Source organism: Echiichthys vipera (genome assembly GCF_963691815.1).
Source record: "Echiichthys vipera genome assembly, chromosome: 9".
Classification (NCBI taxonomy): Eukaryota; Metazoa; Chordata; class Actinopteri; order Perciformes; family Trachinidae; genus Echiichthys; species Echiichthys vipera.
Window position 1 is genome coordinate 8,912,701 of NC_139834.1, and position 71,108 is coordinate 8,983,808.

General features: G+C 39.4%; 7 protein-coding genes across 9 annotated transcripts; 2 read left to right on the forward strand and 5 right to left on the reverse strand.

Annotated features, from left to right (window-relative positions):
* Positions 1-2,511: 2,511 nt before the first annotated feature.
* On the reverse strand, positions 2,512-4,840 carry ppdpfa (pancreatic progenitor cell differentiation and proliferation factor a). Its single transcript, XM_083919290.1, has 5 exons — positions 4,682-4,840; positions 3,547-3,651; positions 3,307-3,384; positions 3,111-3,204; positions 2,512-2,902 (listed from the first exon to the last, which is right to left on the reverse strand). The coding sequence occupies exons 2-5, from the start codon at positions 3,599-3,601 to the stop codon at positions 2,764-2,766; spliced, it is 366 nt and encodes a 121-aa protein (XP_083775416.1). The 5' UTR covers positions 3,602-3,651; positions 4,682-4,840; the 3' UTR covers positions 2,512-2,763.
* Positions 4,841-6,606: 1,766 nt separating this feature from the next.
* Positions 6,607-12,954, reverse strand: LOC310951996 (tumor protein D54-like; the record flags this gene model as incomplete). The annotated part of the gene is made up of 9 exons (XM_083920483.1): positions 6,607-6,678; positions 6,766-6,814; positions 6,936-6,971; positions 8,685-8,711; positions 10,551-10,652; positions 11,056-11,103; positions 11,375-11,523; positions 11,629-11,744; positions 12,942-12,954. The coding sequence occupies 9 exons, from the start codon at positions 12,952-12,954 to the stop codon at positions 6,607-6,609; spliced, it is 612 nt and encodes a 203-aa protein (XP_083776609.1).
* Positions 12,955-16,296: 3,342 nt separating this feature from the next.
* dnajc5aa (DnaJ (Hsp40) homolog, subfamily C, member 5aa) lies at positions 16,297-22,163 on the reverse strand. Of its 2 annotated transcripts, none has more exons than XM_083919805.1 (5): positions 22,047-22,163; positions 21,080-21,208; positions 20,760-20,973; positions 20,483-20,654; positions 16,297-18,594 (listed from the first exon to the last, which is right to left on the reverse strand). In XM_083919805.1, exons 2-5 carry the CDS (start codon positions 21,187-21,189, stop codon positions 18,491-18,493), a joined length of 600 nt encoding a protein of 199 aa, XP_083775931.1. In that variant the 5' UTR covers positions 21,190-21,208; positions 22,047-22,163; the 3' UTR covers positions 16,297-18,490. The 2 variants fall into 2 exon arrangements, with proteins under 2 accessions (XP_083775931.1, XP_083775930.1); XM_083919804.1 differs by having other exon boundaries at positions 16,297-18,597.
* A 4,053-nt stretch (positions 22,164-26,216) lies between these two features.
* LOC310951392 (glucose-induced degradation protein 8-B homolog) lies at positions 26,217-30,452 on the forward strand. Of its 2 annotated transcripts, XM_083919593.1 has the most exons (5): positions 26,217-26,371; positions 26,707-26,834; positions 27,285-27,481; positions 28,480-28,677; positions 29,042-30,452. In XM_083919593.1, the coding sequence occupies exons 2-5, from the start codon at positions 26,714-26,716 to the stop codon at positions 29,213-29,215; spliced, it is 690 nt and encodes a 229-aa protein (XP_083775719.1). In that variant the 5' UTR covers positions 26,217-26,371; positions 26,707-26,713; the 3' UTR covers positions 29,216-30,452. The 2 variants fall into 2 exon arrangements, with proteins under 2 accessions (XP_083775719.1, XP_083775718.1); XM_083919592.1 differs by having other exon boundaries at positions 26,217-26,834.
* A 1,237-nt stretch (positions 30,453-31,689) lies between these two features.
* On the forward strand, positions 31,690-43,004 carry LOC310952349 (voltage-gated purine nucleotide uniporter SLC17A9-like). The gene is made up of 13 exons (XM_083920939.1): positions 31,690-31,850; positions 33,624-33,821; positions 34,156-34,295; positions 35,896-35,995; positions 36,109-36,233; positions 37,482-37,581; positions 37,683-37,779; positions 37,896-37,983; positions 38,963-38,997; positions 39,406-39,521; positions 40,850-40,905; positions 40,996-41,025; positions 41,140-43,004. Exons 1-13 carry the CDS (start codon positions 31,726-31,728, stop codon positions 41,307-41,309), a joined length of 1,380 nt encoding a protein of 459 aa, XP_083777065.1. The 5' UTR covers positions 31,690-31,725; the 3' UTR covers positions 41,310-43,004.
* A 7,101-nt stretch (positions 43,005-50,105) lies between these two features.
* On the reverse strand, positions 50,106-58,468 carry ythdf1 (YTH N6-methyladenosine RNA binding protein F1). Its single transcript, XM_083920373.1, has 6 exons — positions 58,090-58,468; positions 57,299-57,326; positions 55,911-56,005; positions 54,181-55,824; positions 52,589-52,633; positions 50,106-51,981 (listed from the first exon to the last, which is right to left on the reverse strand). Exons 1-6 carry the CDS (start codon positions 58,117-58,119, stop codon positions 51,967-51,969), a joined length of 1,857 nt encoding a protein of 618 aa, XP_083776499.1. The 5' UTR covers positions 58,120-58,468; the 3' UTR covers positions 50,106-51,966.
* A 1,716-nt stretch (positions 58,469-60,184) lies between these two features.
* nkain5 (sodium/potassium transporting ATPase interacting 5) lies at positions 60,185-67,988 on the reverse strand (the record flags this gene model as incomplete). The annotated part of the gene is made up of 7 exons (XM_083919767.1): positions 60,185-60,262; positions 60,378-60,448; positions 60,629-60,689; positions 62,512-62,727; positions 64,667-64,747; positions 66,847-66,984; positions 67,935-67,988. The coding sequence occupies 6 exons, from the start codon at positions 67,986-67,988 to the stop codon at positions 60,393-60,395; spliced, it is 606 nt and encodes a 201-aa protein (XP_083775893.1). The 3' UTR covers positions 60,185-60,262; positions 60,378-60,392.
* Positions 67,989-71,108: the final 3,120 nt, after the last annotated feature.

Here is a 71,108-nt window from a genome sequence, read left to right on the forward strand (position 1 = left end):
ATAGATGGATAGATAGATAGATAGATAGAAAGATGAATCGTCTGCATACAAACAACATTTTGCATGTATGAATACGTATATTATTGTAAAAAACTGCAAATTTCAAGGGTCCTAGACAGCTTCCCTGAGGTCTACCACCACAACTAGTAGATTGGACACTTGAAAATTAGCCATTAAAAGAGAGAGTCTGTCTCCTATTGGTCAAATAACACGTAAAGCCAGAGAGTCACAGTCATTTACAATCTGTGGTCAGTTAAATCAAACGCAGCACTAACAAAACATTTAGAGTTGTAGCAATTACTGTTATTTACAATTAGCTTCCCTGCAGGTCACAGAAGCAACCGTATAACTCCTGCTCCTCTCTGCAAGGTTCTGCAACATCACAAGACATCTCTTCTCATGTTTCTCTTTTTTTCCTCTATCTTAACACTTCTTTCGGAGTAATTGCATCAGTTTTGATATAAATATGTTTGGCATGCGTTCTTCACTGTGTCCTGTGAACTTTGCACAGAGAAACCCAGAGAGTCCTCTGAAGACCTACGTGTCAGTTAAGTGACAGGCGAGTGATTCTACTTGGTGGGGATCACGGGACATTTTTAGACCAGGGCTTCTCTGATACGTTGCCAGAAATAGTGCGGCTTTATGAGGGCGGGCAGGACGGATCATGCACTTTTTTTTTGAATGGGCAGAGGTCTGGAGAGGTCTGGAGATGCCAAAATGTTTGTCCCAGTATGTTGCTCTAAATGCTCCACATACAGGGAAACTATTTGACTTTCTCATTTGAACGGAGAGATTATCTTTGGACAGACTGTAGCCACGCAGACTCTGATCAGTCTATTCTTAGTTGTCAGTGTGCACATTTCAAAATGTTCCTATTACTTCACGGAAAAATCAATTCAGGGAGCCAGTGTAGTTATCGATCCGTCTAACAGTTAGCAGCAGCGCATGTCTTCACAGTAATTAGAATATTTTAAAGGTCCAAATTGATAATAAATCGTATGAAAAGTTCACAAGAGATTGGTTTTATAAGGGGTGTGTGGCCTTGGCTTTGTCCTGCTACATTAATATTTGGTTACTCAAGATTGTTTGCTGTTATATTTTACTTTCAGAACAGTGGTTAGTCCAAAAATTTGAACCATCATATATCAAATTAAATATCAAATCGTCACATTTCAGAATCTGGAATTAGCAAATGTGTGACAGTTTGATTCAAATACAATATTTTCAATTTCTTCTTTATTATTTTTTTATTATTTCAATTCCACCACTGACTTAATGAACTCAATTATCTTAATCAGCTCCTAAATAGTGGATTTTGCCCGTGTATATGTGCCAGATAGATGGATAGACAGACAGACAGACAGATAGATAGATAGATAGATAGATAGATAGATAGATAGATAGATAGATAGATAGATAGATAGATAGATAGATAGATAGATAGATAGATAGATAGATAGATAGATAGATAGACAGACAGACAGACAGACAGACAGACAGACAGACAGACAGACAGACAGATAGATAGATAGATAGATAGATAGATAGATAGATAGATAGACAGACAGATAGACAGACAGACAGACAGACAGACAGACAGACAGACAGACAGACAGACAGACAGATAGATAGATAGATAGATAGATAGATAGATAGATAGATAGATAGACAGACAGACAGACAGACAGACAGACAGACAGACAGACAGACAGACAGATAGATAGACAGACAGACAGATAGATAGATAGATAGATAGAGAGTTGAATCGTCAGCATACAAACAATCTCCCTCTGTGTCTGAATACAAACAGAGCATTGCAGGGAGCATTCTCCTTACAGCGTTTTAACATCAACAGACTGAATATTTTACAACAATGTGCTGAGGCGTTTTAAAAACTGTCTTTTGAAACAATAAATGATGCAACAGCAGCAGGTGGGACTGCTTTATTTTCATGCCGTGCAGTTATTTTAAATGTGTTCTCTGCTTCTGTGTTTGATGAATTTATACATTTGAAGAACCGACAGTATAGAAACAGCATGTGTTTCAATGTAATTGTTAAATAAAAACAATCAGCCTGTACTTTTCCAGAAGCTGTTGACCTACATTCAGGCTTAAAGGTGTGGTGTTATATAAACCGCTTGAACACCTGCATTAATCGTTGCTAATCATATCCGAGCTAAACAGATTAGTTTGGTAAGTACAGGCTGCATCATGTTCCCTGACAGAGTTATAAAACAGCTGCTCTGCTGTGTGAGTGACCCGCAGAGAGGTGACACCAGTACTGAAGATTTGAGGTTTAGTATAATAATGACATATATTATTATATTAATATATATATATATCATATATTATATATATATATATATATATATATATATATATATATATATATATCATATATTATATATATATATATATATATATATATATATATATATATATATATATATATATATATATATATATATATATATATATATTATTATTATCAAAAAACACATTGGAGGTTGCTGTTTTGAAAGCATTTTATTCATTCATTTATTATTAACAATGCAAAGTCACAAGAAGAATACAATGAAAAAAACTTTTTACATACTTGAGTTTTTTTTTTTTTACTGTTGGTCTTAAAAAATGAACTATACATAGGCAAAAAGGAAAAAGCACAGACTAAAGTGAACAAACACCATCATCATCTCCATCTCCAGTGACGGGACGGCAAGTTGAGGGTGAGGGGGGAGGTGAGGGGGAGGCAGAGGGTGGAGTCTAGGAGGACGCAGGTGGAGGCGGTGGATTTGATGTTTCAGACTTTCCGTTGTCACTGCTTTCACTGAGTTGTCGGTTTAAAACCATCTCCCTGGCGATGCAGGTCACCTGACCGTTGGCCACTGTGTAGGTTCTGTTCCTGGAGCACAAGCAAGTTTTCAGACACGTTAAAGTGGTCAAATATTTTGTTGGTTTATTTATTCACAAATGTTCTTTTGTTATCTTTCTATTCTCTTGTATTTCTCTCCTTTTCTCAAGTTTCTTCTTTAGTTTTAAACAAAAACCTACTTTTACCCCACAGAACCAGCTGCACCTCATTCATTTAAATGCGTTCACATATTACTCACTTTTGAGTTTCAGATCCGTTCTGCGCGCCAGGCTGGTTCTGTTTCGCAAAGAAAAATGAAGTCCACCAGTGGCCAGAATCTTGCCTGGGAAGTCCTGCAAAAAAAAAAAAAACATGATTAATTTTTAGACCGGAGCTCAGTTTGGTGCAGGGAGACTTTAAACACTGAACATTGTGTTGTTCTTATAATTTCATACCTGGGTGGTGTGGAATGACCTCTCCCGTGTACTCGGCACTGCCACAGGAGCTGTTGCTGGAGTTGGACCCGAGGCGTCCTGGAATAAAGAGATAAAGACACTTAGATAAAGAAAAAACAGCCGTCCACACAGGGAGAATAAAACTACTGCAATCAGATGCAGAAAGAAGACAAACAAAGATCTCGATATTCCCTGAAATGCATACAATATAAATGCATATAGAGGCCACGTCTGACTTACTCCTATAGTAATCATGAGTGGCGATGAGGGAGCCACTTGATGGAATTGCTGCCATTTTTTCTCCGACCTTCGGTGGAAAACCGCTCAAAGATGAAAAATGGAAACCTGGAGGAGACACAAGAGGAGAACAGGTGGTGCACATCAATATACGCCTGGAATTTAATGAGGAAATTGATGCATTCGCTTCCATTTCACTTTATATTTCCTGAATTTGTGTGCATATTGTTGTCTTGTTGTTAAAGAGCACTAAACGCTCCATTACAGAGACACAGCCTGGAGTTATGGAGACGTGGTTGAAACACGTGTGCGTTGACAGCATTCACAGAATAACCAGGTCAGTCAGGTCCCGTTTCAGGGAAGCATTCGTGACCTGTGGGCTTCATTCCTGTCAACAGGCCGTCACTGCAGCCGAGTGACAGAGCAGAAGCAGCTGCTCGCTCGAATCTGGTTCCCTCACGACTCAAATAACCAGTCTGTCCAGATGAGCTTGGTTAGTGCACGAGCTGGCTGCGTGATCATGGAAGATCCAGGCACAAAAAAAAAAGAAGTGTGCCAGTGCTCTTGCGACAGAGGGCCTGTTTGTTTGTGTTGCTGGCAGGCGTCAAAGCTGTCCAAGTGTTCAGCCAGGAAATGACACATGTTTCCAGCCTAAAATAAACCGTCTCAGGGTGTATTCAGAGTGCAGCAACATGTGTTGAATGTTAGAAAATAAGCCAGAATAAATTGATTCATTTGTGTATGTATTTCATATTTCAACAAACAAGAGTAGCATTATGTGAACAGCCTGAGAACCAGCTGAAGGCTGTAAAGATTAACAGGTGAGCAGCAGATGGCTTTGGCGATTTCAAGGAGCAGACACAAACAATGTCTGCTCTTCACAGCCTGGATAAACACAACACTATACAAGAGCCAGGGGGCACTTTTACCAGCATCTGTGCGTGAAATGCATGTGCGGCCTTTCAGAGAAGTTAATGACAAACAAGTTTTTAAAAAAGGACACTGGTGGATGCAACAGGCAGGTGTCACCCCTAAATAACAGTACACGCACACTCTACAACACTGCCTTTGTGTTCTGTGATGAAGACAGGTGGGATACAACATATCATAGTAAGAGCTTTAAGTATTGTTGACCTACCTTGAGGATGAGGTTGCTGATGCGGTTGTGAGGTGCGGATGGCGTGAAGAAGAAGAGTCGCTAGTTGTTACGATGGCCCATTTGTGGATGACCTCTCAGTGTTGACCTCTGTCGGTCAGTACGCTGCTGCGGCTGCTGTCTGTCACTGACTCCGCTGACAGCGACCGGCCGGCCTTTATAGGAACTGGCCCCGCCGCGTGCTGCTGTGGCACGGGGAGGGGCGGGGACTGAGGCAGCTCGAGGAGAACGTGCCGTTGTCCTGTTTGGTGTAAGGACTGGACTCAGTGACATCAGACAACCTGAGGCTCTGCAGAGGCTTTAATTAACCCGCTGAGTTATGGAGGAATCAACAACATGACTGAGGTCACAATACATACATGCGGAAATAAAGAAATAAATAAAGGAATAAATATATCAGTGCATAAATGAATACAGAAATAAATAAATGCTTAAATAAATGAATACAAAAAGAATAAATGCTCAAATAGTTTAATGCTGAAATAAAATAATAAATAAACAAATGCATTAATAATGTCAATAAATAAATAAATGCTTTACATTTATTATACATTTTAGTTCACTTACATATATTTATTTATTCCATTCATCCATAGACTTAAGTATGTATTTATGCATTTATTTATTGATCTGTTGAAGGACAGATAACCATGTTCTAATATTATTTTAATTAAAACTCCACTCACCGTTTTCCCCCTATATGTTATGTGATTGTTTTAAAATTTGATACGCTTCAAAGTCAATGCAGCTCCCTGGTGGTCTAGTGGTTAGGATTCGGCGCTCTCACCGCCGCGGCCCGGGTTCGATTCCCGGTCAGGGAACTATGGTTTTTCTGTTTCTCCGGTTGTGCTGTTATTTTTCACGACCTTCACTTTAACACGTCAACATTTCAACATTTGTATGAGTAATGTCAATAATGCCACTGCGCTAAGTCACGCATGTGCCTACAATCAGATGTCAGAAATGTACATATGACGTTGTATCAAAGTTACAGTTCCTCATAAGGCTGAGGAGACGTGTTCTTAGTATTTAATTTTGATAGGTTCAAATGTAATATTTTTATGCAGCATTATCATTTGTACCTTTTTTTTCTTCTCATGTGCCTTACAGGTCTTTGTTTCTTTAGGAGTAGGTGCAGTATCAGACTCTCGACCCTACTGCGTTGTTGTGTTGACAGTTGTACTGTTGGTCCTCACACTGTGTATGTTGTTTATGTGCAGCTGCACTCGGCACTTTGAGCCCATGACAAATATCCTTTAGGACAATAGAGTTTATTTTATCTTCTCTCTTCTCAGGCAATTTTCTTCTTGGAGTATCAGCTTTAGATTTCCATAAAAGTGTACTGAGGGCAGGAGTAAGGAGGGACACTTTCATAGTTTCCATATCCTAAATAACACTGTTACAACATTTAGCCTCTAGCGCCACCCAAAGGCTTAATATAGCATAATATAGCATAAGGCAACAGACTTTCTTTAACACCAATATCAGTAAATTAAATTAACTTAACTTGACCATGAAGGACAAAAGACATCACACCATTCAATTGACTTTAATTGAAAAATCTGAAAGTACAAAAATACTTCTTGTGATTCTGTTTTGTAAAAGCCACAATTAATGTCAATGAATGCACAAGTAATTCTGGTTATTTCAGAGGACAGGTTTACTGCCCTCACACAACTTAAATTGCATTTATCAACATGCAGAAGTATTACATATTCACATATTTAAATACTATTTTACAAGTTTAAAATAACTTTCCATCTCAAATTGAATCTATAAGTCATATCGTTTCAATACAACAGTCAGAAATAACAGTGGACACATTCACACAAAGGAGCAAAAGGACATTTCTTTATAACTTTATAAGGTATGAAAATAATTATTTGTAACAGTCAGAAGGGTCCATTTCATGTGCGTGAGGATCTTCTTTCAAAGCCAGCGGTGTCTCCGTTATTTGTCAGACCGCCACTCACCTTGTCCTGTGTGATTCAGACAGGAAAGGACTGATCAACACTCAATAAATAATAATAATAATAAAACAACAGCCGCTGTTTCGACAAACTCACCTTCACATTTCCGACCAATTCCTCAAACGATTTGAAAGTGGAGGAATGTCTGTGGACAAATGTGGAGACAAATAACAAGGAGCATATTATCTCTGCTGCTTTGAGTAACTAACTGAACTCCGTTTGTGTGCAGCCACGAAGCAAATCCAGGAACCGCAGTGATGTTTTACCTCATAGTCGGCACACTCATGGTGTGGCTCAGGCTGCTGGAGTCACATTGGAGAGGCAGAGGAGAGAGTTTGAACGTCATAAGTGACATCATTCATCATTAATCAGAATCAGAAAACATAAAAACTTTATAATATGCCTTAAATGCTATGTATGTACATAGAAAGAATTTAACAAAGGGCTGGGCAGCATCTATATCGATCATTTTATATCTTGAGAACAGTATGTATCCCAATGTAAAATGTTTTCTGGTAATTAAATAAATATATAAATAATCTTTATGAAACAACGACATGGTACAGACAATTTTTGTACATCTTTGTGAATTAAATAGGTAACTAATGAAAAATAGAGTTTTGTTTTTAATTCTATTAAAGTAGTAGTCCATAAGATTTTCATCTATTTATTTGTCTTTTAAGTCAAAATCTATCAAAGAGTGAGTTAAAACAATGGTGACTGATCATGTGACCCACTAATGAAAGCACTTATACGTTCCTTTTCGCAGAGTGTTTCAATATCTGTGTCTGTGGCGACATTCGTGGGCTGGACGTAAATAAACCGCCATGTTAGTGACGCTGCCGGTGTTGCGGTGTTGCGGTTATGCTGAGTTCACTTGTAATCAGAAATCTGGAACTTCCAACTTCTGAGTCAGGCTTATAGTAAGGGCGGAAGTGTAATAGGAACACGTGTGTGTATGGATTTAAGAGTCTAACATATAAGTGTTACACTGGAAGTAGAGAGGTGAATGTGTTTCAATAAAGTTTACAAAAGAGCAAAACATAAAAAAATTAAAAAAATCATAGTCAGCACACAGTTGTGTTTCCACTAGCCCTATAGAGTGCCGCTCAGAAAGAATCACGGCACGCCCTCTCAAATGGCCGTTCACGCGCCGGGTTTCCATAACAAAAAAAGGCCCGAGAGGGATTTACGAGACTCCGGAGGTGACGTAGCACCCAGAAGAAGGAAGAGACGCCAAGATGGAAGGAGCAGAGCAAACCAACATGGGCCGAGATAAACCAGCGTCATTCCGGGTAGTCGACCATAGTGGAAACGCAACTATAGTGACCGTGAACGTGACAAGATGGAGGCTCTGAAAGAACAGCTTCGCCTGCAATTACATCTTACCACCAAAGAGGCCGCTATAAATAAGGTTTTCAGTTCTTATGGTATACAACTTTAAGAAAATACAAACTCGATTTTTCAAATTAGATTTTCTGAAAACCTTGAGTTAGTATGTGCTTGTTATTATCAATTTAGATAACGTAAATGTGTATCACAATATCTCCATATACGATTCCATTGAAAAACAATAAATGATTATATATACAAACATATATAAATATATACATATATATGTATATATATACATATACATATATATTATTACCACTTAGCTCTTTTACATTGCAGTATAAAAGGTAGTAAAAACATATCTCCGTCTTCCCAGATGCATCATTGAAGTGATTAATGCATCACTAATAATAAAAATAATTATTATTACATATAATCTGCATAATGAGCACTTTTAATTTTGGTACTTGTGTGGTGTATTTTGATGTTAATAATTCACTAAAGTACATTGAATGCAGGACTTCACACTGAAGTATTGCTGCTTTAACTTTGTGAAAGATCTGAGTATTTCCTCCATACAAGGATGAAAATGAAAAGTCACTTCATTGTAACACACGCACGGATGCACACGCACACACAAACAAACAAACAAACAAACAAAGAGCTCAGTTCAGTCTTACCGTGGTGGGCCGGGGAGAGGCAGAGCTCTGTTGAGATAAAAACAGACACAGATAACGTCACACCAGCTTCTGTTTCCGCACTGATGACAACAGCAGACTTATCAGCTACTGTTGCTGATGTCCAGATGTATTAGTGTGATTGGATTACAGTTGTTTACTCGCTAAACAAAAAACAGCAGAGGAGACCTTCAAACTGAACTTAAAACACTCATCTGAAATGTTGTCTACTTGTTGTTTTCCAGAGTATTAACATGCAGAGTTTGGTGTTTTTGTTGCTATTATGATCTAAAGTAGGGCTGCATCGAATACTTGACTATTATTGAAGCAATAGCTCACGACAGGCTGTGGTATGTTGCGATTATATCATGGCTAAGGGGCGTAAATCATCCATTGTTCTTACAAAGAAATAGGCCCTTACTATGGAACGTACTGTTTTGATTTAACTAAGCCTGTTGCTGCCCTGTTAGCTTAACTGTGCGTAGCCTAGCGTTAGCGTAGTAACGTAGTTACCCATATAAACACCAAACTGCTTTGCTAGCTCAATCGTGTTGTAACTAAGATATCTACTGAAAATATTTTTTTCATGGACAGATTAAAGCAACAGAGATCGTTTCTTCTGACCATTGAGTCATCAGTCAACACAAGCTAACGTTAGCTTGTAGACATTGGGAAGTTTCTCAAACTGAATAAATGCTGCACATAAAACCCAAACTGCTTTGCTAACTTAATCCTGTTATACGTAACTAAGATATCGGCTGAAAAAAATTGTTTTTGCTATGGACATATTTAGCTACAGATTTAGCTACTACTCTGTCACCACCGCGTCAGGGACACACTCGCACAGCTGATTGACATTTACAATAACAGAGAGCGTTGTTAGAAATAAGGATAACCAATCAATTTATAAACATGTTGAAATCTTCTGCAAGTTTAGGTTTAAGTCCCTACACTGTTTAAAACGATGAAAGTGAAGTGAGAATTGTGACAAGGAATTGGACGTCAAAGCTGTGTTATACGGGAACTTAAACACGGCTAACAACCAATCAGATTGCTTAATTTGAGCCAACTGTTTTATAAATATAGATATTCATTCCTTGGGTAGGATATTTGGTTTTCTATTTCGGGATTCTGAAATAGTTTTTTACATATTTTAAAACAGTCAAATAACAGAATCCATAAAAATAATGCCTTTAGAAAACCAAAAGACGCGTGTTTTGGAGCGCAGTGTTTCCATTTCAGCTCAGTGCGAGAGTCTTTACTGCGATTTGCTGTCATTAACGGTCGCTTCTCTCTTGGCTCAGCAGTCTTACATGTTGTCTTTGCTACCAATAGCTGTTAATTTTCAATAATGTTAGGCCTAAAAAACGTGCATGAAGGCTGGAATTCAACATGGTTTTCTGAGCAAAGGAAGTCCACCACCTGCTAATCTATTAAGTCCACTTAAAAAAAGGCAGTGCTGTGCCGTCTTTCTCAGCCGAGCATAGAGAAATGTCTGGCCGAGTCGCGTTATAACCGAGCAGTCTGAAGCGTGTACAGGTCTATGTGGTGGTGTAGCATACTGGTTTTGTATTTAGGTGATTTAACGAAGAGAAACACTAGCAATGCACGCAGAGCTGGCTCCTTCCCGATTCAAGTTGCTCATAGAAATAACAAACAAATATCCAAACATTCAGTGTGAATTTATACTGAAGATCAAACAGTTGCATTTGGGACAGCCCTAATCACAAGACGATTTCTACTGCTCATTTTGGTTTTGCTCATTTTGGTTTTGTTATGACTGGCTAATCAACAAATACCAATGGAAAATGATAAAATCTTTTCTTGACAGAAACTAGGAGACAGGAGCCAGGCCAATCCTGAAGGTACCTCATGTCCGCCAGTCTCCTGGTGACGGTCACTCCTATATTGGACAGTGCAGACGATGTCACCTGGCCTGCATGAGAGAGGCCCTCCCGTGTCCTCATATATCTACAGGAAGAAAGAAGAAGTAGAAGTCAGCAGTCCCAGCATTGTCAACACACACGTGACACTTCAAGTACACAGAGAGCACAAAGGTATGAGTTCACACACAGTCACAACATAAATTAAAACCCCTAACAACAGGCAAATATACGTCAGTGGCTAGGGTCCATGTGGCCGCAGAAGCCTGCTCCCTTAATACAACTGCTCCTCGTGCTAAGTCCGGCTGTAAGGCTATTAAGAGGACACCGATCCAATTTGACTTGGAAAATCCCATCACTTGTTTCTTAAAAGAGAATCCTCTTTAACATGTGAGAACAGGACAAACCACCGGGGAATCCCTGCACCATACGCTTCAGTACAAATGTTGTTTTTTTAAGGATATGATGTAAATATGAAGACCCACACTCACATGCTGGAGTGGCTGATGTCATCCAAAGTGGCAGAGGCTGTGAGATATCTGAAATAAGAGCAGCACATGCACGAGTTGGGAGATTATAACCCGGATTTAAGACAGAGAGCATGACAGTCATTAGAGGGTTTTCCATGGTTATGTAACCACCACACTAAGACAATGCGTGGCAAATGTTCTGCCAGAGGAGAGGATGGGTGTGTTAAACCAGGTTAGACTTTAGGAAGTATGTAGTGGAGTTTTAAACCATTCAACACACCTTTCCTTACAATGAAAATAGCAGTCTAAACAATGTTTGTGAGGATGCTGGTGCACTTACGGGGCTGAGGTCTGGACATCTTGCCAGCCTTTAGACAAGTTCTGTTTGAAGTTACTGAGAGGGCTCATACCCAGCTGCCTCCTGATGTCTGCTGCATATTTTTCTCTGGCCAAAAGCACCTGCCGCAAGGTCTGAATTTCATCCTCCATCTAGAAAAACACAACACAGTTAAATCAGTAGTGAGACGAGAGCGAGCAGAAGCTGCTAAACATATTTACTGTTTGTGATTAAGAGCCCAAAAAGAGCTGCATCACCTTTGCAAGTTCAATCTGTAGATGTTCTATGTCCTCCTCTGTGAGATCTGAGGCTGAGCATCCATTTTCTGGTATCCTTGTGGAGAAGTTCATGGATGATGAAGCCACACCAAAACCTTACAAAGAAGCATGAGCGGATAAATATGAAGTAGATACAAACTATTAGATAGATATATCAATAATATATATAAGACCCTTAGATTACAGTGTAGAGCTGCAACGATTAATCAACAAAGCGATGGACAGAACAATTATCAGCAACTATTTCTATAATTTGAAAAGAGAAATTCTATTTCAGCTTCTTATATATGGAGATTTCATGCTTTTCACTGTTTTATATCATATTAAACTGTGTTTCTTTTTGGGTTTTGGACTGACAAAATAAAACACTTAAAGATCTCACCATTACCTTTCAAGGAACTGACATGGGCATTTTTCACTTTTAATAGAGAAAATAATCAGAAGATTAATCAATAACGAAAATAACCATTAGCCACATTACAGGGTGTGGGTGAATAAATATTAATATGAATATATATTTGCATTTTTAGAGCAGATTATAAATAAAGTAGTCAATCCGAAACCTTCCTAAAAGGCATGGAGAAAATATCAAATAACCTGAATATAAGATATTCAATTTAACTTACATATCAGTCTAAAAACAATCAAATAAATATAATATACAATACAACAGCACAACGACACAGATATAATAATAATAATACGTTTATTTGATATAGCACCATTTACGGATAAAGTCACAACGTGCTTCGCATGATAAAATTGTTAAAATAACACCTACACCGTAAAATGAGCAAGCAAAAAAAATAAATACCAATAGAAATAAAATGAAAAGACTTAAAAACACAAAATGACCAACATGAGGCAAAAGCCAATAACCATTTCTGCAATTACCCAGCTTGGGATCAATAAAGTATTTCTATTCTGTTCTATTGCAGTTCACAAAACTCATATTGTTCAGACATTTGTTCCAGTGTACTTTGTGAAATAGTTTTAAAGCAGCGGTAGTTATAGCAGAAACAGATTAATATTATATAACAGGGTAAACACAGTCGGAGCTGTCCTTGGTGCTGAGCTCCACTCCGGCTAACTGAAGCTAACTGAAGCTAACTGTAGCTAACTGAAGCTAACTGAAGCCAACTGAAGCCAACTGAAGCTAACTGAAGCCAACTGAAGCTAACAGCCAACGGCACTTGTTGCTCGCGGAGCTAGCCGAATAAAACTAACCGAGAACTCTATGAAAACTAAATTTTACTGTACCGCAAAAAAACAAATGTGAGACAGTCTCTTACCGGGTCGGTTCATCGCTGCCTCACTGTCGGCTCCGGAGTGTTGTGACTAGTTTAGCTCAACAGCTAACTTTGCAGCCGCGCGCTGTCACCGTCCAATCAGCTCTACTCAGGGAGCAGCAGCAGCAGCAGCGGGTGGAGGAGGCACAGCCGCAGGAACAGCCGCAGGAACAGCCGGGATCACTGAGGCTTTCACTGGACTGATGTTGATGTTTACCTGTTTACATCATGTGTGATGCTGCACAATACCGCGGTGTAAAAATGCACAATCCTGCATGGAAATCTGACTTAAGTCACTTTATAAACTCTGCATTAACAATACGATTAAGGAAGTAAACATCGACCTTTATATATATTTATATATTCCAAATTCTTAGATATTCAAAGCAAATTTACTCTTTGCAATATTGAGCCAGAATCTTTGAAACATTAATTTCATAATTGTAAACATTCAATTACTAGTTGGACTTAAATGTCACAAATGATGTAAAATGAATTATTATATCAGAGTGTAAAAATGTTAACTTTTATTTTGAACATAAGAAATTTAACACTGAATTCATTGTAAACTTTTACATTTTACTTGCATACATGTAAAGTAGCTATCCCTGACTTCACTGCTTTCTTATGTAAGTTTAAAAACTATATTAAGTCTCTCAAACTTAGAAACACTAAGATGAACTCTCCACTTTGCTCCACTTTACTCTTATTTAATAAAGAATGGTGTATTTTTATCTTATATATGAATGTGTATTACTGCATTTTATTTATCCTAATTTAATTCAATTTCTACTAAAAGTCAGACCCCTGCCTTTCTGTTTCTGTATGTTGAGTATGTCTGTAATGTTGTACATTTAAAGGATTGTTTGTAAAGTAAAATAAAATAATCTTACTTCAGTAGAAAATATAAATAAAGCACCAAAAGTACAACTACTTATCATGCAAAATGGCCCGTTTTAGAATAATATACTGTATATTATATTAGCAGATGCTAAATATGGAGTTTATGTAACCATGGTATATACTGCTTCATCCATTGTATATTTATAATTTATTAGTTGAACTTTTTTTTATCAATGATCTGAATAAATTAGATATATTTTTATATAGATAAAGTATAGATGTAGTAGTAATGCAATGTACTTTAAATTTCAAAAGTAAAAGTATTTTTAGTATTCTAATTTGGCAAAATGTCCCCTGCCTTACATGATGATTATTTGATTGGATCATTACTTTTTAATGTGTTAAGTAAGCAGATGTATATTTTCATATACAGAACACTGTAATCTTTCATAATGCATTGCATTTTATAAACTAATCATACGTTTCCTATTTCAAATTTGAATCTGAAAAGTAACTAGTAAGGGAATCTGTCAGACAACCAAAAATAATAATATTTCCTGCTGAAATTGTTTTGGAGTAGAAGTATAAAGTAACATAAAACAGAAATAGTGTAAAGCTGGCTTAAGTACAGTAAATACATGTACTAAGTTACTTTCCACCATTACATCCATGCAGATAAAAACAACATGCAGGTTGTTTTTTGTTTAAGAATCTCATCTGACATCTATAGACTTAACAACACGCAGCAAGACAGCAGCTGGGTTTACAGATGCGAGGAGTCAAACAGAGTTAAATTGAGTTTACCGCGCCGATTCTCTTTTATAATCAGCACAATAATCCCACAGTACGTTGGTAAGAGGAAAACACTTGTCTCCATCTGCTGGCAGAACGTGCCACAACCCTGCGGTGGGTGTGAGTCTCAACATGTGTGAGATCAACAACAGCAGCAAAGGTTGTGACGCCGGGCGGGGTGACGACCCAGGCTCACACATACAGTGACATTATACATTTATACAGATATGCATCCACCCTCCTCCCCCTCTCCCACGTCTCTGCAGCTTTGTACCCCCCCCCCCAGTGAGACAGACGGGTCCGTGACCAGCGCCGAATATGGCTGCAGGACCGGGTGGCTGCTGTCTACCCTGGGTTACACTCCCCACCCTCACCCCCTCCCTGTTGCTAGTCTTGAGTTTTTCTGTTGTAAGAGTGATTATGTGCTTGTTGCTGAGGTGTTTTTTTTCCTGTTCCCACACTGCACTCCCTCTGGAGTACAATCTGGGGGTTGCCTTTTTTTTTCTCTCCTCCCTCTCCTCATGTTATGCTGTAACTTTCCAGGGATTGGATTGTAACTCAATCCAATCCCTGCCTCCTGTCCTGTCTACCCCTCTGTCACATTGTATGTACATGTATGTTTGGACAGGTGCGCCGCAATTTCGCTGGTACTTGTGACTAGTGACGAATAAAGGGCTTCATCAATCAATCAATCAATCAATCAATCATGGACATTTAGAAAGAGGATTTATTATTAGGAATTCACATTTGGCTGATTTACTTTATTAGTGTGTTTTCAGTTGTTCTGCCAAAACTCTAAAAAAAATATGTAAAGTATTTTAAAATTAAAATTGTATGAATATCTATGTACCTAATTTCCTGACCGCATGTATTTTTTGACTGATCTTTATTTAATTTTACTTTATTTATTGTTATATTTTACTTTTTTATTATTATTTAGTTTTGTCTATTATTTTATTTATTTTAATTGTATTTGTTTGTTATTGATGTCACTCGCTCGGATGTTTATATTCTATATAACGTGTATTATCTCGAATATGATGTATACCTTTTCGATCATGCAATAAAAAGATTAATAAAAAGGTTGTTTTGCCAAAACATATTATAAATCGATGTAACATGAATAGATTTTTTAGTGCCACATTTACACCAGTAATGTATTAAATCTATAAATACTAACATTCCTCATTAGGCTCCATAATTTCTGCCACCGATGTGCTGCACCACATCTAACGGTGTAATACGCATTTAGCCACACATGCAGCCTTTGTACAGTAAATATTATCCCACTTTTATTAAAGTTAATGCTTACAAGTATTGTATATTGTTGATATGGTAGTTTATTTTGCTTTGTTATCTTTAATACTCTTAATACTATCTTTAATAGTAACTGTAACAGTAAAGTTTCCCACCAGATTAATAAATTACTCTATCTATCAGCTTATAGTATACTGTTGTGTTCTAGTGTTCACCAAAAGTCCTCGTAGCCTTCATAACTCTATACAAACTGAGGGTCACAAGTCAAAATGTTCAGGAACGTTTATTCAACAACAGCAAATCAGATCAATGATCCACTTGTTTTCTTCCAGACACACAATTACCATGCTACAACATAAATGTTAAGGTTTATACTTTATATGGGCCAAGTGTATGTACAAGCGACCTTAACCATTAAACCATCCCTTTCTAAGATTTAATGGTCACATTACAACACCATGCCAGTTAAAATCATAGCCATCATCAAGTAGGAAATAAATAAATTTCAAAAAAATGCATCATATAACCATTTCACTATAGTTACACTGTATATACTATGTTGTCTTTTCCTGATCATTGATCCATTATATATTTTTTAAACACACAGTGCATTCAACTTAGAACATTTACAGTAGCATTTTTCAGTGTTTCAATGAAAAAGCCATGACAGGAACATTTATGTTTCATCAAGGGTTACAGGAAACATCATACGAGGGCCACGGAGGTCAACATCCATACTGTTAATAGCAGAGGGTGGGCAACAGGAGCTCACCAATTGTAAACCACTGAAACACATTATTAGCATTTATGAAACTGACAAAAGTGGCAAAGACGTTCATGGCAATTTATGGCAAATTGTGTGGCAATATATGCAAATTCAGTAGTATGAAAAATTGGACTTGGAGCTGCCTGTAGCACTGAGCTCACAGATGATATGCCTGACGAGCTTCTTTACTCTACATGGATTCAAAAAAGTCAACAATGATAAACGATCACAGCATCGGACAAAATGTCATCAGACTTCAGTTCAAAACACAAGGACCAAAAACAAGAGTGAAATCATATTCTTCACTACCTAAAATACCCTCCCCCAATGTGGATGTTCTGTAGTCAGCTTTATTTCCCCAACTATAAAGGGTGGAACATGTTTTTTTTCCCCACATCACATTAACTACGTAACATATTCAAGACAGCAGATTTATTTTTAAAAACATGTCACCCTCTGAACAGCTGCTGATAGAGATCTGTTATTTCTACCTAGTAAGAGCTCTGCTGGATTACCTGGAGCTCCTTGGCTTCATATACAGCAATAACTTAACAAAATTAACTGCAATAATGAGATGAAATTAACATATTTTCTCTGAAATACATTGAATTTGGTATTGGTGTAAACAAACAAACAAACAAAAAAGAGCAGCAAGCCATCATATTATTCCAATAAGCTTTACCAAACTTTAGACAAATTGAAAATAATGAAAAAATACATCGTTTAAATCTTTTTTTGTACGAGATCCCTTTAAAAGCTTCTAGTTTCTGAATCCAATGTCAACATTTTTGTCAATATGTAACTGCTGATGCGATGAAAAACAAAACAAAAATGAAGTAATAAAAACAATGGATCAACATAAAATCGTGACCCTATAATCCACCTTTGCTGAAACCTAAATAGATGTGTAATGCAAGAAATTATGACAACAACGTGACAATTACCTTGAAGAATAACTGTCATGACAACCTGTTCAGTGCTGCAGGAAAGACAGGAAAGTGCTCTCCATGCTGTAAAGACGAGCTGAATTAAAGCTGAGGCATTGGAATGGAAAACCAACACTAATAAATAACTCAAGTCCAACATGTTTCATCAGCAGGCATTTATGAAAAAGGAAAAATGTGTGTAAATAAAGCTCTAAGTGCCTCAACAAACCTCATGATTCACATTAAAAACTCTGAGAGGAGCACAGATGAACAAAGACGTGCTGTGGGTCTGACTACAGCAGGTGGCGTTTTTCAACTAAAACAGCTTGGACCGCGAATCAGAAGTGAAGATTGCACGAATATATGACAACTCTGTTCTCGAAGGTTTAATGATGGCACTGATCACCTCAGCAAACAAACGCGCCTCTCTAACCAGCATCTCCCTGAGCCACGGCTCTCCTTTTCTTCTGCATTAAATCTCTGGTAAACTTTACCCTCGTCCTCCTGTGTGAACTCTACTCATTTGGACATATTGCACATACGTATGCACCTACATTATGGATCTTGCAAAGTAAAAATGTTGCAACGGATTAAAGAAAATTTAGAGACCATGTTTTATAAACAGTGCATGCTACACCATGATGCAAAATGTGGGAGAGGGGAGAGTGGGGGTAGTAGGCGACCTGTGCAGGTAGAAGGCCAAGAAATACAAAAGAAGAACTAAAAAGGAAACTTAAGTCGTTTCTCTTTTATTCTTGTACCGGGGGACAGAAGTTGTGGATGAATCAGGGATAGGGTGTTAGGGACGTGACTTCATTAGTTCCTTTCATGGGCCATGCTTACTAGTTCCTCTCCTGCATGGCTCTCTTTCTGGAGTGGAAAGATGGACCGCCTCTTTCTTTGATCTCACGGAGGTGGAGCAGGGAAGCAGGCAGAACCGCAGGCCAGGATCGACGGGGAACGGAGGGTTAGTTGAAGCCGGTGTCAGTGTGGTAGGAGTAGTGCCCATCCGATGTTAACTGGGTTGTCTCTGTTGCTGATGGTTGCAGCATTATAGGGTCACCCCCAGCCTCTACTTGACAAACAGAAACAACATTTTTTCAGCCTCCTCTCCTCCCCCTGTTAACAACGAGGGTTGTTCAGATACAGATACCAGGAAGTGAAAATGCTGGATCAGGTTAGGTCTTTTCAAAGATCCAATACCACATGATATATTTAGTGCAGAAACAACAAGTCTAAAAAAGGACTTTCACACGGATAAAAAGAGCGTTTTTCCACGGTTGAATAAAGTGTTCAAGGCGGAGCCCTGTTATGAAAGCTGCTCAGTTGTGCATGAAGCCAAAAAAAATCCATTTCCACGTATAATGATAATGATTGGCACCACCTCCGTCATAAAATGTTGGTCCCAATGAGCAGACGCAAAAGAGATTTCTACCGGCCGAGCAGACTACTTCAGGTGTGGGACTCGGGCTAACTTAAATGGGGATTAAACTATTTAATCCTACGGCTCTGCTAGACTTTCAAAATTGTATCAGATCGAATAAATCAAATCCTGATATTTACACCTCTAATTTAGCAGATTTTGTGAAATTCCACAAAAAACATGTCCACGCATTTACAGATGTCTTTTTCGCCATGTAATTGAATGGGAAAAATATTTTTGGGCCAAATGGCATCACATGGCAGACGTGGAAATGGTAATTCCACAGTTCTTCTGTTTCTCTACTCTAAAATGTCTGACACTGACTATAGTGACTTGTATCTGAGCTCAGTTCATCACTAGAGGCGTCTTCACATTCCTCTAGTGAAGGAGGAGATGTCTGTGCACTCTTCTGAAATGTGATATTCAAACATATCCTGGGCAGCTTTAGTTGGTACGTCACTAGTAAATAAACCAATCCCTGTCTTACATGTGAAACACTAATCGACGGGGGAATGACTTCCACACAACACTGGCAAAGAAACCCTAACCCTCCAGCTCAGAGCGGACTGTCAGTACAGAGAGAAAAACACTGCAGTCTTAGCTGTCAGGCAGCAAGGGCTCCGTGTCCATCCACCCGGGGGGCTCCAGGAGTTGCACCTGCATACTGTGAGTCCAGGAGGCTGTGCCGCACCGTGTCTGAAGCTGGCTCAAACATGTAGGCCTACAGCTGATTTTGATGAGTCGTTCGCACAGGTCAGTTTAAACCTTGGGGCCTTATTGTAAACCACCTGTAGAAGCTTCACGTAGTTACCAGAGATCTCAAGTTAACGGGGCACGCGTGGGCACGAGCAGCGGGGGGCGGGGCGAGGCCAGATCCAAAATTCCTCAATGAGGGAGAAACAGGGGAAGTGCTTTCCAGCTCCATCTTTGAGATTATTTTAACTTTCTATGTGGGAAATCCATGTAACACAAAGTGTGAAACATATTAGAGTAGTTTTTTAATACTTAATAAAGTTGCACTGTGCTGCCACTGGCAACAAATGTTTTTAGAGCGAACAAGAATTCATTTCCAGTTTGGTCCGTTAGCAGAGAGTGTAGTCAGAGCTCACGTTAGCAAAATATCAGCACTTTGGCAATATTTTACACTTCTAATCCTACTAGTTAAATGGAAATGTGGACACTGTGAAGGCTTTAGTTTTGAGACGTTTCAACACTTAATTAATTTGCTGTTCCACTTGTGTTTTATACTGTTAACTCTTTTATTTTACTAACAGTTTGTTAAAGGAATTGTTTTTATTTAATTATGACTGTCAAAGTAGATAATTAAAAGCTAGAGTTAGTGGTATACAGCTATTAAGAAACAATAATATATATATATATATATATATATATTTATATATATATATATATATATATAAAAATTTAACACAGTAGTATCAGACTGGTGCTCTGTTTCGGCCAATCGGCAAGTTCAGAATCGGCATCAGGAAGTAAAAAATTCAAAATGGGAGTGATGACACAGGTGACGCAGTCTCACCTCTCTCATCAGATTGCAGCTGAGCCTCTAGGTCCTCGGGGGACACATAAAACTCCTGGTCCTGGCCCTCTCGAGGCCTTGGTTTACATTTGCCACAGCAGCAGTTACAGCAGCAACATAGGCAGCAACAGAAGTAGCAGCCAGTGGCCAGGCCGCAGAATACAAACAGAGCCTGCAGGGAAGGAAGTGAAGAGTCAATGTGTGAGCAAGAAATCTGAAAATTATAACCAGAAGAATGAAGTCACAAAGCAAATAGTAACGTTTCACTCAGTCTTACCTTTGCCCACCAGCTTGAAAGGACAAAGTAAGTGTTAACATTCTCCTCTCCAAACTGCTCGGCCACATATAATCCCAGAGAACCATATTTGTCATAAATATTACGCTTTGTTGGGTCATTCAGAATCGCATGAGCGTTGTTTATCTCTTTGAACTTATCAGCCGCCTCTGGATTGTCAGGATTCTTGTCAGGGTGGAACTTCAACGCCAGTTTCCTGTGTAGAAAGCCGCGGCAAAAAGGCAATCAAATTTTAAAATGCATATAATCTCAGCCATCAGCTATGGCAGTTGTGTGCGGTAAGTCACAGAGGGATTCCTCACCTGTAAGACCTCTTAATATCATCCGATGTGGCCACCTTCTCAACTCCCAACACTAGGTAGAGAGACTCCCCGGCGGTGGATAGAGATCGCTGCCTCTGATGTTCAGCCATGATGCCTCACGTCCACAGGCTGGGCACACAAACAGAAAAACTCAATGCACTGATGATTGGGCTGCATGTCATGACCAGACCTGCTTTGTTAAGATAGCCTGTTTATCATGATATGCATCTGTTTTTAAAAAAAGCTACAGCGAGGCCTGTGTGACTGCAGGCAACAGCTGGGCCGTGATGTCAATACAACGGTCCTTTACAAGGGAAATATAGGAGGAAGGATTAAAGAGCCATGAAGGCAACATGCTGGATTTATCATATGTCCTAACTGTCCAGTTACATTTCAACAGGACTGTTCTGTGACTGTGACATCTTGGCAGGACCACTGCCCGCCTCTGCCTCTGCTGCTGTAAGTAAATCAGCAGCTGACATCCACACACCATGATGCAAGACAAACAGATTTAGCAAACTGATGCTGCAAGTAAAAAAGAAAGAAAGAAAGACATAAAAAAGAGGCCATTCCTGAGGATATGGCTGCTTCCAAATGGGTGACATCTTGGCTCAAATGAATAGCACTGGTCTATTTGAAGCCCTGCACAGCTTATTTCAACAATCTAACCAAAAATAAAACCTGCCTGTTCTGACAAGTGGGTGTTTCCGCTTTGATACGCATCGCAACCCGGTTTAGATAGTATATAAGAAGGATTAGACTGTGAGTACGATGCTAGCAGCAATAATCTGTGCAAGCATCATCATCAGCAGCAGCAGTCGTGCTATAGCGCACAGCATCCATGTTGGTTTGCTTCCTGGCCTGGTCTTGATGCGAGCCAGGGATGGATCGTCAGCAGTAATTTTCAAGGGCAAGGGGCAGTGTCTCGAGGACAAATACATGATCGCAATGCACCTTCAGGGCTCACCTTTCAGTCGGCTCTGATGCGCTGCAACACTGACGATCCCAGCAGGTTAGAGATGTTACGACAGTGGAGCGTGACTATGGCTGCATCTCGCACGTACCCGGACCCTCTCTGGCTCCCACCACACAATCATGGACAGCTGCAGCAGTACGCTGGCCCCGCCCCCAACACCCAACACCCAACACCCCGGAGCGACCCGACCGACGTGCGGGTATGACCAGGTTTTAACGTTTAACAGCTAGACTGGATATTCTGGGTATTCAAAAATAAACATTTCAGATAACAACAACGTCATTCCTTCTAGGACAAATGACGTCACTTTCGCCATAATGTAAATTGGATTATCAAAAATACATTCAGAATAGTAAAAATGTCATTACGGGCATGTACAAGTGTAATTTAACTAGTAAGAACGACATTACAGACGTCCAGAGTGTTCATTCTATACTGTACATCTAAATGTAATTGTGCATATCTAGAACTGAAAGCTCAATACACATGAACGGGGAAAGTGACGTAATTTGTACTTGTATGAATGACGTGGACATCTGAAATGTTCTTCTTGAGTAGGAAGAACTGAATTACAGATATCTGTAGTTCAAATCCTGTTTAGCTACTAAATGTTGAAACTGCGTGCCATATGCGCGTGCACAACCGGACCGGGATGATGGGGAGAGGATGCAGATACAGCTCTAATTTGAATTTTGCCTTTTCAGTTACAAACTGTCTTCAATCATTGCATCAAGACCACTTAACACTGATTGAACAGACTAAGCCAACAGCAAGAGTCGTGTTGTTGAAATAGCCCAGGCCCATGCTAATTCGACTTAAGGTAAGATGATCAATACCACTCTCATATTTGTCTGCTAATTAGTCCTATATTACCAATTACCAAATACCAAAAGTCCTATATTACCAAACTATTTATGCAGTTTTAGGCGTAACACTATGGAGGACTAAACATGACTTAACTCTCAAAAAATAAATAAATACATAAATAAATGCACAAATACATTTGAAAAAAGAAAAGGCTAAATAAATAAATAAATGCTTTAGATTTATTTCAACACTTTTGTTACATTCTTCTTATTTCTGCATTTCTGTGTCCATATGTTAATGCGGTAGGAGGAGCCATTTATTCATGCATTAATTTTTAAATGTATTTCCTTATTTGTTTATTTCTGAATTTATTTCTGCATATATTTATTTAAGGGAAGTTTGGGGTCCCCTGCTTGAGCTGCTGCCCCTGCGACCCGATCTCGCATAAGCGGTTGAAGATGAGATGAGTTAGCAATATATTTATTTATTCCTGTATTTATTTATGCATTTATTTATTTATTTATTGAAACATAAGTTGTGTTTAGGTCTGCTCTCTAATTAACATGCTAATTGTGTGTCATAGAAACAGAATGTGATTCTATTCATTATATTCCATCTTTTATTATATTTCTATGGTCAACTGCTCGGCTGTGAGCAGTTGCCAGGCAACCAGATGTCACTCCGAGGCCCAAAAATAGCTAGCTAATAGGTAAGTTAAAAACAACAAAAATATACAAATTAATGAGGGTTTACACTTGTTTTTGTTCTGAATAAACAAACAAGATCCCAATGTGTTGCTTATTAAGCTTTAGAGACACATATTTCGTTAACATTTGACAGAAACCATCTGTTTCCAGTCTTAATGCTAAGCTAAAGTTAAGGCAGCTACAGCTTCTATTTCCTCATCAAACTCTAAGTGTATTTTCAAAATTGTTGGGAGTCCAGTCTGTTTAGGCTACTTTATCTGGCTTAATTACCAATCGCCTATAATGTATTTGATGCATGAATTCTGCATTGAGGCATTAGACATTATGTAAAGAGCAGAGACCTTGAGTTTGTAACCTTGTCAGAAACCAAGCAATACACACATAACAAGTCTAATTGTTCATTTCAATTGGCAGGTAAGTGTTTGTACAGTGCAATAGCAGTTAGCCTCAGTAGCCTATGTGAATATACTGATACTGACAAATAAAGAGGTAGTAGTCTATCCATGCAGTCATGGCCCAAAGTTTCAGGGCCCTCCCCTGGCCTTCACACGCAAAAAGTCACTCAAACTTACTGACCACGAAGAGATGCAAATGACCACAAAGAAACATCAAAATGACTACAAAGAGAGACCCCAAAGAGACATAAAATGACTGCAAAGAATCCAAAAATGACAACAAAAAGATGTGTGCAAAGGGACACAAAAACTACAAGGGGCCACAAAATAACCAGACAATGACAACAAAGACACACAAAACAACTGCACAAGAGACATACAATAACCACAAGAAGATGTAAAATTACTACAAAGAGAGGAAAAATTTACACAAAAAGACACAAAATTTCCACAAAAGCTGCGTAACAACTACAAAGACAAACAAAACAACAACAAAAAATGCAAAAGCCTCCCAAAGTATGTGTATTGCTCTTATGTAGGAAAGATGGTGTGGGGTATTTGCATGCCTGTGCCCAGGGGCCCATTGTATTAAAATCTGCCCATGCATGCAACGTCTAATATTTCAGCTTTTGTAAAACATCTGACTTATTCTCTGTGAGCGGAGTGGGACAATCTACCAGCTGGGGTGCCATGCCTGGATAATCCCCAGGGAAAGTAGGGCATGCAGGGGCCCCTGAAACACACCGCAGTGCCTATCTTTCTAATTTTAACCACATTGTGTTCTAAGAACCAGACAGGCCCAAGTTACAGAAACACATAGATGTATTTATATGAAAAAGCTGAAGTTAACACAGCACTTGCAGCCATTATTAATGTTATTTGTTCCACCTGTGGTTTTCCTGCTACGTCGAAATGTCTGCCATGAAAAAGGCCATTTTGACATTATTACATTTTATTAATTTAGGTGGCACTTTTACCCAAAGCGACTTACAATAAGTGCATTCAACCATGAAGATACCACCCACAAAGTGCAAGAATCAAACCAGTAAATAAAACATTTATCAAAAAGGTAAAACGGCTTCAAGTGCTCCATTTTAGATTTTTTTTTTTTTGAGCCTACTCATAGGATACTTAGATGCAGTTTCCCACTAAGTACTCCGGCGTTATAACCTCTGGGGGCAACAGATAATATTTCAGGCACTGTTGTAGCCAGCACATATCCGGGCCAAAAACTCCTCTTCTGAGTGCTGGTAATTGTTTACGGACAATTTAGCAGAATCTGTCTAAGACATCGGTTGAATAGCCTACAGGTAGACTATATTTAGACAGACCGTAGGTCTATGAGAAAAATAGACTGTAGGTCTATGAGAAAAATACTATGATTTTGTAAACAGAACATAAAACGCTAAAATACAAGTATAAACCTGAACATAAGCATAATACAAGACATTCAGTACAAAATAATGTTAAGCATGACAACATACAATTGATTAGGCTACATTAGGAGTGCAAAAATGCAAGCAAATGAGGACAGGCAAGGACAGCATGCAGTGATGGCGGGTTTGGACTCTTGCTCTGGGGCACGGGGCCGTTGCCTAATTTGCCTGGTTTGTTAATCCAGTTTTGTCCTGAGATTTTAAACTGGGCTGAGATCTGAGGACCATGGCATATATAGACTATAATTCACACCTTATTACTCAAACCATTCAGTCAACATTTGTTATGTTTTTATTATTAATTTTTCCCTTTTAATGTGTTGACAGATAGGTCATATATTGAAAAATCCAACCACAGAGTAGATTTGTTTGGGGTTTTTTTCACTCAGTTATTTTTTATCTAAAAAATACCCCAAATGTATTTCTAAATGTAGAAATAATAACAATAACATAAATTAAAATGTACAGACAGTAAAATGTACAAAGACAGTAAAATGTACAAAGACAGTAAAATGTACAAAGACAGTAAAACAGAAAAAAGGAATGAAGAATAACAAAAACGTATGGGGTCTAAATAACTCGATTATTTTTGGTATTTCAAAGTAAATTTGAAATACCAAAATAGTCAAATAGTTTCCGATGTATTATTTCCCCATAGTATGAGTCTTATCTATAAAAGGAGGGTCAGATCATCCGCTGCTGCACTGACAACTGTTCCTCGGCAACCGTGACGTCACTACTCTCACCAATCGCAGAGCTCGCAGGACTGACGCACCTATCGCGAGGTTATCACATTAGCTCGGTTAGGTAGCTAGCTAGCCCGCGAATAGCTTGACTGTACTCGCATTATTTACACTTTTATTGTTATTTAAAAAATACCGAGAGGACACTGCGCATTTTCTGTTGTGATTATCGTCTTTCTCACGCCTGTAATAAAAAGGATAATAATCGTCGGACCTTGTGTTTGCACGGTAAGTTGTGTAAACGGACACAGTCTGCAGGAGTCCAGAGAGGAAATGGGTTTGTTTTGAAGCCTCGAGAATTTCCTAATTATTATTTTTTTTAAGTGACGCCACCCCATCCCAGCCGCTGTTTAAGCGCATAAATATCGTCTCTGGTGTTTCGTTATTAATCCGTTTTTTTTAGTCAGTAGCACATATTTTTTGCGCTCAGTCTCTGAAACACACATCTCTGCACGGTTGTAACGTTACTTCTCGTGTGCAGGTGCAAACTGTGACCAAGCTGTGTCAGTCTTGCTCACGTTTAGCCTTTTAGTCTTTTCCAACATGGATTTTCGTCTTTCCAGGATCCCAATGATGAGTTATGCTGAAAAGCCAGAAGACATCACAAAAGAAGAGTGGATGGACAAATTAAACAATGTTCACATACAGAGGGCGGACATGAACCGGCTCATTATGAATTACCTGGTGACAGGTGAGGAGGCGTGTGGCTTTAACGACTCTAGTGACTGTGATTGGTTTGTTTGTTTGTTTGTTTAGGGTCCTCATTAATCCTTATTGCAGCAGCTATTCCTCCTGAGGTCCTTACAAGTGTCTAAATTAGGACAATGCAATAATTAATGTACATAATGTGCATTACAATACACTGTAAACAATACCAAATAGGATATCAAAAGACACACACACACACACACAAACACACAGTGGAGTCATTTCCTAATAACACAATACACCGTAAACAATGACAGACACATAGACAGGACAGCTCCACTGGTGCAGTCAAAGAGCAACAGTATGTACAGTCTGTTTCACTTTAGTGTCTACATATGACACCATTCTTCAAATACAACACAAGTTCATCGTATAAGTTAAATGTGTAACTATCCTTAACGCCTGCCTGTATCTGTTTCACGTGTTTTTCAAGAGGGATTCAAAGAAGCTGCAGAGAAGTTTCGGATGGAGTCCGGGATCGAGCCGAGCGTGGACCTGGACTCTTTGGATGAAAGGATAAAGATTAGAGAGATGATCCTGAAAGGACAGATACAGCAAGCTATTGCACTCATCAACAGCCTTCACCCGGAGCTGCTTGACACCAATCGATACTTGTATTTTCATCTACAGGTACATTTGTATTAGCCGCTGTGTGTACCGTATCATGCAGGTCATAGCCGAAGATGTTAGCCTGAGCTTTGTGGGGCAAACTTCACAAACTTTGTAAATGAACCAGAACACATCTTTAATTAACAGCAGTGAAATTAAGGCACAGTAACAATATTGAAGTGTAGTGAGAGCTGCTTAAATCAGGGCCAGACCAACATGGGATTTTTGAGACCGCTACAGATGGGAAAAATTCACAGAATTCCAATATGACGCTCGATATAACGTAGTTAACTTTTGAGCTGGAATAAAAATAGACCTTTTCTTTGTGGATTGTACACAAATATGTCCATGCAATAATTTTCAGGATGCTTCTTTCCTAAACTAATAACTTTAATAAGAATATTTAACTTCATACATACAGTGTATTTTTATCTATTATTTATTTTCTCAGGGTTCATTTGAAAAATTGGTTGACTATATAACAGCTAAATTATCGTCATGTTCAGTAACAGTCAATTGCTGACCATTTGAATAATGAATACAGGGCGGCCGATGGCCCAGTGGTTAGAGCAGTCACCCCATGTAAAGAGGCCCTCGTGGTGGCGGCTGCAGGTTCGACTCTGACCTGTGGTCCTTTGCTGCATGTCTCACCCCATTTACTGTCTGTCCTATCCAATAAAATGCTTGAAAAACTGCCCAAAAACTAATATTTAAATAACGAATACATCAAATAAATCGCTATATGCCACCATTTCTAAATCACCCCAATCAACGATTTCTGCATTATGTGTTCTGTAAAAAAGAGTTTGTATCGGCCTGGCTCCAGTTAAAATAAATATGACCAAACATTTAACCCCCTCCATCCTCTGTACGTAATAACCCAGGCTGCCTTTGTGCATGAGAGATTGGGTTCTTTGTCATCTTTCCTTTTTAAATAGGAAAAACTATTTCATAAATGACTCAAATCATTTCAAATAACTTCAACATTCATTGCTTGTACTTCCTTTCCCCTTTTGCAGCAGCAGCATTTGATTGAGTTAATCAGGCTAAGGGAGACTGAGTCAGCGCTGGAGTTTGCCCAGACACAGCTGGCCGAGCAGGGGGAGGAGAGCCGTGAGTGTCTGACGGAGATGGAGAGAACACTAGCCCTTCTGGCCTTCGACAACCCAGAAGAGTCGCCCTTTGGAGACCTGCTCAACATGATGCAGCGGCAGAAGGTGGGCAGGTTTGGATCTCAGTTTTTCGCCAGATAGTTACTCTATTGTTATTTTGTTGAATTTCAATTATTATCACCACGTTGTGTTCACACTTACTTATTTATTAACAAACCAAAAGCTGTAAGCACTGTAGGCCAACTCATGGATTGAACAGTTTTTGCGACTGTCATCCTGCAACACCAGTGTGTCTGGAGACAGAACAGAAATGTACTAAAGACTAGACTAAATGATCTGAATCTGACGGGCAAACGCTCAAGACTTCGTTTGAACTTGGAGGAACCAGTCTACTGAATTATTAGGCCATAAACAATTGTGCAAGAAATGTGTTTATTTCACTCTGACCACGACACGTCTTAATGCGCAGGTGTGGAGTGAGGTGAACCAAGCTGTGCTGGACTATGAAAACAGGGAGTCGACGCCCAAACTGGCTAAACTCCTGAAGTTGCTACTGTGGGCACAGAATGAGCTGGACCAGAAGAAAGTGAAATATCCCAAAATGACTGACCTTAGCACGGGCACCATCGAGGACCCCAAGTGAACGTAACAGACATGAACCACCACCTTCCACGTCCCCTTAATTTATGATCAGTCAGTGACTGTGTGACAACCAGGTAACATATATGTATAAACAAATGCTACATTGTTTTTCTTCATGTGTCATTCATGAGATAAAACTTAACTCGTTGTGCAAACTGTAAATTGCTGTATTTGCAAGTTGACATTATTTAGTTTAAATACTGATCCTGGATTTGTAGATATTGGAGATGACAAAATTCAAAAAGCTGTTTTATATTTTATCTTTCTAAAGCCTAAGCCAGTAGTATTATTTATTGTGACCATTTCCTCCACCAAAACTTTATTTTGCGAGAGAGAGAGAGAGATGATGGTATAAATTAGGAGATAGACGTTGACGCTGTGGAGTGTATGGAGCAAAAATCACGGCTCCAACAGGAGCTGCAATGGTTTGAACTTTGAAACAGCAGACGCACGTTTGATCACACACTGCAAGAGTCTAGACTGTTTCAAATAAGAAATGAGTTTAAAATTTCGTATTTTTTCAGTTAAATGAAAATATACACTTTATTAATGTAATATAGTTTTAATTAATATAGTATTTTATGTTTTGTTGTACCTTTACATGGGTCTATATGGGATGAACTGCCTTGCAAAGTTATTATTCCATTTGTGTGTTTGAGAGGGTGAAATACGTCCTGACTGATGGTTACTGAGTTTCTTAGCCAACAGTGTGCACTTCCCCCGACGATGGTAATGTTTGGTTTTAAATGACGAAGAGGTTGAGATGAGGATAATATTCTGCCAATCCCAGTGATGGAGGAATTGTACGCTGCAGGAGAGAAAGTGTTGATCAAGAAATGGTAAAGAGCGACGGTGCCAATTACGGCAACTCTGTAGTTTGAAAACTCTCATATTGTTTTGTTCATTGGCTTATGATTCGGTTCTTAATAAGTGATGATCAAAAGCATTCACACTTTGAATCTGAACAGGCATTTTGAAAAAGTCAGAGAACTTGCTGTCCATTTTGACACTTTTAAAGCCGTTAGTATTTTCACTTTAACTGCATGTGAGTGTATCTGTATTTTTTTTAGTGGGGGTAAGGCTCTTGTGCTTGTTCATTTTGTTTGGTTTGTTTATTTTTATATATATATATATATATATAGAAAAATTGCTGCTAGTTGTCCATCCTTAATTTCTTTTAAGGTTGTATTGTCTTTATAGATATTGGCTTTGACAAATACTGAGACCCAGAGAGCTCACATCCCTTTTATTATTCAACATTTTTAAGATCAGATTTGCAATTATTATGATAAATAAAACTTTTGTGAATCATACAAGAGCTGTTTTTCCATTTTCTGAGTTGTGAGTGTGCATTTATGCACATTTTAAGGGAAAATCCACTGATACCAAGTACATTTACTAAAGCAGTACTTGTACTTGAGTATTTCCATTTTATGCAACTTTCTACTTCTATTCCACTGTATTTTGGAGGCAAATATTGTACTTTAAACAACAACATTGATATGACATCTACTGTAACACACACTTATATTGGAACTCAGCCTTCATTTGATCTCAATTACGCACCGGTTTAGTTTTGTGACTGTATCTCTCATGGCTGCAACACTAACAATGACAAAATCTGACCACAGACACACAGACACCAGCAGAATAAAGCCTCCTCTGTGGTAGTTCCCTCAACAGTAGGTGTCTCCAGGACCACATTTCGCCATAAAGGCACACAGACTACCCAGCAGTATATAAGGTAACTAAAGTCACCCACACCTTTGCCAGCTGCAACATTAGTGATGTGTACACATTAATGCATCAATAATTATAATCGCATAATATGTATTATTCAGCACGATGAGCACTTTTAGCACTTTAGGTATATTTATTATGCTAATTATTCTCTAAAATAACCGATCGCGGCAGCGGTAGACCGGCAACTCCTGTGTTCTGTGGGGTAAAATACTGTTTTTGTCTGGTATCTTTGATGATAGCGTAGAACAGCTTCAGTTCGGCCTCTGCATACCTTCAAACAGGTCTGTCTGATGGCAAAGCTAAGCTGTGAAAGTATTCTAAATATACCTTAAACTGAAGTAGCTTGCTGAACTTCTGGGCGTGTCCTACTCCCTGCTTCTCCAAACTGGGGCGTGTCGAACAACCACCATCTACTGTAGGAAATAGTAGAACCTCATACAATTACAACTTTAAAAAAACAAACTATCCCTTTAAGTCAAATATCTTCTTCACTGTATAAGAGTAGAGTTACCAGTTGTTCCAAACATGAAGCTTTTAAAAATCACAAGCTTGAAGCAACAAATACTCGCCTGCCCTTCACAGTCATATGCAAATGTAAGACTCAGTGAAAACATCTGCTGTCATTCTTGCTAATCACAGGTAGGTTTTCCATTTGAGTTTTGTTACAACAAGTTTTACCTGTCTGACCTCTCTGCCGGAGGGTAGGAAGCACTTCTCTCAGTGTGGGACAGTTGCACTGATACCAAGAGAGACACCAGTGTAGTTCGAATGGCTGAAAGGCACACATCAGGAATTGACCGGAATGACTTCAATGTTTCTTTACTGGTTCGTAAGGATTATACGTCCAATGGTTCCACCAGAGAGGAGCAAGAAGACCGAAACCTGTGGCCTAGGTGAGACTGAAAAAGATTTAGATGCCTGCGCTTCTTCAATTGGAATTTTAAGAATGTTTAAACAGGTTTTCATCATCGTTCACCATCTACATTACATGATTTATTATCTGGCTCTGTCCGTATATCTGACAGAACCAGATATACTGATATGAACATGTACTTGATTTAAAAGAACTTTAAAGACAATTTTAGCTTCTCTGGAACTGGATTCATCATTTCTAATCACACCGCACTAGTGACGAAGCTCTGTGAACGCCAGTGTCAGTCCATTGCTTCGGTCCAGACTTAAATATCCCAAAAACTATTGGATGGATTGTCTTTTAAAAAATTGCACAGATATTAATGGTCCCAAAGGTTGAATCCTGCTGACTTTGAGTGACTTACTTTTCCTCCGGGAACACCGGCAGGTTGAGATTTCAGGTTTCTATTGAAATGTCCTCATCAAGGGTGATCAGGTCAAAACTTAAAGCTGTCCAATACTTTGGTTTGTGATCAAATACCTGCTGAACTGGATGGTTAAGGGTAGGATAAGTCATTTGACAGCGAGTCTTGAGAGTTTGAAACGATAATGACTTCATTTTGAAATTAATTTGAGCAGCGGAGGAGAGGTCGGATTTAAATAAGTGTTGAATTAATCTTACTCCTTGAGAAATGTATTAAATGAGGTATATGTTAATTCTTCATTTAATTTCATTTATTTTGTGTTTTTTAATCTTTGTCTTTGTTAGATGTATTTACATTTTTAAAAGAAAGAAAGACAAAACAGATCTAGGGTTACCATCTAGACACAACCGTTATATCTACATACTAGCATTGCGTTATAGATTACATTACGGTCTACATAGGCCTGTTTGCCGGGGAATTCGGCACTGATTGTGGAAAAAAATAAGATACCGGGGAACATCTGACCCTTATCTTAAAAAAGGGTCAGATGTTCCTCGGTCACATACAAAGCTGGGAACATAGGATCCAGGAATCATAGGTACTCTGCTCTGCCCATGGATGTATAACTTCTTGAGCCTAAAAGTGTCAGGGCCCTATCAGGCCTTCACCTGCACAATGTCACTCGTAGAGACACATACCAAACACGAAGAGATGCAAGTAAGAAACATGAAGCCAGACACAAAAAGACCACAAAACAAATATGCACACATTATTTAAAAGAGCCAAAAAAGAACCAAAAGCATGAAAAAGCATGTGAGTGGAGTGAAGCATTAAGATTTCCAGCTGTATATTCCCTCCGCTCCCCCACTCAAAGCTGCTCAATATCAATCCATGCTCTGTCCACATTTCACCTCGCTCAAAAAAAAAAGAAAAAAAAATCTGTGTTGTATCAGATGAACGGCGCCTTCCATCCGTCCATGTTTCAAGTGCATGGAGCTCCTCGCCCACATGCTGGCAGAACGTCCACCGTCATCTGGCTGGAACTCGTGGTGTGAGCGGTACCGGAGAAAAAATGGAGCAGGAGATATGGCGTCAAAAATCCACTCTGCGCGCCATCCAAAATCCTCCTGCTCACATTTTCTGGTGTCTTGTGCCACGATGGTGGGGCCTTTTGCATGTCTGTGCCCCAGGGCCACTGTCTCGTGATCCGCTCATGGCTCTGCCCGAGTACAGGCGCAAGGAGCAGCTGACATGGTTGAAGACTTTGTTCTGGCTCATTAATTGTTGACATTACATTACGCCTCTCCACAAGCATTTACCCTGTAGCTAGAAATATAGTCACATAGGATTCATGTTATTAAGTAGAACCTGTTTCTCTTCATGCTATAGACCTCTGGCTCGAAAATGGATCCTGATGCTGTTTATGGGCACCTGCCTCCTCTACTGTGCCAGGATGGCCATGCCAGTCTGTGCGGTGTCAATGGCAGCCTATTTTCACTGGACTAAGATCGATTCCGGCCTGGTTCTGGGTGGATTCTTCTGGGGTTACTGTTTCACACAGATCCTGGGAGGACATGCCAGTGACAAGTAAGCATTTCAGCTGGTAAAAGAGTGAACATGACTTAATAGAATGGTGGCACAATGGTGTGGTGGTTAGCACTGTCATGTCATAAAAACGGGGTTTCTGGTTCGAATCCGGGCTGGGCAGGTGTTAGGTTAATTGAAGACTCTGAATTGCCCATATGCGTGAGTGTGAATGGTTGTCTGTCCCTGTCTGTCTCTATGTGCCCTGTTATAAACTGGCATCCAATCTAGGGGGTACCGCATCCCAGCTGGGATCGGCTCCAGCCCCCTGTGACCCCGTTAGGGACAAGTGGTTGAAGATGATAGATTTAATAACCTTTTTTAACTCTAAAATCAGGATGGGAGGAGAGCGTGTCCTGTTCATCTCTGCAGTCTCGTGGGCTGTGATCACAGCTGCTACTCCTCTTCTGGCCCACTTCAGCTCTCACACCGTCGCTCTCATGACTTTAGCCAGATTCCTCATGGGAGTACTGCAGGGTGAGTACTAACCAGTTACAGTATTGAAATAAGCATCTAAAGGAGTAGTTCGACATTTTTGAGAGATGTGTATCCATTTTCTTGCCCAGAGTTGGAAGAAAAGATTGATACCTTCTCATGTCTGTACACTAAATATGAGTCAGATTAAATATGAATAAGCTACAGGTAGAAGCCAGTTAGCTTTACTTAGCATAAAGACTGAAAACAGTTGTTAAGTTTAGACAAACAAAACTACTTGGTTAGGTTTCCGTGTATGACGGGGTGTGCCTGCGCTAATCAAAGAGGCAGAAAGCACAACCACAAGTCAGGTGTAGTGGCCTGAGCACGTTAGACAACGCCCAGGTGCTAACCACATGCACAGCGTCTCTCTTAAAGTGTAAATATGGCCTATTTCCTCAAGGAGCTAAGTATTGACCTGTACTCCAATGCATTCACAAAATCAACTTGTTGTAGGGCTGCCTGTCAATATAAACAGAGCTGGCTGCTAAGGCTTGTAGCATTGTAAAACAGTCTTTTTTAATAAACTCTGGGTTCATTAACCACGTTGTCCATGCTTCGTTTTTATGTGTAGGGACTCTTGTCATGCTGCTGCAGAGGTTTGGTGTTATTTTGAGCAGTTTTAGTGGGTAAAAAAGATGTTTTGGATGGTTCAGCGCTCCGCCAGAAGCTACTCAGTATTAGCCATGTCTGCCTGTCTGTTAGCGACTCTCTGGGATTTCTGTGTTAATAGATGATAAAAAACTGTCTCAATGGCTTATTTGATGTATATTCATGCCAAAAAAGACCATGGAACGCAAATTTGCTGGAATTACACTTCAATGGGGACGCACTTAACTGATGAAAATTAAGCTGTCGCCTGACAGCAGCATTGCTCTCGCTAGGTTCACATTTTAGCTAATGTAATTAATATTTTCCTTATTAATGATCTATAATTTCCCCCACCCCCAAACCCATCTACTGGTAATCAGAATGTTTTTTAAGACCTGACTAACCCGATCCACGGGCTAACCGCCGTTTATGGCTGCAATCACGTGCATCACCGCTGCTACACACGCTCTCTTGAATTTAGTCAGTTACTTCCCCATTTCACAGCACAAACTCCCTCTTGTTTAGCTGTGGCGTTAACAGTAATCTTATGCCAAAATACTTACAATTTCCACTCCTTGTTCGATTTAGTTAGATTTCCCACCGCTCCACTCAAATCATTTAACACCCGCTCCAAAAAAGAGCTGTGTTGTATTCATCAGATGGCTACGTTCATCTGCATGTACTGCTGTACTGCAATACACAGAAACAAGCTAGGGCATGCTTCAAACTCAGGGTGTGAGCACTCATGTGCTCTACAGGGCATCTACCAGTATATGTAGGGTTGTAACTTCTGTATGCGAAGCTAAGCTAACCAGCTGCTGGCTTTATATTTTTCAGATTTCATTAATAGCTTACTGTACAGACATGAGTGGTTTCTCATCAGACTCTTGTCCAAAGTGAGTAAGCATATTTCCAAATGGTCAAACTGTTCCTTTAAATAAAAGTTCCAGTGCTGCAGGAAATGAAGTGAATACATATGGGGAAGCTGAGTGTGTCTTATAATGTATTATAGGTGTTTTTTTTCCGTCTTTGGCCAGCCTTTGCTCACAACGTGTAGTGGAAGGAGAGAGAGGGCTGTTAATGAGCATCATGAACAGCGGTACCCATCTGGGGTATGTTGTACACACACACACACACACACACACACACACACACACACACACACACACACACACACACACACACACACACCCTGATGACACCTTTTTTGTTGTTGCTCTTTCAGAACATTACTAGCGGGAGGGATGGGGTCCTTGATGTTGGACCAGTACGGTTGGGAAAGCATGTTCTACTGTATTGGTTTCCTGACCGGACTCTGGGCGCTCGTTGTTTGGCTGTGTTTCCTAAAAGGTACAGTAACTGCACTACTCAGTCATGCATCTCAATGCATATCTCAACATCTAGAAATAGATTGTCCAAAAGGACAGTCATGGTTCCTAGACGATGAATCCCACTGATTTTCCCCCCAGCGCCACCGTCAGGATGATGGATTGTCATTTTTAAACACATTTTATTACTTTGGTGACCTTTTCTGCCATCATTAGGTCAAAATGTTACGTTTGTCCAATACTCTGGTTTGTGACTTAATACCTGCAAAACCAATGTTATTCAGCTTCAGCTGTACTTAGTGCTAAGTCATCATTTGCAAATGTTTGCATGCTAAACTAAGTCAGTGAACATGGAAAACATTATACCTGCTTAAGGGAATATTTCACCTCTAAAATGATCTGTAGCCCATATCAGCTACACACCTGGTGTAACCTGTAAGATATGAGGCTGTGATAATGTGCTGAAGATCTAGCGATATTAGTTGAGATAAATAAACTGATATTGAAGTGCAGTTCTGCCTTTCTGCTACTTCCAGTAGACAGATAAAATACAGCAAATTGCCTGTTGAATTAAAACGAAAATGAAAAGAACGTTGGACTGAAAACAAAACAAAAAATAGTAATAGTGATAGTTGAGGGTATCAGTCGAAAACTGCACTGTAAAAATGTCAAAACGTGTGATTTTGTGAGGGTGATAAAAGGTGTTTTTTGTGTGCAGCCCTTGTGTTTAAGTTTCCTTCTTCAACAATTAAAGGTGACACCAGGTGAATGACTGATATTTAAAATACTGTTTTTACAATTCTATTGAACTTCAATTGAACCAAACTCGGTGAATGACTTGTTTGTGCTGCCTCTCAATATGAACAGAGCCGGCTGCTTAAACTTGTACCATTGTAAAACACTCTTTTTTAATAAACTCTGGATTCGCTAATCACGTTTTTGGCGCTTCGTTTTATGTGTAGGGACTGTTATCATGCCACTGCAGAGGTTTGGCGTTATTTTGAGCAGTGTTAGTGGTCAAAAAAGCTGTTTGGATGTGTTTAGCGCTCCGCCCCGGGCTACTCAGTGTCAGCCCCTTCCAGCTGCTGACGACTGTCCGGGACTTCTCTGTAGGGTTAAAATATCCCTTTAGCGCCAGCGTGTTAGCGTCATTGTGAGCAGCTCTATGGCAAAGTTACTGTAGCCTCAGTCTTATTGGTTTCATGATGCTAAGTGAGAAACACAGTAACTTCATGGCTAACATTATAATAAAGTGCGACATGTGGTTCAGGTTCAGATGTTGTCCCCAAGCAGAAGGAAACCAGTCCCGACCCACAGTGGAGTTTGGCAGGAGCACGCTGGCTCGGCCTTTTAAAGAAGCCGCCTGTCTGGTACAACTAATGTTCTCAAACTGTTTACTGTTTACTAATACGTGATTGAGTTTTCAGCCTCTACATCTCTATGTCTCTGTCTGTGTCATCATCTTTTCCAGGGCCATGGTGTTTGCTCACATGTGCACTAGCAGCTCTTTCTACACTTTAATATCATGGATGCCGACATACTTCAAAGAATCGTATCCAGACGCCACGGTATTTGTTATCTCCACCATATATTGCATCAGTCTATAAACTGTACTATTGTTCCGCCTCAACACTGCAGACTTCACACAACCACGGTCTGAATGGCAACCTGCCTGTTCTTGCAGGGATCGGTGTATAATATAGTCCCATGGCTGGTTGCAATTCCGTCGGCACTTATTGGAGGATCTGTCTCAGATTTTCTCATCAGCAAAGGTATTGAACTATTTTGTAGTTGTACACAGTGTATTTCCAATTTTTGCTACTTTATATTTCAACTCCACTACATCTCAAAGGAAAATATTGTACTTTTTGATAAGTTTTGTTTATTTTAAAGCGAGAGTACTGTTTAAATATATATTTTTCTGTACAAAGGGGAGGAACAAATGTAACGTGTCATTACTATTACTATTAATTGCAAAGAAAGTTAAATTGTTAGTATGGACATAAACGTGTATGTTATTAGCTACATTTTACGTACATGTGTATGTGAATTTAGGAAAAGCACAACAATACTATATAAAAATACACTGGAGCTATTTTCTGTTCAAAAATGAGAAACAAAAGTATTTTTTATTATTGGATTAATACTTGAAATACCATTTGGTTTGTTAATTTACGGATAATGTCCTCTCTAATGTCCTTTATTGAGTTTTATATTCAATAATAATAATAAAAAACTACTGTAAAAATTAGGATTTTTTTAACAGTGTACTAGTAACTTTTTAAAGCAATATTTCACATAAGTATTATAAAATATGATATACTGTTTTAGATGAAAACAGTGGTCTTCCTGACCTCTAGTTTGGGAACCACTACCTAATTTTATATAAAGTAGTTAAAATGCCTCTTACACACTGAGGAATCTATTGTGACATATATGTTAATATAAATTACACATTATATTTATATGCCTTGTGTGCCTCATGTCAAGGGCCCTTTTTCTGCAGAACAAGTACTTTTACTTTTGATACCTTAAGTACATTTTTGCTAATGATACTTTCCTACTTTTACTCAAGATTTTAAATGTAATACTTTTACTTGTAATAGAGTATTTTTACATAATTGTATTGGTACTTTTACTGAAGTGAAGGATCTGACTACTTCTTCCACCACTAGTTGTGTGTTTTTAAGCTCCTTTCATTAATGAAAAAAGACGTTCATTACACTTTGTGGTTTTTTCTTTTTGATGCAGGTTATGGTGTATCATTGGTGAGAAAGACGATGCAGGTAAAACAATAATTCAGAGTACTATAGATAAAAAAAAGATAAAAAAGTGTGGGGTAAAGGGTTTGTCCTGAAGGCTTCATAAAGGAATTTGTGTGTGTGTTTCAAACATGTAATAACAAGCTTCTCCGGGGTAAAAATGGGAGTCAGTGCTGAATGTATGCTTCTGTAGGGAGGACAGAGTCATTATTCTGGCAATATAAAGTACATGTAAGCACTGTGAAAGTGAAAATCTTAACTGGTAGATTTAAACAAACCACTTCAGACACACTTAAGTTGTTACCTCTCATTAGTGTGAATGAATAATAATAAGAAGAATCCAAATTAAGTTGAGTGACAGCCAGTTTTTTTTGAGTTTGCTTTTTAATATGAATGTAATATCTCAGCTGCACGTCTCTCCCTCCTCCTCAGTTCATTGCCATGGGCGGCTCCAGTTTATTCACTTTGCCTCTGTGTGGAGCGGTCACATTTCCCGCTGCTGTGATATTCGTCTCTGCATCCATTGGTCTATCCACCTTCACCTGCGGGTATGTTAGATTATTAAAAAATATTCTGTCTGTGTGTTCAAACGGCAGCCTCAGTTAATTTGTATGATTATGGAATAGAATTACTTTAATGATCCCAGACTGGGAAACTATTTGATTATGAAAGATTTGGTGGTGCAGTTAGGCTACGCAAATATGTAAAGGACATGAGAGCTGCAACAATTAAGCGATTAGTCATCAACTATTCATTATTTGGATTGATTAATGTTTTGAGTCATTTAAGGGAAAAACAAGTGAAATGTTCTTGTTCAAACTTGTTAAACGTGAATATTTTCTGGTTTCTTTTCTCATCTGTGACAGTAAACTGAATATCTTCAGGTTGTAGACACAACAAGACATTTCAGGGCGTCTTCTTGCACTTTGGGAAACAACTAATCTGTTACTTATCGATTAATCTTTCTTCAGCAGCCTTTTCTAACATTTGGGCCGCCACTCTCTGAACTTTATCATTAGTCTAGCAGGAGTAAATACCGTTTTCATTGGGGACTATTTCAAGCAGCGTATTGATACACATTTTCAGCATCAGGGTGCTGTATGTGTCTTCGACTTAAAATAAACCACATTCTCCTTATTGTGATTAAGGGACATGGCACCCAGTGTAACGATGTGACTGATTGACTGTTTTTAAATAGTTTTATTTTCTAAGGGTGGAGCTCTGTGACACAGAGGAATAAGATGTATCAGGCTTCCGATACACAGACGATGCTTGGTTCTGGTATTTTAATGGGAAAGATATCAAACTTATACTTTAAATGCACTTTTCATGGTGCTATTAATGAGTAAAATAGAATTATCCTCAGTGATGGGAATAACGGTGTTAAAAAATAACAGCATTACTAACTGCGTTACTTTTTTAAGTAATAAGTAATCTCATTGATTACTCTTACCATCGTTATCACGCCGTTACCGTTACTGCCAAAAAATGCGGCGCGTTACTATAATTATTAGCTCATTGAAGCTGTTTTCATCAGACCAACTAGGTCTCCAAGCCCAGCGAAAGTCTTCTTCTCTGTTGTTGGTGTATTTTTGTGTCAGAGTTGCAGCGCCACATACAGGCCCCACACTTGTACCACAGCGATCTGAACCGCTCTCAATTGAAAATCTTTGAACATTTAAAAATGTACTTGAAAGTAACGCAATGGTTAATTTCCATGGTTACTAGTTACTTTTAGAATTTGTAACCCAGTTACTAATTCAGTTACTTTTTGGGAGAAGAAACTGTATCTAATTACTTTTCTAAAGTAACATGCCCCACACTGGTTATCCTTGTTCAGTGCACTGGTTATTTAAAGAGCTTCACTGTGTTTCAGTGGTTCCACAGTGAATGTACAGGATCTCACGCCATCACATGCCGGTGCCCTCTTTGGTGAGTTTCTCACTGTCCACTTTGCAGTTGCCTAAAACTCTGATAATCTTTTTGAGTGACATTTAAATCAATGTTCCTTCTCTGCAACAGGTTTTATGAATATGATGGGTGCATTCATGGGTATGTATGCAATATGTTGCTGCACTATGTAGAAAGGAAATGTATTGCATCTGGAGTTTAGAAACTGGGAATTCACCTTTTTCTTTGGTGTGTGTGTGTGTGTGTGTTGCACAGGACTGGTGTTCCTCTCCGTGTCAGGTTACCTGATTGAGGTCACGCTGTCGTGGGCCACTGTGTTCTCCCTCATCGTTTTAGTAAATGCCACAGGCCTCGGGATTTTCCTCATCTTTGGAGATGCTCGCCGTGTCGACCTGGGAGATTACAGCAAGGTTATTGTGATCTGACCCAGACATCTCTGTTGCAATTACCACTCTGTGCCTTCATTTGTGAGGCTGAACATTGTATTTTAAATATCTTATCCATAGCAGGGGTGCAAAGGTTCAACAAGCTCACGGTTCGGTTTGTAACACGACTTTTTGTTTCAGTTTGTTTTGCAAATTAGGGAGAAAAAAAAAACATCCATTCCCAGTGTTCTCTCTCAAATATATTAAATCAACCAATATTCTTTCAAAAGTGTTACTCAGCCTATTTAAACCTGACTTAAAGATCATTGTGCATCCTATAACGTTACAATTTCGCCTCCTTTTCTGAAACTGGTTGTGAACAATGCATAAAAATATATATTTAAACACAGTACAGTGTATAGAGTTTAACAGAAATAATTATTTTTTTTGGATGGTATAAAAAGTGCTTTTCTTTATAACAGAATTACATTTTTACTGCTCATATAACAATGTGAAAATACTTTGTGAAGTGAAGGAACTTGAATATTGTTGGGAACCAATTGTGACTGTATTGTACAAATGTTTACGACTGCATAAATATTAAATGTAAGTTTACATTAATAATGACTTTATGCAAAAACACAAGCTGCTGGTGAACGTCACATAGAAAAACATGTTAAGAGATGAATTATATTGTAAAGTGTCTGTTTGTCAGAGTTGTTGACATGAGACAGATTGGACCTACAGGGCAAAAAAAGCACAACACACAAGTTTATTTTGCTTAAAGGATAAGGCAACAAACTGTCAAAAATACCACAAAAAGGTCACAATTATATATGTAATTGTTTTTAAAGGCTAAACTATTTTCTGGGTGTTGTAGTTTTTAGCAAATGTCAGTCAAACAGCAGTAAGAATGGCATTTGTTGGGAACTATTTTCTGCTGCGTTTTTTACCAGTAAGTTATGTGTAACGCTCCGTGTTTAGTTTGCTGTCGGCCAAAATGTTCAAATTTACTAAAGCGAGTGTCATTGTTGTGTAAGTTTGCTTGTTAGGGACTTGATACTTGAGCAAACAGCTCTGGTATATTGTATGTATTTATAATTACATCATAAATATTTATCCAACTGCAAAGCTTGGACATGGGGCTGGTTTCACAAAGATAGACCTTGACTAAGCTCTAGTCAGACTTTAGAAAGATGTCTAAATTCATCTAAATAACATGGCTCTTAGTCCAGTTAGCCTGAGGGCAGGGGGCAGACTTTTTATTCTTAAAATAGTCTAGACTAATCTAATCTGTTAAACCCCATTTGGACGGGATTAGTTATGGGGTAAAATAATGTTACCAAATAATGTTACGTCTGTAATATAAATGTCCAATCCGCACAGGATTAAGAAATCCCTGTATTCTACCTGTGGTGGGAGGGTTTTCTCAAATTAAAAAAAGAAGTATAAACTGCGTATTAACAGGATATGACGGAATATGAACATATGAGCAACAACGAACGAGTTGTTTTTCCCGGACTGTTTTACAGACGTTGAAAATTGCCGTCATTTTTACTGACCTTTTCCGGAATAACTGACATGGCACATTCAGACAGGACTACAAGCCCTGGTTAAAAAAAATCTACCCCACATGAAATTAATCCCGTCCACATAGGGTTTAAGACTCGCCTTGCACTTAAACAGTCAAACATATTTTCTGGAACCAGCCCCTGGTGCTTCTAACCTGTCAATTTTGTACATGTATCACTAGTGTTTGGGATTTATAAAAATGTTAATGAATGAACTTGTTTGTAATTATCCGTCTTTCTTGCTTTAGTGATTTTTTTTTTCTGGATTCTTCACAATGACAGATTTTGGGAAAACTTGCTCAAACTTTGATTTAATTTAATTCTCATCGGTTTTAAGAAACTGTGTGTTGAGAGTGAACCTACAAGTCCATTCAGAGCGTCATGAACGGCAACTGGGAAAACACAGAGGGACCCAAATTCAGATACGAACTCAGAGTCAGTTTTAATGGATTTAATGAGGCTTACTTCACAAAAACAGTGCAGGGGAAAGGAGTGGGAAAGAATGGCCACGGGTATGAGCACAGGCGGGTGGCAGGCAGGTCGACAGGGAAACGGGCAACTGGAGCAAAAACCACAAAGAACAGTCACAAACAGGTCCACGGAGGAGTGAGAGGAAAAAAAACAACGAACCACAGATGAAGCCAGCGTTTGCTACACGCTCCTGCTGCTGAAACGATCTGGCCCCGAATGAGTCTCAGGTCTAACTTAGCATACAGGAAGGGAGGTGATTAGTGCCAATGAGATCCACCTGGAGCAGCCTGTTGGGAAAACCATGCCTCCAGCTCACAACAGACAAACATAGAGAGGGGAGACACATACAGGGAAACACAGACAGAGGGAGACAAAACACAGGAACAAAAGGGGAGAGAAGGGCTGCCAGGATGGAATCATGACACAAAGAGCATTGAGACCGCTTGACATTTCACATTTTGTGTTGCAGCAAAAACAGAGTTTAAGAAAAAAAGAAACATTGACACAAGACTCTTTAAGTGTAATATCGGCGTAAAATTATCCCATGGTCTTTTTCAGCACTTCCCTACATCAAATAAGCCATGGAGACAGTTTTTTAACGTAGAAATCCGGTAGAGTCGCAAACAGCCGATCGAGTGCTTCATTTTCTGTGTAGGGACTCTTCTCATGCTACTGCGGAGGTTTGGTGTTATTTTGATCAGTATTAGTGGTTAAAAAAGCTGTTTTAATACGTTCACGTTGCTGCCCGGAGCTAATCAGTGTTAGCCACGTCCGACTGTTAGCGACTCTCCTGAATATCTCTGTGAAAAGTTGTTACACGAAAAAAACTGTCTCCACGGCTTATTTGATGTATGTAAGTGCCGAAAAAGACAATGGGATGATTTTACGCCGGAAATTACCCTTTAACTTACACTTTGGCAGCGATTACAGCCTCGAGTCTTCTTGACTTTGATGGGACAACATTCGCACACCTGGATTTTCTTCTCTCCTCTCAAGCCTCTGTCTGGTTGGACAGGGACCGTTTTTATGTTTCACCAGTTATATTCAATTGAGTATAAGTCCAGGCTTTTGCTGGGCCACTCACAGACATTCAGAGTTGGCCCTGAGCCACTCCTGCGTTGTCTTTCCTGTGTGTTAGAGTCACTGTCCTGTAGAAAGGTGAACCATGGGCCCAGTCTGAGGTCCTGAGTGCTCTGGACCCAGTTTTCATTCAGGGAATCTCTGCACTTTGAACCGTTCAGCTTTCCCTCAGTCCTGCACAATCCCCCAATCTCACAATCTCACGAGCCATGCTTCTCACGATGAAGCATGGCTCTATCTTGGTTTCATCAGACCAGAGAATCATTAGTTAGTTCCTCACAGCCTGGGACACCTTTAGGTGCGTTTCATGTGTATTTCACTGAGGAGACAAAGCCCAGATCGGTGGAGCGTTGCAGTGTTGCCTCTCCAACTTTCCCCAAATCAGGTCCAATCAGTTTAATTTACCAAAGGTGGACTCCAAACAAGACACATCTTAGAGATGATTAGGAGAAAGGGGAGCCACCTGAGCTAAAGTGTCACAGAAAATAGTCTGAATACTTGTGTCAATGTGACATTTCAGTTTTTATCTTTTAATGCATTTGCAAACATTTCTAAAAGCCTGTTTTTTTGTGATTTCTTTGCATAAAGCTGCAACATACATGTGATAAAAAAGTGAAGGGGTCTGTTATTGGCTGAGTTTATGTAATTATTATTTCTTAAAGTGAATCTGAATTGGAGTTTTGGTATCACGTTTTTTTAATGTCTTGTGTTTTGTTTCGATTTAATTTTCTTATTGTGTGTTCATTATAGCTCAAGATGCCAATAAAAAGTCAAGTATTTATTTTATTAAAAGTCCTTTGAGGAGATTTTCCCTGATCATTATAAAAAGAAAAGTAGATGTGGGACAAGACGCCCCCCAGTGGTTTGAGTCTAAATATTCCACCACCCCTTTATTCTTTACATTTTTGTTTTTGTGTAATAAAAAATACAATAAATCAACTTCTTCATGCCACATTAAAACCTAATTTCTAATGAGTCCTGAGCATCAGATGAGTGAAGAATAAATGTGACCACACACTTTTCTTTAATATGTAAAAATGGAGACAGAATTCAAATATTGTTAACTATTTAGTTTCATTTGTTTGATTCATTTGGGGCTCAAAACCCTTTCAACCAAAACACATCAAAGCATCCCAAACATTTGTTATAATAATTCAATTTACTCCGTACAAATGAGAATCAAAGGTGTCTCCTTTAGCTGATTTTTACATCTTTCTTTGGGAGCGAGACATACGCAGTCCTCCCAAATCTGGCCTGTTTAATCACGAACACGTGTAAAAGTAAAGTAGTAAACAAAACTCAACAAGAACAGTCAACTGAAAAAATAGATTGATGTGGGACTTAATTGCACAAAAATCGTGTGTTTAACATTTAATCTACTTTAAAGCAGATCATTTGTTCTTTATGAGCGACTGTCAAAGTAGATAATAAGAGAAAGTTATTCATTATGTGTATGTATTTGTTCATGTATTTTCATGGGTTCATCCCATGATTTGGATACCATACAAACCTGTGAACAATTACGATCACTTCTTTCTTCAGTGAGACACCTTTTCATCGATAGCAAGGTGTTAAAATGACAATTAGGTGACATTGATGTTGTTGTTGTTCACACAAAGTTGAACACAGCACTGCACCATTGTAGAAATAGAGGTGTGCTCCAGATTGGGTCCAGAAATCGTATTTTGAAAGGGCATTACGTCACGACTTAACAGCTGGATAGGTTTTCACACCCACCCAGGGTTAGCAGAGGGGCTGTCCCCGATTGAAGAAAGTCTTAGTCGACTAACGCTATGAGTTTGTCGACTAATCGGTTTGTTGATTTAATCGAAACAATCTGTAAAACTGAATTGATCCACAAAGAATCATACAAAAGCACCATTTAAAATGTTGAGATTACCAAAGATTTTCATTAAGCATTCAAAAAGCATAAAAAAGGACCAAATCGACTTAAGAAATCTTAGTCACCTAAGACCAAAACAAACAGTCGACTAATCGACTAAGAGGGAGCAGCCATAGACTGTACAAAAAAATGGACGTAGCCTCTCTGTCGAGGTCTGTTCTCTCAACTTGATCCAATCGTCCTCACCTACGGGAGTCGCCATCTTGTCGGACTTTGACTTCGACTCATTTCCTTTTACCAAAAAAGGGCATTGGTGTGACGTTGGGGGAAGGGAAATACGTCCATCTGGCTGACGTTTACCTCCGAAGAAAAGTGAGAACTTTAACCTCCAATAAAATAAAAACTAGCCTGGTACAGAATATTCACCCCCTCAGTGTTGTCATGGAGATATGACCTTAACATACAGACGAGAATGTTTTTTTGTACCAGGCCTTAAACAGGTTTAATGATGCTGTGAAAACAGCCTGTTTAACATGGGGGTCAGTGAGAAGCTGCTCTATAATGAAACCTGCCCCTAGTGGACACTCAGAGAACTGCAGTTTTTGGCACTACCGTTTTGAATCAACCAGGAAGTCGCTGTGGTGGGGGCTTGGGGGGCAGCTGGGCCAGGTCTAGTCAGTAGCCTATGCAGCTGATTATATAACATAAATGATATAGCCTTTTATTCCATTGCTCTGCAACAGCCTTGGTCCTTGTTAACTTCCTGTCAGCTGATGTAATTCACATACACTGCAACAGGAAATGACCTGGGACACATTTAGAGTGTTTATTTGAGAAATGTCTATGTTCCTGCACAGATATAAAAACAGATGACAGATGGAGGCTGGTACAAAAATGTTTTTAGTCCATCTATTCACCGCGGGTCCGGTTTCAGCACCCCGGTCAGCGCAGTGATGGCAGCGCTGCGGCTCTGACAGACGCGTTAATGGGGACTAGAGATACGTCATGACGTTATTGCTCCAGCCTATGAGCACCGAGGCACGGAAATCAGGACGAGGGAGGCTTTGATGTAGAGAAATGTATTATATTAGGGGAAGAAAAAGAAAAAGAAAAGGAGGATAGTGTGTGCAAACCCAAAGGTGGGACCGGACTGAAGCGCGTCTTTTTTATGTCCGATGGACCGGACACCATCAGCGGGCCTGTCCACCCGCCTCCACCGACGCCAGCACTGCATGTGTGGACGGGATTGTTCGGCCTGCTTCCACCTCCATCTCCACCTCTTTTTAATCACATAATGCGGGGATGTTTCCGCTGAGGAGCGACAACCGGAGACCTGATATCAGAGGCATGTGCTGCGGGATGAAGACTCGCAGCGGACTGGAAGAAGTGGGCAGCTGATTATGAAGCGTTAATATATAACGCATATATAAGCAGGAGCTTGGCTGATTATGAACAAGGACAATAGGAAGAAAAGCGTCTCGTTTGCTCAAAATGTGGTGTTTGTGTTGAGTCTTTTTGTTTATTGGTATAAAATTGCAGGTCACATTTGAGGACATTTTATTCATTGTGTGGATATCGCCCAGGCCTGTCGAGTCATTTGTGTGTGTGTGTGTGTGTGTGTGTGTGTGTGTGTGTGTGTGTGTGTGTGTGATGCTCTTAAAGCTCCAACTTTCCTCGATATAAGGGACAGGATTGCCGCTCCTCGTGTTCACAGCGGACCTTGATTTATCAGCCATACAATTAAGGCACGCGGTGAATGCCAAGAGAGGAATCACACTCTGCACGTGCTGCATCATTCATGAGGACCGAGAGATTTAGAACATCTGCAGAGAGAGAGAGAGAGAGAGAGAGAGAGAGAGAGAGAGAGAGAGAGAGAGAGAGAGAGAGAGAGAGAGAGAGAGAGAGAGAGCGCTCACCTGCCTGTGGTCAGGAACAAAGACTGCCTGTTTTCTGACCAACATTTAACCAAACTGTATTGTTTTTCTTGCAAATTTTGTACTAGTATAATATATTATCAATTAATCGTAGAGTCTATTAAAGCCACATTTGAATGTCATGTCACCTTGGACTCTTTGTGACATTTCAAAGACCAAACAATGAATACTCATTTCAAATAAATCAGTAGATGACTCAACAATGTAAGTAATTGTTAGTAACAGCTCTGGTGAAGCCTCCAAATGTCTCTTTTTGATCAGATCAACAGCGCTTAAACACATTCACACTATAGTTTAAAACAGGAGAGCAGAACATCCTCACAGCAAGCAGAGTAGATGCGTTTCTGTTAATACATTATTTAAACAACTAACACGTTATCATAATGTAGCTAATGGATTTTCTGTCTGCCATTTGTGTTTAGAGGATAAAAAACGTGTAACATTACACACTGGTGTGATGTTGAACCAAGGTCACAATAACCAATGAAACTACCAGCTGTGTGCAGAGGTGGAAAAGGTTTTGAGGTACTTGTACTTTACTTGGGTCATTTGATTTTAATCTACTTTATATTTCGACTCCACTAAATTTCAGAGGAAATATTGATTCATTGATTAATCATTAATACAAAATATTATCAACAAATAAAATAATATAATATATTGTTGTTGATGAACCCTTGTATCACACATATATTTTTATTTTATATTTTTTCTACCTGAAACTCAATGGCCCTTCGCTTATTTTCTGTTTGAAACATGTTCAAACAAACCAACACTCATTTACATCCTTCATATGGTCTTCAGGTCAGTTTGACCCACATACACAAACGTACACAAAGATAATGTTACATTATTCAAATCTAAGCACATTTTAGATGAGTTTGCTCTTACTGCCCCACCCCACCCCCCCCTTCCCTCTGTCATGTGTCCACCTCCACCACATAAAACAAATCACACTTCCATTGTTAATTGTTTTAGACTGCTTGCAAACATTAAACATATATTTTATCTCTACTGATTGATTGCAACTGAGATGAAGACAATATATGTTAAAGTAAGTAAAATTTTATTTCAGACTTGTTTTTAAAACCCCAAATCTGCCCCGGGTCAATTTGACCCGAGGGAAACCAGAGGGTCCCCAAAGAGAAACCATTCAAGGGTTGAGCTACAGAGCAGTATATAAGGTGGATAAAAATGACCCCCACCATGAAAGTGATATTTACATTCAGCTATCAATAATTACAATCTGATATCATATTCTGAAATGGGCCATCCTGCATAATGACTTCTTTTACTTTTTGTACTTTAGGGACGTTTTGATGCTGATTTTACTTGTAAGAGTATTTCGACAGTGTGGCGTCACTACTACTGTGTGACAGGTCAACTACGCCTCCCATCTGTCAGCTGAAACACCACCCGCTGCCGTAAAGTCATCCAACCAAATGACAAAAAAAGAAGACAACGAAGATATACAATGCCATTTTAAAATAAGTGTATTATGTATGGATTTCTTAGCCTATTCCACTTTCATGTAGTCAATTATATAAAACTAATTCAAATAAAGTTAAACGATGGTGCAGAGACTGAATCCTTTTATGGCTAATTTAATGATTTTATAGGCTGCACTGAAATTTTTGTTGTACGGTCCTGTCTACAAGGACATAACTAACTTTTGACTTAAATTACCTCCATTTATATTGATTTCCTTTGATTGGATGACTATGAATTATTTTGTGTAGATTTTATTTGTCAAGCCTGAGAGAGAAGGCAGAACATTTTTTTTAAGATGTAAAATATCTTTGTAATGAAATGCCGGTGTCTTTTAAACCCACGAGGGTCAGACACTTTATGTGCATGGCGTGGAAATAAAGAAATCGATCCAAAATATCATTAAAATGAACTTGATCATGCACACAAAATCCTCGTCACAAGAATAAAACAGCCCACGGGGAACAGATAAGTATATCTTTAATAATGAACATGATCAAATCTAAGAATGTGATAGTGACCTCTGATACAATGGATATTCAATTCAGGGGTGACTTTAAAACATTTTTTTGCATAAATTTTCTATAATCCAATACCAGTTATATAACTCTGATTGCTCCACAATCACACTGCCTCTCTTTTCTTTCACTCTGGCATACACACACAATACAGCAAGCAAGTTTAAAAAAAAGAAAGTCACAAACATATACCATATAGGCTAGTCTCTGGGTTCTCATACACTTGACAATAAATCAGTTAAGTATAATGCTACAGTTAAACATTTGAGGCGATCTCAGTTAGAAATGCCAGTACATTAAAGCTTACATTTTTCTGAGGATGATGTGGACAGGTTATAGCGATGAAAATGATGCCGAGATTATAATTATGTTACGAAAGAACGAGAAAGAAAGAAGAAAACCAAAGGGACAGGCCTGGCTTAAGCTTTCAAAAGCAGTACATGCTACATTTCCTTCCAGAATTATTTTTTAAGAATCAAAGACCTCCTGTTTGAACAGCGGGGAAATAATAAGTCACGGGGAAACCAGACATAAACCCTGAACTCGTACAGTATATTTGTATTTCCATCCTTCAAATAACCAAAAGAGAGGGACCATCTTTAAAGTGCAATTCCGGCGCAAATTCATCCCATGATCTTTTTTGGCACTTACATACATCAAATTAGCCATGGAGACAGTTTTTTCCACGTATCGATGGAGAAATACGGGAGTAGCTAACAGCCGGACGTGGCTAACACTGATTAGCTCAGGGCGGTACGGTGAAGGCATTCAAACGTCTTTTTTAACCACTAATAAGCTTTGTTTTCTGTGTAGGGACTCTTCTTGTGCTACTGGTTTAGTGTTATTTTGAGCAGTATTAGTGGTTAAAAAAGACGATTTTATGTCTTCACCGTACTGCCCCGAGCTAATCATTGTTAGCCGCATTCGGCTGTTAGCGACTCTACCGGATTTCTCCGTTAATAGTTGTTACACAAAAAAAAACTATCTCCATGGCTTATTTGATGAAAGTAGGTGCCAAAAAAAAGACCATGGGATGGAATTTCACTTTAAGGGCGTCTGATCTCTAGGTACAGTTCTGGAAAAAGAAAAATGTAATTTTGCGCTGAAAAGAAAACATGTTACGGCTCCGTTCTAGGAGACAAAAATCTCACATATTCTCCACCTTCATGTTAAATTTAATCAGATAGGTGATACATTATTCATTTACGCTTCCTAACGTCACGACCTTGCACGATTATGTCTATGCATACAGAAACTTTCAGTGTACACATTCCCCCACCAAAGAAAAGAAAAACCCCCCTAACATGAAAAAGAAGGGGCGTTATAGAAGTTCATTTTTTTCATCTGATAATAGAAAATACAACTGGACACAAACAGATAGCAGACATTTGTCAAAGTCTTGTTCACTCGTTAAGATTAACCGATACAAGCACTTAACATTTCTCCAACACACACACCACAAAGTGAACAGTCACTGAATATCAGCAGCATGTTGTCAAGAGTTTCAAAAAAACAGACGTGCAGATATTTGTTACTTATATTTAGTTAAGAATGCAAGTTTCCAGGGGGGTAGCGATAGAGATTTGTAAGGCTAAAAAATACAGAAAAAACAAGAAAATATATATTATTGAAGCGATTCAACTGGTGGAACTAGCTTCATCCCTGCACACATCTTAAAGATTGGGAGCCAGGAGCATTGTGGGTCAAAGTCAACAAAAATTAAATAGAAAAAAATATTAGTTTTCAATTTATTTTATGTCCTTGTGTTTCCTTTTTTTTTAAATCTAAATTTAGTTGACAGCCGTCTTCACTTTACTTCTGACGATCCTAAAAGAGAGGGAATATGAAATCAAGAAATGATGAGAAAGATTAATCAATATGTTGCAGGGCTGCTAGATATCGGAAAAAATGGCATTGCGATATCTTTTATTTCTGCACAATCAATATGAAAACATTGCCTAAAGGAATTTTCACCCATTTCGTACATTTTAAAGTTAAATGTCAATTTGTTACATTAAAGGGTAAACGAAGAGGCTCAGCTCAGCTCTAGTAGATCTATGAAAAACTCTCTTGTAAACAATTATAATCACAAACACATCTGTAAACGTTTGTAATGTGTAAAGTATTTAAGAAAAAAAGACCCAGAGTAAGGATGAATGACTCAATAGTACTATTAATTGGCATTAGTGGAATAATATTGTAACAATTATGTTCTTCGTTTTCTATAATCTGTTATTATTAATTACTATTTTGGAGCAGATTTTAATTTCAGACAAAACTAGATGTTGAAGTTGTTTTACATGTGAGTTTTGTCTGGTGTACTGCATTAAATATCTATTTGATGACTTCATACATGTGATTCTTCATACATTTGTTATACAGCGTATACATGTGAGAAAAAACACACCTAGTGAATGAATATAACAGACTTTACCTGATCGATTCTGGGTCGGCTCTGTATTGATGCAGGCTCATAGCTCTGTTAAAAAACATGAAAAGGATTTAGAAATACACATCATTATTTCAATATCGAAATATTTAAATCAGGGAACTTTCCAATTGGAATGTGATGACGAACAGATACAAATGTTAGTGAAAAGAAACCAACTTACAAAAAAAGCTTAAGTCAACACAATGGCTTTCATGTCCTGTCCTGCTGTCTTTGTATCAGGGTTTTATTTAACTTAACTTAACATGGGACAGGTCTGCTCTGTGTCCCCAGAGTCAGGACTAAACATCAGACAGGTCTGCTCTGTGTCCCCCGAGTCAGGACTAAACATGGGACAGGTCTGCTCTGTGTCCCCACAGTCAGGACTAAACATGGGACAGGTCTGCTCTGTGTCCCCAGAGTCAGGACTAAACATGGGACAGGTCTGCTCTGTGTCCCCACAGTCAGGACTAAACATGGGACAGGTCTGCTCTGTGTCCCCAGAGTCAGGACTAAACACGGGACAGGTCTGCTCTGTGTCCCCACAGTCAGGACTAAACATGGGACAGGTCTGCTCTGTGTCCCCAGAGTCAGGACTAAACATGGGACAGGTCTGCTCTGTGTCCCCAGAGTCAGGACTAAACATGGGACAGGTCTGCTCTGTGTCCCCACAGTCAGGACTAAACATGGGACAGGTCTGCTCTGTGTCCCCACAGTCAGGTCTGCTCTGTGTCCCCAGAGTCAGGACTAAACATGGGACAGGTCTGCTCTGTGTCCCCACAGTCAGGTCTGCTCTGTGTCCCCAGAGTCAGGACTAAACATGGGACAGGTCTGCTCTGTGTCCCCACAGTCAGGTCTGCTCTGTGTCCCCAGAGTCAGGACTAAACATGGGACAGGTCTGCTGTGTCCCCACAGTCAGGTCTGCTCTGTGTCCCCAGAGTCAGGACTAAACACGGGACAGGTGTGCTCTGTGTCCCCACAGTCAGGTCTGCTCTGTGTCCCCAGAGTCAGATCTAAACATGGAGAGGCAGCGTTTAGTTTTTATGCCCCACAAATCTGGAACAAACTTCCAGAAAACTGCAGGTCTGCAGCATCTCTCAGTTATTTAAAAATGAAGACTGAAGACTTTTCTGTTTTCGACTGCCTTTCATCATTTTAACTTCTCCTGATCTTTTATTTATTTTATTTGAATGTCATCATGTATGAGATCTATATGTACTTTTATATGTTTTATACTGCTCTGTGTGAAGCACTTTGAATTGCCTTGCTGTTGGATTGTGCTATGCAAATATACTTGACGACAAACAGAGAAACTTGGATTACAACGCACACTAAGAGCGCCATTACTTCACAATATCATTACATTTATTTACTTCCACTTTAAATTGGTGTTATCTTTATGTGATTATTTAATTATCTTGCTTCCACATTGAAGGACTGCTTCATCATTCTGATATACATCTTAAACTAAAAGTACCCATTCAATACTATTAGTCGATTTGAGAAAATATTAGTAACAGGGGTCTTTCCGCCACTACAATAATGTTCTTAAAGTCCCTAAAAATCTAAAAAGTGACGTTGAGGTCTAAAGGAAATACCTTTTTCACTACCTCCTCCTCTTCCTGCTTCTTCTCATAGTGGGAAAAGTCATCAAAGATGGAGGTGGTGTGTTTGTACTGGGCGATAATCTTGAGCACCTGCTTCGCCTTTTCCAGAGGAACCTCTTGAGTGTCACGTGAGTTGGTGACTGGCTTGTTGTCATTGTTCTCCAGGCGGATGTGGCGCAGCTGGCTATTAGGCACGTCCTTAACAAACAACCAGTTCACATCAAACTTGCCCTTCCACTTGTCCTGCGCCCAAACGCCAGCGCTGGTGCCGTAGTCCACGGGCGAGCGCATTTCGGCCACGCCGCAGAAATGGCCACTGCCGTTGACGCTGAACAACAAGTAGACAGGACCTTTAGAGTTCATCGCTCTGAAGGCGGAGTCCAAACGTTTGTTGCCGTGCTCTGTGCTGCACCAGATGGAATACTTGATGGAGCGGTGGATGTCGTCCTCAGAGTAGCTCTTGATGATGAACACGCGTCCGTTTTTCAGGTTCCAGTCGAACTCCTTGGGGTTGTAGCTGTGGGCCGCCCGCAGCTTCTCCAACACGGGGTGGGACTCTGATCCTGGCTCTGGAGGCATGCCCCCGCCCCCTCCACCGCCGTTACCAACACAGCCGCCATTAGAGGAGCCGCTGCTGTCCAAGCTTCCACCACCGTAGCACAAGTTGCGGTTGCGTGGGGCTACCCAGCGAGTCTGAGGTGTCGGAGCTGAGTTGTGGTTCTGGTAAGACTGTGGAGGAGGTGGAGGACCCTGCATGGTCATCTGCTGCACGAGGGACTGGGCAGAATGTAAGGACTGCTGAAGGGGGGGTAGGAGACTGGAAGCATGGGAGTGAAGCTGGGGCTGTTGGTGGTGGTGATGGTGGTGGTGGTGGTGGTGATGGGGGGGCAAAGGAGGGACCATCTTATTAGCCGCCCCTTTATTATCCCATGTATCAATGTCCATGTTGTGTTTAATTGGGGGTGGAGGCAGACCTCCTCCAGCTATGGGTGTGCCGGGTTTGTTCTTTGTCTTTTGTTGCTGCAGCTTGGCAGGTTTACTGGCGATAGCGGCCCACGATGCAGGCTTCGGAGGGGGCATTCCAATTGGTGTGCCGCCGTTGCCCGTAGCAACAGCTGCAGCTACACTGCCACCTCCAAGAGAGCCTGCACTCTTCACACCCGAGCCACTTCCTGTCACATCCCCACCTATTTTTAGGCCCAGCATGCCTTGCTCTAGGCTGTTCATACCTGGAGCCTTGCTCAGGGTGTCACTATGGAAACCCGTCTGGCCATCAGGGACTAAGGTGCCTCCAAGAGAGCTGGGGGGGTAGCTGTAACTCCCCCCATAGGCTGAGCTCTGAGTCTGCTGGCCCTGAGAACCACTGGTTCCCCAGGCTGAGAAGGCCGGGTTCTCGGGGAAAAAGTTAAACCTGTGAGGATAGATGCTGCTGCTGAGCCCACCCGGCTGCCCAAACACGGTGTCGTGCATGAAGTGGTGGTCTCCATTGCTGAGGGGGGCATAGGGCGTCAGGTAGGGGATCGGTGGGTCACCTCCTGTAGACCAAGGAGCCTCACTGAGAGGGTAAGGAAATCCAATGGAGGGGGCATAGTAGCTGGACAGGTAAGGGTCTGTCATGGATTGATAGCTGTTATTCTACAAATGCAAACAGAGCTGTGTTAGGGCATCAGGGTGTAGTGATAATTCATTTTTTTTTTCATTATTTTTAAGGTTTTTCCTACCTGATTGGACTGGTTGGTGAGATAAGGCTCAAAGTCATTGTCATGAACTGTATCCTTCTGGTGGAGGGAACCATTCTGCACTGAAACTGGAAAGGCTGCAATAAAGTCAAACTGTTGTCAAAGCTGGAATATATACACAGAGCCGTTCAAGCTGTAATCACATCATCACAGATTTCCCAGACAACTAAACATCTTCTGCATTAATGCTATTAACTTGTTTTAGGGGCCGCGCTGCATGTAACATCATGTTTTCTGTAATTTCATGGATAAACTGTCTTAGGGAAAAAAATATTTTTACAAAGATGTTAACATGTCAAAACCTCTAATCTTCAAATGATAATTCCCTGAAAATATTTCAAATCAGACTTTCTGAGCACTTAGAAGTAGCATGTTACTTATGATTCATTTAGACAACGTAGCTGTACATCACGATATGTCGATAAGATTCCATTAAAAGACGACCAAACCCCAATTTGTTTCTAACATCCAAGCAAAAGTACAGTGTGTGCCCCGCTAAGATATCATCTTTAAGATATGCTTTTATTTTGAACGTTTATATTTATTCTTTTTTTAATAAAAAAATAATGTTTTTCACTTAAATGTGTGGAAGAGCTCAGTTATAAAACTGTCATGTCATATTTGAGTTGCTTTCTGTGTGTTGATATAAATGTAGCTGATTGTGTTAAATGTGCAGATGACATCGTCTCATATCCATCACAGACGCCTGAATATATATTATATATATATATTGTAAGCGGTAAAAATTGTGATTTATACCGTTATTCTCTTATAGCTGGACTGATGTTGTAGTCCGAGAATTAAAAAAGAAGTCTCTAGGTAGTATAGTGGTTTTAAATCCTGTCTGCTGGATAAAGACGACCTTTAGAGGAGTTGAAAAGTGCAAAGTGTTTTCCATTGATAAGCTCTGCGATGATGTACGTCCATACCTCCTGCAGACAACTACAAAGAAAACACGAGGATGAAAATATTTAAACAATTTCCCCCTGGGATTATTAAAGTATTTCTGATTCTGATATGTAACGATGCTGAGACACTGAACGTCCCAGGAGGTCTTTTTGTCAGGTTCTTTAATGAACACGTTTAGATAGAGCCCCTTCCCGTCATCTCAAAAGCCTCTTTAAGATGTTTCTTATTTGTTGTATTGGATGGTTTTTTTGTAATAATTGCGATGTGTTTACTCTTTGTTGATTTGGTGGCAAATGAGTTTCCCACTGGGGATTACTAAAGCTTTCTAATCTAATTGTTGGACTTTCTCTGTTGACGTAGAGGCGACAACAGTACGTGCGGTCGGTTGTATCAGATATGAGGTTGCTAAACAGGTCTGTGTGCAACATCTGGAGGGTTCAAGGAGACGTTTATCTTCTTACCTTTGCTCGCATCTTGTCCTTTCGATGTCTTAGTGGTCACAATGAAAAGAGGAGTGCATGTGAAAGGAGACAAAACACAACGCTTGGCATGGGTCTCTCCAGTGTTATTCATAGCATCACACGTTCTCCCAGTAGCTGCTCACACCAGTCTCCTCTGGTGAACCTGACTCAATTAATTTTGTCTTATTTTATTTATAACGCCAAATCATTACAAAATATCAAGACCCTTTAAATATGGAGTAGATCTAGACCACACTGACTTATTTATGATTTACAGAGATCCAACCATTCCTCCATGAGCAGCAGCGAGTCGCAATATCAACAATAATGATAATAGTATCTAGTATAGCATACATATACACAGCTGCTGTATGTACTTTTTGATATGTATCCTGTTTATATATGTCCATATTCAATGTCCTATACTGTACATAATCTTCATGCACTTTATTAGATAGTATTACACCCATCTCATGTTTTTATGCACTTCTGGTTAGCACCTGTACTCTGCACAGAGTTGAATCTAATCATATCTCATATGCAGTAAAAAAAAACTAATAAAAACGCTCTTTTGGAGAATCACACACCCACTGGAAGATGTAGTCCAGGCCTTTTGATGGTCTCTCACACACACACACACACACACACACACACACACACACACACACACACACACACACACACACACACACACACACACACACACACACACACACACACACACACACACACACACACACACACACACACACACACACACACACACACACACACACACACACACACAGTACCTGAGGGTCAATGCTGGCGGCAGACATCATTCATCCACCAGGTGCTGTTGTTGGTCGGATCAGCCCTGACGACAGCCCGCACAGTGAGCCGCGCGGTGAGCTGCAGTGGCCCCGCCGTGTGTTGTGTGTTGTGTGTGCAGAGGCTAACGTAGCTCCGCGGTACTTGTGCTAACAGTTGGACACAGTTAGCAGCAGCCGTCCGCCGGTGTCTCTGCTCGGGGAGGACCGTTTGCTCTTCGTCGCCTCTGGCTGCGGCTCCGCGCTGTCCCTGTCCGCATTAATACCGTTTTGGGGGCTTCAAATCGGCTGCGACCCCCTTTACCGTTAAATCAAAATCCAACCAAGCCTCGGTGGTGGCCCTGCTCACTTTGCCCCAATGGCAGCTTCATCCGGGGTCTGCGGGGGCGGAAATGACGTCGGTGACGTAAAATACGCGTCCACGGCTACCTAGCAGCAGCAGATGATTAAAAATGAGCGCACGTTGACATATTTAATTAATTGTTTTCTTCAGCCCCTGTTTGACCTATTGTGACTAATACTGTCATTGTTTATTTATTTCTAATATATACTTAACTTATTATTTTATTGGTATATGTTGTTTAGCTATATTTTATATGTATTATTTGCAAACCGGTCTTATCTGTATGAATACTTATTTTCGCTGATTGTCTGCTTGTTCTTAATCTGAAATAAATATTTCTTAATTGAAAAAAGAAGCAGCAGATTAATAAAGTATTTATTAAAGTATTTATACAGCTGATATAGATATTTGAAGGAATATATATATATATATATATATGTTCTATTTAAAAAATAAATAAAACATTACTATTCTCCGTGTTCACAATACATTTGATTTGCGGATTAAAAAAACATTTTTCTAATTCATTAGGCTTTTAACACGTTTATAAACGCTGTCATAAGCTTGTGATTAATGTGTCATTTAACAACACAGGGTTACACAATTTAATATAAATTGTTGCCATACTGTAGAAATAATTGTATCAACTTCACACCACAACCATAAAACAAATATAAATATATTTAAATTAGAAAAGAATAAAATGAAATACAAACTGATATACAAATATATAGTATATGAAGAGTTAATTTGCAAAAATAAATCAGTTTTACAATGAATAAGTCAACAGCTTGACAAATTTATCTCTGTATCTTCATAATATCTCAAGTTATTTGTTGTACCATAGCCACGCCGTGTGCATCAGTTTGTTATGATTGTATGTTGTGTTTGTACCACCTAAATAAATTAAATAAAAAAAACATGAGATGTGAAAATGTAAAAAATAAATATCCTATCAAAATAACCCAATGCCAGTTTGATATTCCCTGGATTGCAGACACACATTAAATACGTTTTACAAAATGAATACATAAGTTAGGAAGATAAATAAAAAAACAGATATATCTGATATTGCAAATGAACCCTTCATGTACTGTATATGACTACAGACTTTGATTTAGTAAAGATAATGCAAAACATAGTGGTGTTAATAAATGAAGTAGGAAAAAAGCAGCATTTCTTGGTTTCATAAATGTTTCACAATAACAAATGTTTCCAAAATGCAACACAAGCTGGTTTATGAACGTGGTTTATTTCACTGAATTATGTCTTACACTACACACGTTAGGGTGATCACCTTTTCTAAATGAAATGACACATAATAATAAGTTATACACTTGACAACATCAGAAAGAATCTGCAACCTATTTACGTTTTTTAAATCACCCTTTTCTTTTTGTATTTGAGTGCTTCATATGTGATTTATATCTCTTTCTCTCACACACTCACACACACACACACACACACACACACACACACACACACACACACACACACACACACACACACACACACACACACACACACACACACACACACACACACACACACACACACACAGGTAGATTTAAATGTAGATTTACAGCATGTGAGGCCTGAGAAAAAACACATGAAAAGGGAAAAACTCTCCTCTTGACTCTTGACTCTTGACTCTTGACTCGTGTGTGTGGAGTTTTTGCACAGTGACGTTCGGTTTTTATTAACAACCAGACTGCAACAACTTCACCTCGACCATCTTCAGCATCGTCTCCCCTCCTGCACGGCCTGTTCTCGGCTTTCTTCCATCACTCTATTTCTGTGGTTATTTATGATCTAAGCAAAAGTATAGAAACATTGTGTGTGAGATGCTGAACAAATAAAATGGACAATAACATGAATTGGAACATGAATTGGAGGAGAGTAAGAGGTGATGCCAATCTAAACCTACCTGTCGGTCTTTACGCTAGAGGAACAACTGAGAGGGTTTGGATGGATGATGAAATTCAGCGATGAAATTAACTAAAATAAGAAACAACAACTTAATAAAGATGAAAAATGTGATGGCAAATGTTGGAGCAAGCATTTTCTTTAAACTGTACAGGAATAATATACTCAAAATGTCCCTTTAAAATGGATAAAGTGTGTAAAATGAATTGTATTTGCCTAAATAAATGACATCTTCGGTGCCTGTATACTTACAGCTGTCGTCCTCGTCGGAGAAAGTGCTGACGACGTAGCAGGCATAAACAAATCCTGGAAGCTACAGGAGTTTAAACACATATAAAATTGAATCAAATGCAGTAAAAGAGTGCTTAAAAATGTTCATTCTTCTCTTGACGGTGATAAGATCAAAGATGATAGGACATTTTGACTTGTCACACTAGGAAAAGCACAGGTGATAATAAAGTGAATGAGGCCGAACTCCATTTATCTATAAATGTCTGCAAATCTGCAGTGTCACAGTGAGAGAAACTCCAAAAATGAACGACCTACTCCTTTATTAAAGTAAGAAATTATCTGAGTAATTATCTATAAAGCCACTTCATCAGGTTGATCTCAAAGGAAATCTGTCCTTACTTGTACAAAGAAATGGTTTTTTCATCTGATGTAGAAAGAAGTTGATAAAAAACTTAATCAGGGATTGCAGTCAAATAAAAACAAAAATCATGAAATCATGAAAATCCATAAAATCATGAACAAAATGTTTCTCAAATGTTAATAATTCACCTTAATGCATTTAAAAATGAACTAAAACGGAGACAAAAATTGTGGTATCGATTTGACAGAAATACAAATTAATTAAACTGTTGCAAAAACTTGAGCCGTCACCTTTTGTAGTCCGATACGCATAAAATATACAGATGTATAAAACTAAACCAAATTTTAGAAAATTAGATTTTATGAGATTGTTCCTGGACTTCCTTTCAGATAGTTTTGATCTTTATAGTTATTTATAGCACAACATTTTAGACCAAATATCATCGATATTGCAACAATGTTGTAATGTAGGGGTGACTATTTATGAGGCTAGTTGTTTATGTTAAAGATTCTTTTTAGGGAGAGAGAGAGAGAGAGAGAGAGAGAGAGAGAGAGAGAGACAGAGAGACAGAGAGACAGAGAGAGAGAGAGAGAGAGAGAGAGAGAGAGAGACAGAGAGACAGAGAGACAGAGAGACAGAGAGAGAGAGAGAGAGAGACAGAGAGACAGAGAGAGAGAGAGAGAGAGAGAGAGAGAGAGACAGAGAGACAGAGAGACAGAGAGAGAGAGAGAGAGAGAGAGAGAGAGAGAGAGAGAGACAGAGAGAGACAGAGAGACAGAGAGACAGAGAGACAGAGAGACCCCGGGCCGCTGCCAAGGATTGAGTCTTTAAGGGGCGTGCACGCTACCTGGTGAGCTAGAGGCCGCCCAAAACATATTTTTTTGACATAGAGAGATTGAGATCTTTGGTAAATAATCACCAGTAACGTAAATATAAAGGCAAATAAGAAGACAACCAAGACAGTCTGGTAGGTTCAGAAAATGACTGTAATAAAGCCTTTAAAACCATGAAAAAATCCTGGTCTCATATCCCAACATTAATATAATGATAATGATATATTTCCCTGTCCTGGTTATTTATTAACGCATTTATTGCCAATTCCTCACATGTTCTTTAAGCTTACAGCTTTTAAATTTCCTGCAGTATCTATTGTAAATCTGTGGATCTGAGTGACGAGCTGCTGTGTACCGTTTCCCCTCAGGGATCAATAAAATTGGATTAAACTGAGAAAAAGCCAAAGTGCACAATTTTAGGATGATACAACAAACTGGTGCCACTTCAGAAGCTGCGGCACTAACTGGAATAAGTCAATTAAATAGACGATAAACAGAAACTACAGGTTGACATCAGTGTGATAATGATTTTTAAATGTTGCTGTTGCTAGGCAACAGTCTATTCCTGTGCGTGCAGATTAATATTTATTGATTTTAAGACAATAACACTGATTTCAAAAGCACCATCGAGTGATCCTGCAGACATTTTGACTCGTTTAATGTTAAACAACGACTGTGATGAATGAGTTTCTTAGTAACGTGTGACTCACTGATACGAGGAGCTGGACGATGCAGTGCAGGATCTCGATGTACTGGTACTCCAGCCAGCAGCTCAGCACTGTGGTCAGCTCAGGGTTCTGCTGGTTCTGCTGGTTCTGCTGGTTCTGCCACCCAGCAGACAGAAGGCCCTCGCTCTCACACCCCGGCCCGTTGTCCTTCCACCACGAGCGATGCGACGACACTCCCAGGGAGAGGATATCACTGTCCTGCAGAGCAATCAGAGGAGATGTGAAGCATATTTCTGCTTAATTAAACTGTTAAAGCTAAAAAAAAAAAGGAAAACGATGGGAGAGAAGTGTGACACGAGGAGCAGGTGTGAGATTCAGTGTGCCTCCCTTCCTGTCTGAGATCCCTTCCAACAATTATGTTCATGATCTGTTAGGATATCCATTTTCACTTTGTTTTATTTGTTTATTGTTTAGCAGGAACAACAGCAGAGCAATGAAAAACACTACGAGCTTCAGGCCTGAGGACTAAAAGCAATAAAAACAAACAGGGAAACAATAAAAGTAACAAATTAAACAATAAAACATTCCTCATATATAAGAGCTGAGTAACAAACTTGTTCTAAGTGAATACTTAATGAAAACAATACATACGTTTTTAATGTGTGTATACATAATGTTATATTGGATTTCATTTTTCAAGTTCAGTATGTTCAGAAAAATGATCCATCTGACTGTTCCAGGCTCGAGGCTCAGAGGGGATTTTTTAACCTGGACACTATTTCCTCATATATTTCTGCTGCCTGGCCACTGTGAACCGGGCTGCAATGCAATCAAACAGGGCAACTCTGCACCATCAGTGTACCTTATGGAAAGATGGTGAAGCCTTGTCTAAAATCTTGGGATATGACTTGTTGCTGGAATACGTGCATGTGTGGAACTGAAGAGAGAAGCCTCGCGTTATCAAAAAGGTTTTATAATAAAAATAATGGCTTGTGTTTGTGCATTTCCAAATTGTGCAAACAAAACATGGAGCTACTCTTCCCTCAGCTTTCAACGTTCCTGCTGTACAGGACAGGCAGACGTTGTGTCTACTTGTGCTACAAATGGATCCTGATATCTCTGGGTACACTGCACCTTCAGATCGGGTCTGCTGTTTGACTGGGACACTACTGCCAGACCAAGAGGAGAAGACATCCTACCAAAGCACATTTTCATCAAGAAAAATGCTGTTCCAAGAGTGAAGACACTTGCTGCAGAATGCTAATGCTATTAGCTAAAGTAACTGTGTTAACCTGCATCAGTTACAAATCAAAACATGGCAGGATAACAGCAACTTCTCCATCTTTCCAGTATGTAGTCAGATACTTATAACAAGAATCTGAATTCAGTCAGTAGCAGAGACAAACGTACACTGAAGGTGCAGAGTTGCCCCGTTTACATTGCGTTCAAGCTGCAGCACTCACTACTGACCAATTTAAAAAAAGGTTGTTGCCATTAGTCACTTACACAGAAATACATGGGGAAATAGGGTTAAAAAATTACCTAAACTCCCCTTTAAATCTAAATGTGGCTGTGCCATCGGCCCCTCGACTCTGGAACGACCTGCAGCAGGAGGGAACGCTCGACACTCAGGAAACTCTTTGAAATCTCTTATCTACAGACTTGCTTTTATGTGATGTTGTCTCTCTCTCTCTCTCTCTCTCTCTCTCTCTCGCTCTCTCTCTCTCTCTCTCTCTCTCTCTCTCTTTACTCTTTTATTTCTCATTTCTTATAACTCACTGTCGTTTTTACCTTCTCTCCACCACGTTTCCATCTTTTATCTTGCTGTTTTTATTGACCCAAATGTTGTGTTGCTTTTGTTTAGTCCTACTGTTTATCTCTATTATATTGACCTTGGGCTTTGATTTTGTCTGTCAAAGCACCTTTTAAACTCTGTTTTTAAAGGTGCCGTATAAATAAAGTTATTATTATTAATATTTTGTAGCTAAATACTACCGTCATCATCAATACAGACCGCTAAAAATGCCATTTCAGTATGTTTTCTGATGCAGAGCGGTACACTAAATATTCTGACTGAGAACAGAAACAAACTGTAAGTGCAGGTCCTGAGACATGAGAGGAGCTGAACTCTGTGTTTAGGAGCTAAAAACTGCGTGAGTCTGTAATTATCTGACACTTATGTGACCATTAGACGTACCTTTGAAAGGCCTCCCAAATCCAAGTAGAGACAGCTGACAAAGACATTCCAGCCGACCCACAACAACGTCCACAGCAGGTACTGAGGAAACAAAGATACTGTTTTAATAAAATCAATTTAATAAAACGTACAGTTCTTTAACATGGTAGTGGTAGTTGTGTAGCTCAGTTTCTAATTCTAAATGACACAAGTGTATAAAGATAAATCTGAGGCCTCGAAAGACGATTAAACAGAAGAAAAATAAGGAAAAATGTTTCTATTTGTATTTTTTTTAAGTTAAAAATTAAGTTTTATCTTGTGAAATACCAGATACTGTCACTACTTCACACCCACCTGAGGGTGATACTAACAATGATTGTTGTTACTATTGTTTTTCTTTCTTCATGTAGTAAAACTCTCACATTGTCATTAACTGCCTTCGTGCTCACAGAGATAACACACAGATATGTATAGGGTTTCTAATGCAACAACGGAAAAGATTATACAGACATGTGATTGTTTATATATCATTTAGAAATTAATTTGAATTTGTGTTGTACTATTTATTAGCAACCAATTACAATTTGCATGTAAAAAAATATGCACAATAATAATAATAATAATCAGCCTATTGATATTATTAATTGACACATACTGTATATAGGATCTGTGTACTTTTCTTTAGGTGAGGTTTTTTTATAGAACCCTGTAGAAGGTTTCTAACTCACCTGCACATGTATTTGGTATGGATTTTCTTTTTCTATGTCCGTCTTTTCTTTAAAAATATGTGCAAAATACACGTACATATATCACAGCATTTGTTTTATCACACTTTTCTAATCATATTTGTTCATGTCCTATTTCCATTTCACGTCTGGGATTAGGGGTTTGATTTTAAAGGAATAGTCTGACATTTAGGGGCAATGCCTTTCTTCTATTTTTTTGCAGAGTTAGGTAAGAAGACATACACCACTAACAGGTCTAGAGACCTAGCAGCCAAGCAGGAGACAATTAGCTTAGCTTAGCAAAAAGACTGGACACAGGGGTATACAGTTCACAAACACCACCACGTGTGTTTCATCTGCACAACATGTCGTATTACAGGAAGTTATTTTCCAGACTATGTTTGGCAACCTTTAAAGTGTAATTCCTGCAAAATCATCCCATGGTCTTTTTTGGCATTTATACATCAAATAGGAATAAGAGTCAGTTTTTTTCATGTATGAACTATTTACGGAGAAATCCTGGAGAGTCGCTAACAGAGGGACAACACTGGACAAAACTGATTAGCACGGGGCAGTACAGTGAAGGCATTTAAACGTCTTTTTTAACCACTAATACTGCTCAAAATAACACGAAACCTCAGGAGTAACATGAGAAGAGTCACAAAACATAAAACAAAGCACCAACAATGTAGTTAGTGAACCCAGAGTTTATTAAAAGAATGTTATGAAAGACTAACCAACTGGCCCAGGTACCAGCTCCTCTCATAGTGAAGTCCATTCAAGTGGATTACCAAAGTCAATCCCAAAGGAAGGAGCCCATTGGTGTTTTGTTTTATGTGTAGGGACTCTTCTCATGCTGCTGCAGAGGTTTGCTGTTATTTTGAGCAGTATTAGTGGTTAAAAAAGCCGCTTTAATGCCTTCACCACGTCTGGCTGTTAGCGACTCTCATAGATTTCTCCGTTAATATCGTCATCTAAATTAAACACATACTAACTCCGACTTTTCAGAAAATCTGATCTGAAATATGTTTGAGTTTATATTTTGCACTAAAGTTCTTAATAGAATGAGAAAAATACTGTAATGTTTATGTATTTAATTTCCACGGGACTATACAAAAACAGGCTTTCATGTGCAGTTATTTCATATAGACTAATTGAATTGAATTAATTTACCAGAGAACATGCTATATTGTGATATACCTGTATATCATTATCAAGATAGGAAAGAACCCATTTTAGTGGTTTTAGTACACAAATTTTATTAAGCTTTTGACCGGTCTTTATGCTAAGCTATGCCAACCGGCTGCTCTCTATAGCATTTATTCTACGACATGAGAGACGTATCAATGTTCTCATCTAGCTCTCTGCAAGAAAACAAACAAGTGTATTTCCCAACTACTCCTAACAAGGAAAAGGTTTTGAACCGCAGCAACATTCAGTATTCAACACTTTAACACAAACTCGTTCTTCCCTCACCATAATAACGTAGCGTGATCTGTACTGGATGACACCAAACAGGCCCAGGATGACCACGATGATGTGGAAGAAGTTGACCGTGATGGGAGCCCACTGGTAGCCAAGGAAGTCAAACACCTGCCTCTCCATCGCCGTTACCTGGAGGGGGTCAAGAGACACGATGACTTATAAAAAGATTTCACTTTGTTGCACCAGGTGTGACCGTGCTGCCCCGGCTTGTTAAGACACTGATCTCTTGCTTGTGTATTTTCTGAGGGTTCATTTTTTAAATTGTCAAGGCAACCGAGCCTCTGGGGGAAAGATGGGTTAAAGTGATGTGTCCTCTGAGGCCCAGAGCCCTCAGTCAGTCATGATGAAGGGGGCAGGGTGGGAACAGAGAGGAGCAGGACAAAGTGGGTGCAGCCTTTCATTGTGGTGGTTGTAGTTGTGGGCGGTCACTGCTTCTCATCAACATCCCAAACCAGCTTACTATTAACATGTTTGCATGTTTTCAGGGCTGCAACTAACAATCATTTTCAGTTTTAAACAAAATCAATCAGTTGTTTGTCCTGTAAAATGGCAGAAAGTGGTGAAAAATGCTCGTCATAATCTCCAAGAGCTCAAGGTGACGTCTTCAAATGGCTTGTTTTGTCTTAACAACAGTCCCAAAACAAAAGATATTCAATTCATTTTCACAAAACACCAAGAAAATGTGCAGAACATGTGGATTTAGGAAGCTGGAACCTCTTCTAACTTCTATTCCAGTTTGCCTTTGATGCAGAAACCTGAATTAATGTTGACAATGTGAACGGAAGGTCATCAAATATAAGAGCAAATAAGGCATTTAAAACAATAATAGAACCATACATTTATACTAAATAATCAAAATTCAAGGTTTTATATTGTCTTAGGTGGTGCACCAACAAATAAACTTTCTTTAATACTAATGAAGAAGTATTTTCAGGCATTTAATTTATTAAAAATTAAGCTTAGACCAGTTCTTTTTTAGTGATTTCCATGAGTAATAAGTATCACCAGAGGGAAAAGATAGAAGCAGATGTGTTTAAGGGGAAGCATCATAAAACAACAACAACAAAAAAACATCTCACCAGCTGCAGACAACACAGGAGGGTCAGCATGCATCGTGCAGAGCAACAGCCCATCTTCCCCCCCTTAGCTTCGGCTCTGAAGATGATGAAGATGATGAAGATGTGGCCAACAACAGTGAAGTGACTGGATTTAAAAAAAAAAAAGAAAAAGAAATTTCTCAAACACAAGGGCCAAACCTGCGACACTGCAGGTCCATCTCCAGATGCGAGGAGACGCACACAGTGCACTTCAGCTCGTGAGGAAAACACGACCCTGAGTAGAGCAGGGGGAGGGGAGGAGTATGAGAGGCGATTCATGCCACCGTCAGCACGAGAGGGGAAACCCCAGTGATGGAGGAAGTACTCAGAGCTTTTACTAAAGTAAAGTAGTAATACCTCTCTATAAATACTCTGCCACAAGTAAAAGTACTCAAAATGTTAATGAAGTAAAAGTACAAAAAGTAAAAGTACTCATTATGCAAAACGCTATAAAATTATGTAAATATAATTTCAGTGTTGCAGCTGATAAAGGCGGGGCTAATTTTGATTTAATCCTAATCCTAATTCTAAACCTAATCTATAACAATTATTTTATTTGTTGATAATATTTTGTATTAATAATCACAATCTGTAAAGTAACTACAATACAAGTACAATATTCCCTCTGAAATGTGGTAGAGTAGAAGCATAAAGTAGTACTTACTTAAGTACTTTTACTTACGTAAATGTACTTTCCACTACTGGGAACCCCGGGACAAAGCCTCTGGATAATGTGAGGATTTTTTAAATGCACAACACTGTCTGTGATGCTCAGTGAAAGCTTTTGTTTTTTTTAATTTGTGGCACGAACATTAAGCAAATTTCCATAAAAACCTGCAGAAGCAAATGTGCGTCTCCACCCTCTACCATTTATGCAAATATCAGAGGTAAGGTTGTCAAAAGTATCGATAGGCTACGTTTTCAATACCACCCTGTTTAAAACGATATAATCTCTTCATTTCACAATTTGATAGATTTAGAAGTTAACCGGACTCGTCCGATGGTTTGTTTCACACGACCATCTGAGTTGAGTTTGAACCAAATTCATGGTGCATTCAGGTACACCTCGGAGAAACTCAAAATACTGTAGAAAAAGTTGCGTCCACACAGTTCTCCTGACTGCTCCTAACCTTGTCAAATACCAATGCATTGTCACAGCCCTTGGCGTCTGACCAACACACTACTGCATTGCATATCTCTCGCATAAACTGTTTTGAAGAACATATTTAGTGCACCGTTAGCTGTTAAATGAGAAAGTTGGTAATCGAGTCGAAAAAAAAACAAGCCCTATCCACCAGACGGACACATTTTCTTCTTTTTACAGCTAAACAGTACACTAAAAAAATGTTTATGCAAACAGTTTAATGCGGAAAATATGCAACACAGTTACACAACATTGATTTATATTTGATCCGCGCTGCGTCACAGTTTGTCCTGGCGGTAGGACATTTGTAGCCAACTCTCTTTGGGAATATTGCATTGGGAAAAAAAAGCAGCCTCTTGTGTCAAAGTATTGTGGATCCGTTGGTCAAACCTGACGTCCTCTCTGTGAACTTTGTGTCTCCATCATGCCACACTTCTTATTCTGTTGCTGAGACAACTGCTGCAAAAAGTCCTGTTTCTCCCTCCCTGCGGCACTGATTGACCCTCATACAGCAACACCGTCTCCTGCTCCCTGATAGGTGGTTGCTCTCCTGCAACGCTCTGAAGACGCCGGTAGAGAGCAGGAGAGGTGTTGGCTGCAAAGATGTGTGTGTGTGTGGCAAGGTTAAAACAAGACAGTACTGCTTTACTTTGATGTTTCTTACAACATTTAGACTAAAATATGTGGTAGATAAATAAAACAACCTGTCAGACTTTATGATATTTGCTATTTCAATGTATTTTATTTGTTGTCTTTATTTACTATTGATATATACAGTATTTCCATTACGGTTCCTGTGCAACACCTGGATAATCTGCTGCTGTAACATAAGAAATCCCCAATAAAGTGCATACATCTATCTATAACTTTGTAAAATAACTTTCATTAAGTGGAAAAGGGAAACACAATAAGGGGTGACACTTGGTTATTTGTGACAGTGGCTCTTATAGGGAACATGTGAGCTTTATATTGATCCAATGCAATTTCATATAAACTCATTCCCATATTTAAAGAGACCGATAAAGGCTGCAACCAACAGTTTGACCTGTTGTTGTTTTATTTGACTCGTGATCCTCCTGCAGGTATCAAGCATAAAAAAATGTCAACAGGTCATTCTAAAGTGATCAAGATCGCATCCTCTATCGATGCTGTATATAGAGGATGCAATCTTGAGCTTGTACTTTAAGATCAGGGTCAAGATAAAATAATTGATTCAATTAAACTTGAAAATGATATAATGAAAAATAAGATATGAATATTTGTTTAAATAAAATAAAACTGTCCAAATTGCAGTACACCTAGCCTAATCTAAATGCCACTGAAATTAACCAGAGCCTCGTGCACCTTCAGCAGGGACACAAATCCTCAGCCCATTAATTAGACACACCCGCACTTCCTCATCCTTCCGTGGGATGACGCTAAACTCAAAAGACAAATCCAGTATTGGGGGGTCTCCAGCTCTGCTGTGTCACATGGAAGCACAGTAGCTGAGCCGAGGGGATGCGAGTACAGATGGAAGGGGCTTGAGGGACTGTGGAGGAGAAAACCTGGAGACAATACTGGAGCTACAGCAGCGGCAGCAGCAGCGGCAGCAGCACACAGGAAAAGGTTAGACTCTTCCCAGCCTCCCTTCTGGCTGGGGGAGCAGAGGCGCGCGGGCAGGGCGCACGGGAGCGGGTCAGCGGGCGCTCAAAAGGATGTCACATGCAATATGCTGCATTCCTGTTTTCTGAAGCCCAAGGAAGCCAACTTATCGCCTTTGATTGATTATGCTCGCGGGGAGCTCCTGGTCCGAGGGGAAGCAGAAACTGAAAGGAAGCGATGCTGCGCCTCCCAAAATCTCTGAGCTGAGTGAGTACGAGGATGCTTTAGCGCAATGCTCTGTGCCCGTGGCTATGTGACAGGCTGGAGGGAGGGAGGAGGGGGGGGGGGGGGCATTCATATGTGCCTATAGATTCAGCTCGATAAGCTGCACGCGCAGTTGCTACACAGCATCCTTTATTCATGCAGGA

Bases quoted from the DNA above. Each gene is read 5' to 3' on its own strand.
- ythdf1 (XM_083920373.1), bottom strand. From the start codon at position 58,119: ATGATGTCTGCCGCCAGCATTGACCCTCAG. The intron at 57,327-58,089 runs GTACTGTGTGTG...GTGACCACTAAG, and splicing joins CCGCCAGCATTGACCCTCAG to ACATCGAAAGGACAAGATGC. The intron at 56,006-57,298 runs GTAAGAAGATAA...ACTTTATTGCAG, and splicing joins AGGACAAGATGCGAGCAAAG to CCTTTCCAGTTTCAGTGCAG.
- LOC310952349 (XM_083920939.1), top strand. From the start codon at position 31,726: ATGGCTGAAAGGCACACATCAGGAATTGACCGGAATGACTTCAATGTT. The intron at 33,822-34,155 runs GTAAGCATTTCA...CTCTAAAATCAG, and splicing joins GGAGGACATGCCAGTGACAA to GATGGGAGGAGAGCGTGTCC. The intron at 38,998-39,405 runs GTAAAACAATAA...CCTCCTCCTCAG, and splicing joins TGGTGAGAAAGACGATGCAG to TTCATTGCCATGGGCGGCTC.
- LOC310951392 (XM_083919592.1), top strand. From the start codon at position 26,687: ATGGATTTTCGTCTTTCCAGGATCCCAATGATGAGTTATGCTGAAAAG. The intron at 26,835-27,284 runs GTGAGGAGGCGT...GTGTTTTTCAAG, and splicing joins TATGAATTACCTGGTGACAG to AGGGATTCAAAGAAGCTGCA. The intron at 28,678-29,041 runs GTGGGCAGGTTT...CTTAATGCGCAG, and splicing joins ACATGATGCAGCGGCAGAAG to GTGTGGAGTGAGGTGAACCA.
- ppdpfa (XM_083919290.1), bottom strand. From the start codon at position 3,601: ATGGCAGCAATTCCATCAAGTGGCTCCCTCATCGCCACTCATGATTAC. The intron at 3,205-3,306 runs GTATGAAATTAT...TTTTTTTTGCAG, and splicing joins GGTCATTCCACACCACCCAG to GACTTCCCAGGCAAGATTCT. The intron at 2,903-3,110 runs GTGAGTAATATG...CTTGTGCTCCAG, and splicing joins AACGGATCTGAAACTCAAAA to GAACAGAACCTACACAGTGG.
- dnajc5aa (XM_083919804.1), bottom strand. From the start codon at position 21,189: ATGGCTGAACATCAGAGGCAGCGATCTCTATCCACCGCCGGGGAGTCT. The intron at 20,974-21,079 runs GTGAGGAATCCC...CTTTCTACACAG, and splicing joins GATATTAAGAGGTCTTACAG to GAAACTGGCGTTGAAGTTCC. The intron at 18,598-20,482 runs GTGAGACTGCGT...CTGTTTGTCAAG, and splicing joins GCTGCAATCTGATGAGAGAG to TAGAGGCTGGGGGTGACCCT.